The sequence below is a fragment of the Delphinus delphis genome, chromosome 1 (genome assembly GCF_949987515.2).
Source record: "Delphinus delphis chromosome 1, mDelDel1.2, whole genome shotgun sequence".
Taxonomy (NCBI): Eukaryota; Metazoa; Chordata; class Mammalia; order Artiodactyla; family Delphinidae; genus Delphinus; species Delphinus delphis.
The window spans coordinates 8,872,537-8,939,831 of NC_082683.1; the positions used below are offsets into that span (position 1 = coordinate 8,872,537).

At 54.4% G+C, this 67,295-nt stretch overlaps 4 protein-coding genes and 1 non-coding gene across 17 annotated transcripts; 3 read left to right on the forward strand and 2 right to left on the reverse strand.

The window, feature by feature from the left end:
* Positions 1–16,547: 16,547 nt before the first annotated feature.
* FBXO2 (F-box protein 2) lies at positions 16,548–22,697 on the reverse strand. Its single transcript, XM_060014301.1, has 6 exons — positions 22,564–22,697; positions 19,191–19,565; positions 18,602–18,731; positions 18,435–18,530; positions 17,846–17,984; positions 16,548–17,630 (listed from the first exon to the last, which is right to left on the reverse strand). Exons 1-6 carry the CDS (start codon positions 22,583–22,585, stop codon positions 17,496–17,498), a joined length of 897 nt encoding a protein of 298 aa, XP_059870284.1. The 5' UTR covers positions 22,586–22,697; the 3' UTR covers positions 16,548–17,495.
* A 38-nt stretch (positions 22,698–22,735) lies between these two features.
* LOC132427149 (F-box only protein 44) lies at positions 22,736–28,715 on the forward strand. Of its 4 annotated transcripts, none has more exons than XM_060014341.1 (6): positions 22,736–22,857; positions 24,195–24,466; positions 25,910–26,036; positions 26,184–26,279; positions 26,387–26,522; positions 27,592–28,715. In XM_060014341.1, exons 2-6 carry the CDS (start codon positions 24,202–24,204, stop codon positions 27,733–27,735), a joined length of 768 nt encoding a protein of 255 aa, XP_059870324.1. In that variant the 5' UTR covers positions 22,736–22,857; positions 24,195–24,201; the 3' UTR covers positions 27,736–28,715. The 4 variants fall into 4 exon arrangements, with proteins under 4 accessions (XP_059870324.1, XP_059870297.1, XP_069396840.1 ...); XM_060014314.1 differs by lacking the exon at positions 22,736–22,857 and adding an exon at positions 23,156–23,235; XM_060014322.1 differs by lacking the exon at positions 22,736–22,857 and adding an exon at positions 23,923–24,014.
* Positions 28,716–30,003: 1,288 nt separating this feature from the next.
* Positions 30,004–45,478, forward strand: LOC132427167 (F-box only protein 6). 7 transcript variants are annotated; one of them, XM_060014355.1, is made up of 8 exons: positions 30,004–30,117; positions 31,777–31,910; positions 37,469–37,721; positions 40,498–40,793; positions 42,912–43,038; positions 43,519–43,614; positions 44,498–44,633; positions 44,874–45,478. In XM_060014355.1, exons 4-8 carry the CDS (start codon positions 40,529–40,531, stop codon positions 45,045–45,047), a joined length of 798 nt encoding a protein of 265 aa, XP_059870338.1. In that variant the 5' UTR covers positions 30,004–30,117; positions 31,777–31,910; positions 37,469–37,721; positions 40,498–40,528; the 3' UTR covers positions 45,048–45,478. The 7 variants fall into 7 exon arrangements, with proteins under 7 accessions (XP_059870338.1, XP_059870347.1, XP_069396842.1 ...); XM_060014364.1 differs by lacking the exon at positions 30,004–30,117 and adding an exon at positions 30,278–30,338; XM_069540741.1 differs by lacking the exon at positions 30,004–30,117 and adding an exon at positions 30,278–30,338 and having other exon boundaries at positions 37,486–37,721.
* Positions 45,479–45,483: 5 nt separating this feature from the next.
* On the reverse strand, positions 45,484–57,699 carry MAD2L2 (mitotic arrest deficient 2 like 2). 4 transcript variants are annotated; one of them, XM_060014416.1, is made up of 10 exons: positions 50,707–50,894; positions 50,474–50,575; positions 50,289–50,340; positions 50,076–50,194; positions 48,566–48,637; positions 47,871–47,971; positions 46,969–47,063; positions 46,572–46,645; positions 45,982–46,074; positions 45,484–45,741 (listed from the first exon to the last, which is right to left on the reverse strand). In XM_060014416.1, exons 3-10 carry the CDS (start codon positions 50,326–50,328, stop codon positions 45,700–45,702), a joined length of 636 nt encoding a protein of 211 aa, XP_059870399.1. In that variant the 5' UTR covers positions 50,329–50,340; positions 50,474–50,575; positions 50,707–50,894; the 3' UTR covers positions 45,484–45,699. The 4 variants fall into 4 exon arrangements, with proteins under 4 accessions (XP_059870399.1, XP_059870408.1, XP_059870416.1 ...); XM_060014425.1 differs by having other exon boundaries at positions 50,469–50,575; XM_060014433.1 differs by lacking the exons at positions 50,474–50,575; positions 50,707–50,894 and adding an exon at positions 57,676–57,699.
* Positions 54,525–54,626, forward strand: LOC132416236 (U6 spliceosomal RNA). Its single transcript, XR_009517504.1, has one exon. It is a non-coding gene; the product is annotated as a U6 spliceosomal RNA (small nuclear RNA).
* Positions 57,700–67,295: the final 9,596 nt, after the last annotated feature.

The following is a 67,295-nucleotide window of genomic DNA, read 5'->3' on the forward strand; positions in this document are numbered from 1 at the left end:
GTCCACGCATGAGCACAATAGGCAGTCTGAATCCTGGATGGGGCTCCGGAACGGATCACCGGGCAAGACCCCCCGGGACTCGAGGGCCTGCGGATGGGCCTGTGGTGCCGTATGAGAGGAGGTTAGAGACAACCCTCTGATTCCTTGCAGCAAATGCCCCAGAAATAAATATCATACTGCCCTAGCCTTCCCATTGCAGCCTCTAATATCCTTTCCGTGGGAAGAGGCCTTATTATTCAGTGCCCGTGGTGACAGCCAACGAGTAAATCAGCGGCCTGGAGATTGCTTCCTGGGGAAGCTGGATGTGGCTTCTGGTGATAACTGCTCTGCAGGTGCTTCGTGGGAGGAGGAGGGGTCACTCTGGGGCAGGACTGGGGGCAGGTGTTGGGAATGGAGAGAAACTCCCTGCCCATCTTCCTGCTTCCCATGAAGCTCACCTGATTGGGAATACCACCCCACCCCCATGCTGTCACTTCCCAGGTTCTCACTGGATTGGAAGTACCCCCAACCCACCCCCGCGCTGTCACTTGCCTTCCTGGGACAGAACCAGCTCACAGGAAATAGAGGCACAATTCAAAGAAGCATCATATGGTCTTCTGGGCACTAGTCCTTCCCAGAGCCTGCCCCCCCAGGCCCTAAATCCTATACCGGTATCCACCCTTCTAGGCTGGAGTGGGTGGGAACCCAATCCACCAGGTACAGTGGTAAGAGATCACATCTGTTTTCCCAGCATTGACACCTAATTCTTTACTATTTGTCTGGTACATAATAGCCCCTCAATAAATATATGTTGAACGAATAGATGAATAAATGAAGGCGTGAAGAAATGGTTACAGAATAGAACAGGCATGTGTGTGCATTTTTCTTCTATTTCTCTGCCTCGTTATGTTCCTAATCTTTTCAAGGACGCACCACCACACTTCATCACGGCAGCCATATAATTCACTGAGTCACACTAATTTCTAGGCTCTGACCTTAAGCGCTGCTTAGTTTTTCTTCCTTTCTTCCAGCTGTCAAAATGACAGTGCCCTGAAGTCCTCTTCCCCCCTCCTGGCGGGCATCATAAGCAAACTGGCCCCTGTGTCCACTGACCTCCTGGCCAGCAGCATGTCTCTCTATATCTAAGCAGGCCCCCACGGGATAGCCTTCATGGTCAGTCAGGATTCCAGATGCTACGCCAGGCAAGGAGCTACTTTGATGGCAGAGGGCTTTCCTGTTGCCTTGAAACTTCATGGGGAAATAAAGTTCTGGGTACAGTGCCCGTGGAGCCAGGAAGTTGGTGAGGATTAAAGGCCCAGTTCCAAACTCTCCCTGGGGTCAGCAGGATACAGTAGCACCAGCCCTGCTACCCGCCACTCTGGCAAGTCTTTCTCCTAATTATATCTGAATTATGCAAATCAATACCAATGTCGATATACGATTTCCTCTGACAAGTCAAGAACATGCAAGAAGTGAAGACCTGGGGAGACGGAAACGCATCGAATTAGGAGTGAGTTTCTCTGTTTTTCTCTTGGCTGAGGGAATAAATGGTCGCAAGACAACACCAGAGAAGAGGTCAGGGCATAGAGCAGGGCAGAGGGCAGACAGAATGTGAAGGTGGGGTGGGGGCCGGAGGGGATCGGGAGACTGGGGTCACGCTGAGAGCATGATGGAGGTAGCATCCGTCACAGAACAAAAATGTGATCTTGGAGACTCTCTTTCCACTAAGCAGCTTAAAATCCCCCAAAGCTGGAAGTTGGGGGCCCAGGAACACAGATCGGGCATTGTCTCTTACCCCTGGACATGGACTGGGAGAGAGAGGGAGGGAGGGAGGGAGGGAGGGAGGGAGGGAAGAAGGAAGGAAGGAAGGAAGGAAAGAAGGGAAAAAGATAGGGAGGGAGGGAGGGCTATCATACATTGGACCTCTGCTACCTGCCTCTGAGAAGCATTGTACCTCCAGGCTCTCATTTAATCCTCAACAATCTGAGTTAGGTACTGTTATGGCCCCATTTCACAGATGAAGACAGTGAGGTGAGAGACGTGAAATGTCCTGCCAAGTTTCTCTGGCTGTGAACAGAAGGCTGGGACATCAACTCTGGTTGTCACACGGCACTTACTGCTTTGTTAAATGCAACTGGGGGTCATAGGCAGAGCGTGGGCTGGCAGAGAGTTGCTTTTGGAGGGGTCGAAGAGGGGACAAGGACACCCACCTGGAAGCCATAAGAGCCTCAGGCCCAAGGACCCCTTCCTGCAGGTCCCTCCTGCACGGAGGAAGCACCAGGGCTTGAGCTTATCACAAGGGCTGGCTTAACTCCCTTTGCACTTCATGCTCAACCATTTTATTATGGCTTGTCCTCCCCAGGTAGACTGGAACATACCTGATGAGCAATTTATGTACCCCGTGATCAAACATGTTCCAAGCTGAGGGCCTGGCATGAGGCACCAGGGCATAGTGGCTAAAATCTTGGCCTCTGGAAGCAGACGGCCTCCATCCAAGTCCCAGCTCTGCCACTGGTAGCTGTCTGGCTTATAACAAATGACTCTCCATGCCTTAGTTTTGCCATCTGTAAAATGGGACCGATAACAGTGCTCGATACATGGTAGGAGCCGAATAATGTTGGCTGTTGTGATTGCTCAGGGCAGGGCACCAGGTCTCAAGATGAACAAGGCACCGTCTCTGTCCTTGAGGAGCTCATGGTACAAGGAGAATGGGGAAAAGACAGCACCGTGGTAAGTCTTTATTTTTTTTTTTTTTGGCCGTGCCGCGTGGAATGCAGGATCTTAGTTCCCTGACCAGGGATCTAACCCGTGCCCCTGCAGTGGCAGCATGGAGTCCTAACCACTGGACTGCCAGAGAAGTCCCCATGGTAAGTTAGTTACAGAGGTGAGCAAAGGGGCCATGGGAGACCAGGAAGGAAGTCCTTAACCTTGACTGGCTTGGTGCTTTGGGGAAGCATGGTGTAGTCGGGGAAGGCTTCCTGGGGGTGGTGACACTAGGGCTGAGTCATGCATGCTAAGTGGTGCTCACCAGGTAGACAAGGGAAGCCACGGTTTTGCAGGCAGAGGGCTCAGCTTGTGCAAAGGCCTGGAGGCATTCAGAATGTCTGCAGCAAGCACTGGTAGGAGCTAAAGCTGGAGAAGTGGGCAGGGCCTTGCCTTCCAGAGGCCATGAATGCCAGGCTAAGAGGTTGGGATTTCATCCAAAAGTGCCAGGGAGACCCTGAAGAGGGACAAGAAGAGTCTTGCACTTTGGAAATACCCTGCATTTGAGTGGAGGCTGGAGCAGAGGAGGCGAGGCAGGAGGTTGAGTCCTAGAGCCCAAGCCCCCAGTCCCCAGACCCCAACCCCAGCCCCCAGCCCCAAGCTCCCAGACCCCAACCCCCAGCCCCCAGCTCCCAGCCCCCAGCCCCCAGCCCCAAGCTCCCAGACCCCAACCCCAGCCCCAAGCTCCCAGACCCCAACCCCAGCCCCCAGCTCCCAGCCCCCAGCCCCCAACCCCCAGCCCCCAGCCCCAAGCTCCCAGACCCCAACCCCAGCCCCCAGCCCCAGCTCTCAGCGCCCAACCCCCAGCTCCCAGACCCCAGCTCCCAGACCCCAGCCCCCAGCCCCCAGCTCCCAGCTCCCAGCCCCCAGTTCCCAGCTCCCAACCCCCAGCCCCCAGGTTCCAGCTCCCAGCCCCCAGTTTCCAGCTCCCAGCCCCCAGCCCCCAGCCCCCAGCTCCCAGCCCCCAGTTTCCAGCTCCCAGCCCCCAGCCCCCAGCTCCCAGCTCCCAGCTCCCAGCCCCTAGCCCCCAGCCCCCAGCTCCCAGCCCCCAGTTTTCAGCTCCCAGCCCTCAGCCCCCAGCCCCCAGCTCCCAGCTCCCAGCTCCCAGCTTCCAGCCCCCAGCCCCCAGCCCCCAGCTCCCAGCCCCCAGTTCCCAGCCCCCAGCCCCCAGCTCCCAGCCCCCTGTTCCCAGCTCCCAGCCCCCAGCCCCCAGCTCCCAGCTCCCAGTCCCCAGCTCCCAGCCCCCAGTCCCCAGCTTCCAGCCCCCAGTCCCCAGCCCCCAGCTCCCAGTTCCCAGCCCCCAGCCCCCAGCTTCCAGCCCCCAGCCCCCAGCTCCCAGCCCCCTGTTCCCAGTCCCCAGCTCCCAGCCCCCAGCCCCCAGCCCCCAGCTCCCAGCTCCCAGCCCCCAGCCCCCAGTTCCCAGCCCCCAGACCCCAGCCCCCAGCTCCCAGCCCCCTGTTCCCAGTCCCCAGCTCCCAGCTCCCAGTCCCCAGCTCCCAGCCCCCAGTCCCCAGCTTCCAGCCCCCAGTCCCCAGCCCCCAGCCCCCAGTCCCCAGCCCTCAGCCCCCAGCTCCCAGTTCCCAGCCTCCAGCCCCCAGCCCCCAGTTCCCAGCCTCCAGCCCCCAGTTCCCAGCCCCCAGCTCCCAGTTCCCACCTCCCAGCTCCCAGCCCCCAGCTCCCAGCTCCCAGCTCCCAGCCCCCAGCTCCCAGCTCCCAGCCCCCAGCCCCCAGCCCCCAGCTCCCAGCCAGTTTTCCCTCTGTAGGGACCCCTGTGGGAGCCAGATCTCAGCGAGACTAGGGAAGCTATTAATCGCTCCAAGATGCCACAGGCCACGGTCCATTTGCTGCTTTTCTTGGTCTGTTTTGAAACTGTGAAATGAGCCCCAGTCTTCAAGGTGGCCATAACAACCATCCTGATTCTGACATTTAAATTACAGATGGCATTTTCAATTAAACAGGCACTCTCAGCAGGTTTAATTTAGCTATCAGTTCTGGTCTGTTCTTTAAGTGCTTTAAAAAAAAAAAAAAAAAAGCCCGCAGTGAATTCTAGGTCTCCTTCCCAGGAGGAGGGAGTGTCTCTGAAATATGACACAACTCTCATCTTCTAGCTCCCATGGGGACTCATGCAGCCTCCTGCAAACAGTCACACCCCACTGAATAATTCACCCTCATGTACTCCCACAGGCACTCACAAAGCTACACGTACATACACAGACCCAGACTCCCAGCTACAAATCCAGTGGCTTTGGGGTCATCATTGCCACAAGTGTGCAGAAGCCTGTGGCCTCTCCCACCTGATCAAAGAAACAGTAAGAGATCCTGGAACCATACAGGCTTGGACTGAGGTCTGTGTTCTACGACTAACTCACTATGTGACCTGGAGCATCTTACTTAACTTTGCTGAGTCTCAGTTTTCTCAGCTGTAAAATGAGAATAAAGATGAGACCAAGCTGGAATTAGGTATTAAAGCGTCCAGCACTGGTGCTGGCTGATATAAGTGCCCAATAATCCTTGTGCCTCCCCTCTCTCCTTCCCTTACTTAGACTGTCACCCGTCAACTTGGAGCTCTCCCGAGTCAGTTCCTTGGGTCTCCAGGCCTAGATGGTGGTGAGGCGCTGTCCACGGTGCTGAACCACACCTAACACTTCCTTTCAGTTCCAGGTGAGTTACCTCCTTCCTCCAGCCTGGTCGGCTTGCTCTGAGAATCTCCCCCCACCCAAGGTCGCTACCACAAGTGACCTGAGTGGCAAAGGTCCACATCTTCTCCTAAGGTTCTGCCTCCCCATATCCCAAAGTGGCTAAAATCCAGGTTGGGGAGCAGAGGCTCTCAAAGGAACAACATGTCTGGTCCCTGCCCTCCAGCCCCCATTGACGCAGAAAATCTTCAACTTCAGCCAAGAAAAAGTCCAGCTGCTGGGCTCCATCACGTTGTAGCTGAGGCTTTCATGGTCCCAGGTTGACCCCTGCTCTCCTTTTGGGTTCCGGACAGGGTGTAGACAGGCTGCCTTCTCTGGCCACAATGTGTGCCGGTTCCAGTATCGGGGGAAGCTGGCTTTGGAGAAGCTGCAAGTGGCCGATCACTGTGTATTTGCATGCACTGCCTGTTCCCTCGCCCTAGAACAGCTTCTGATCAGGTGGAATTAGGGCCGAGGGGAGGATAAAACAGAGAGTATCACCCCTACTGTACAGTCCAGCTAACACAGGCCCAGAGAAAACCAGAAATCTACCCACTGTGTCAGGTCAGGTCTAATTCCCCAGTCAACACCAGGCCAGCAGAGCAGGTGAATGTTCTCCCAAAGAATGAGAGATTGGGCGGGGAGGAGGGGGCTCATGAGGCTGCAGCCTAGAATCTGCTTAAAACAGTGTCCCCAAGGCTATGTGTTTGGGACGTGGCTGGATCTCCAAGGGAAGGTTTTATAAGAGAGAAAACTTTTTGGCCCTGGCAGGAATTTGTTTGCAGAGCAGTTAAAGTTCACAAAGCACTTTCTCAACCACTCACCTCCTTAGCTCTGGCAGCAGGCCCATGTGCCAAGGACTATTCTCCCATTTCACAGGGAAGGAAGCTGAGGTTCAGTGAGGTGAAGTAACTTGCCCAAGGCCACCCTGGGAGAAAGCAGCAGCAGGTGAACTTGAACTCTGGATATGGGAAGCCCCATTCTCCTTATTCTCACGCCCCAGGCCACCTTACTCAGAAGGGGAGGGGAGCTGGCAGAAGACAGGGGGGCCAGAGGCCCTCTCGGTGCAAAAATGTGGGGGCCTGAGACTGAAGCTATAGGGATTCAGGGCCAGACTCAAAGAAGGGAGATGGGTGTGTATACCCACACGCACACACCCCTAAGCCCTGCACACCTGCAATCGGTACTTTCAAGACTGGCATATCTGGCCTTAGGTAAGGCAGCAGCACCATCTTCGCAGGCAGTGCACCAACTCTTACCCTCTTGCTGTCCTTTCTACCATTTCTAACCGAAGCCTCTGCCCTCTGTCCTCCAAGCCTTCAGGGGCAGCTGTGACCAGCAAGGCCCCATATACAGGGAGACACCTATCTACTATATGCTGAATCCAGTAGGGAATTTGAATCCTTCCCTGTGCACCTCAAAACCACATCAATACGTGGGGTACTGAGTACCTGTGGTGTGTCCGGTGCCTGACACAGAATAAACTTAACTCTATGGAGTGGGCATTATTATGTCAATTTAAGGAAAAAAAATTTTATCAAGATTCAGAGAGGTAAATAACTTGCCCAAGGCCACTCAGCTTGCCAGTGGTAGAAACAGGTTTAAACTCAGGTTCTGCCTGTACTTTTTCCAACCATGCCCACTGCTCCAGGCTGGTAGCTGTGAGATGGGGGTGGCCAGAGAGGACTGAAGGGATTCTGGAAAGGTACCCTGGAGGCAGAGCACTTCTGAATTGCCCTGGACCCAGCCTCTGCTCTGCCTCAGTTACCCCACCCTTCCTTAGGTCCATAAGCCCTGCAGGTGCTCCCAACTCCCACATGCCTGCTGCCCCTTCCCCAAACCCCTGTGAGCCTCTCACCCTGACCCCTCTTCCAGAGGCCTGGAGTACCTTTTATGTATCAGGGGAAAATACTAATAAAATCTAATATTTCTTTTGAGTACTAACTGCCCAGAGCTGCACTGAGCGCTTTACATACAGCAACCGATTTCATTCTCATGACTGCCCAACACGCTGGCCCAGAGTTTCTTCCTATTTGACAAATGAGGCAACAAGTTCAGTGAGGTCTGGAGCCTGGCTCAGCATCATAGAGCAAAGAAGGGATGGAGCTGGTCACTCTGTACCCAGGCCTGAGCTGCAGACCTTGGTGCTCTGCTGTCTCTCAGAACCCAACTCCAAGTCCATTGCTCTGTGTCTATCATCACCTCTCCTTCTGACTCCTGAGATCCCATGTCCCTGGTGGACAGGGGCCAGGCAGTCCAATCAGGCACTTGAGGACCCCTAGAACCCAGGTCTCTGTCAGCTCTGCCCACTTCCTACCTCATTTCCTTCCTGGCTCCAGAGCCTTCCCACTGTTTCCACACTCCCTTCCCGGCCTAGGCCCTCTCCTTTCAGCCCTTCCTTTCCACCCAAAGGCAACAGGGCGGGGATGCTGACGTCCCTTCCCACACCTGTGCACACAGCTGATCCCAGAACCGAGGTGGCAGGACCTCGAGAGAAGCACATCATCCCCTCCCCCAACATGGCCTCAGTTTCCTCATCTGTAACTGGAAAATTGTGAAGTGTGGGGGCGGGGGTGACCTGAGTGCAAATCCCTAAGACAGAACGAGCCAACACTGAGGTGGGTGTGAAACAGGACTCTCCTCCTCTCCCTCCTCTACCTCCTCCTTTCTTGATCCCCAGGGCTGATGTTTGGTTGACAGAGTAGATCTCTCTGGATGAGCTTGGGGGTGGGGTTGTAATATAAAAAGGCAGCTGCAATATTATAACATGACTTTACATTGGGGGGAAATAAAACAGATACCCAGTGTTCTCACAACACAGGCTAGAGAGAATCGAGCTTGGCAAAATTGTCTCGGCCATTGGTGGATCAGACTGTGGTGGGGCATGAGGCGGGTAGGGTTACCCGGGGAGTGGGCAGAGCTACTGTGGGGTGAGAGCCCCCATCGGCCCCCTCCCCAGGGCCCCACTTCCCTCTCCCCGGCCAGGCCTCCAGCCCCTGCAGAACCGCAGCCTGGACCAGACATGGCCCCATCCTGGCAGCTCCCCTGGCCCCAGCTCATTAGCCCTGAAAAACCTGCTCAAATCCAGGGGGAGGGTTTTTCAGCTAAAATAGCTCCACCTCAGCTGGCTTTTCCCTCCCTTCCCCACATCATTAGCGAAAGTGCAGCCTCTGCAGCTCCCGAGCTGTGTGGGGTAAGGAATGATCCCTCCACTGCTCCCTGGGGACCCCTGGCCGGGCTGAGGACTAAAGGCTGGGATCTGGCCTGGGGGTGGGCTGGAAGAGCAGACAGAGCTGAAGACCATGAGGAAGCCAGAGGGAGTCCCTGCAGGGCCCCTCCTATCCTGCCCCAAAGGACACTGGGTCCCCCTCAATGAAAATTGGAAGCAATTGCTGTCAGCAGGGCCGTGGTCAGCTGAGAGCTTGCCCTGCACCAGACACTGAGCCAGACACCCACTTGTCCCTGCCCGAGGCTGTTCGGGGTGGGACTCCAAGTTAGACTTTCATCCCAGCGCCCAGGCCCCCTTCTTCGAGCCCCACAGCATCTGCCCCCTCCTCTCGGCCCTGTGGTTCTCAATGGGTGACTCCACTCCAGGCCTTTCCCATCAGGATGCCATGGTAACTAGCTCAGAGGCGGACATGTGAACCCACTGGACTTAATGCTGGAAATACATAGGCCTGGCAGGTGCCCAGCCCCTTTCGGGGTGAGCCTGCCTGGGATGAAGCCACATACAGCTGAGAGACAGAGAGAACAACCGAGTTCTGAATATACTGGTGGAGCTTCTGCATCCAGCTTTACCTGAAAGAAACCTATCCTGGGCTTTTCTGTTAGGTGAGCCCCCAAGTCTGCTTTTTAATTAACCACTTTGAGTTGCATTTCTGTGATTTATAGCTGAGAGAGTAGCAACAAGCGCACGGATTTTAGCACGCCTCATTTTTTGGATCAGGAAACTAGGCCCAGAGAGGTTAAGCTACTTGCCCCAGGTCACACAGCTATGGATGGGCCAAACCAGTACTCCAGAGTGAAAAGCTCCCAACCGGAACTTGATCCCCCTGAAGTTCCTGGAGGAAGGGGACTGGGGGAGTCTCTGAAGCCATTTTCAGCAGGACAAGGTACAGAAAGGTAACAGGTTGCCATGGTTACCAGCTCACTGTGTGATCCCAGACAAGCAACCTCACCTCTCTGAGCCTCAGACTGGGAACAAAATGTCTCAACCCTGCAGACCGCAGGTGGCCCTCAGGCAGGCAGGATGGCTGCCTCTTGCCCCCAACCCCAGAGGTCTGTAAGCAGGGGGCTTCCCCAGCCAGGCAACAGAGGCCTCCCACAGCTGTCGGACACTCCCCACCACACACACTCCACCTGGTTTTAAATGTCTCTCAAATACCAAATTCAATTTCGTGTATCCCGCAGCTCTGCAGTGCAGAATTCATCAGATGAGGAGCCTGCTTTTCGGGGAATAATTCATTTTTCCGGTGTTGGAGAGGAGAGTAATTGACCCACGGGGCTGATGCCTCCCTCCCTTTCTCCTTCCTCAGGACCATCTGATTCCAAATGCAGCCCTGAGACTGTTAGGTCAAAGTCACAGCAATAAATAGGAGGGAGGGCTTCTGCTTTAATATATTGGATTATTCCACTCGGTGGTGACGAAAAACAAGATTTAATTCCCCGAGAAACGCCAGCAGAGAAAATCATTTCCCTGCCTGCTTCTCCCCTCCTTTCTTTTTTTCCTTTTTATTTTTTTCAGGAACAAAATCTTTGTCTTTGTGCAGGTTTTCAGCCTCGCCACACCCTACGCGACCAGAGACTTCCCCGCACCTGCCCACCCCATCTAGGATCCCTTCTCCCTCGCTGCCCAACTCCCCCTCAATCATGGGTCCCTGAGGACAGAGGTTTCTCTTTGAATTTAGATGACATTATGGTGCTTAGCACATTGATCAATTACAACAATAAGCCCGGGGAAAAGACCAGTTAGTACCACAGCTCCAACTGATGGGACAGGAAGCTAAGCGCTGGCTAAGAAAGTAATTTACCTTCCTACTACTCCTCAGATCAAGAGTCCACTCACTGCTTCCTCCAGGAAGCCTCCCCTGATTAAGGTCCAAGTTAGCCGCCCCTCCTCTGGGTTCCCAAAATACAGTGGGCTTCCCCCTCACAGACCTTTTATTATTAGATGGTAGTCGACAGACCTGTGCATTTTATTTATTTAACAAACTTGTCATAGCACTTGCTATGTGCAGGCCCTGATCCAAGTGCTTTCCAAATATTAATTCATTTGATCCTCATAACAACCCTATGGTAGAAACCCTATGACTGGCCCCATTTTACATGCGAAGAAACTGAAGCACTGACTGGTTATGTGATTGGCCAAGGTCACACGGGTAGGGATGGCCAGAACTTGGAATCCAGGTGTCTCGTCCTTTAGTCTGTGAGCTCCCAAGGGACAAGGACCCCATTGGTTCACTAAACCCAGAGGCCCCAAACCCTCCAACAATCCCACCACTTACAGGACTGAAATCCCCGTGAAAGTCACGTGGGAAAGCCCCTGGGTGTGGAGAGAATTCCAGCTCTGGAGTGAGACAGATGTCAGCTGGATTCCAGCTGTGTGACCTTGGGCGAGACTGCGCTGCTCTGAGCCCCAATTCTGTCACCGTCTCTCAAATAGGAATGAAAATAGTACACAGGCGTGCTAGGAGGATTAAATAAAGCCATGCACCAACGGCGCTTTGAACACATAGTGAACACTCAGTAGGTGTGAAAGATCATGGACTATCAAATGAGGGCTTTGGGGATACTTTTGCCACACTCAGAAAAAGAACAAATCCTTATCAATCCAAGTAAATGAAGCAAGCTCTGAGATCTGGATGGAAGGGTGGATTTTTCTTAATAGTAGTAGTAAGATGGGTGAGTTGCCAAGAATTACCGAGAAGAATTTTGCAAAGCACACGCAATGCATTTGCTTCTGGGAGTTACCGAGATGTGGGAGAGTCTGAAACAGGGACTTACTGCACCTGAAACAGCACGTGATGGGTGTTTCAGTCATTCAGCAAGTGTGTATCGAACGCCTTTCAAGTGCGTTGAAGGCTCATGGTGGGGGGAGGGGCACGAGCCTTGGGGGCCCTTGGACCCAGGCTTCATCTCAGCTAGCTCTGCAGCTTACAGCTTTGTGACCTTGACCATGAGCGCCACCTCTCAGAGCCTTGGCTTCCTCGTCTATAAATTGGGATGACAAAATGGAGCTTTGCTGGGGGAGCCAATAACGTAGCCAGTGTAGGAGGTGCAGAGGGAGCTGTTCCCTCCCGCTTCTCAATGACAGCAGCCCCGGCCGCAGCAGTCAGCCTCATCCCATCGGCCTCCCACCCTGTGCAGGCAACCTCGGCAGCACCGGGAGCTGGGCCTGGAACCTAGCTCCTTGGAGCAGCAAAGCAGGTAGGCGGGTGTGGTTGCAAGTCCCACTTTGCAGATAAGGATTAGGGGCAAAGTCAGGTGAAATCCAAATGTTTCTGCCTCCAAATCCATGCTCTTAACTGTGGACAAGCAGCCTCCCTGATTCCTGGGAGAGGAAGGGAGGAAGGAAAGCAGGGTGGGAAGGAGGCTGGAGACCCCTGCATGCAGGTTCATTTATCAAAGGCGACCCCAGAATGGAGCCCACACGGCTGAGACAGGTCACAGAGAGATCCCCTGTGGGAGGAAAAGTAGGGGAGGGTGCCAGGCGGCCTGGGATGGAGATGGGGGAGTGATGAGAGAGCACTGGGACCTCAGGGAGCAAATGCCTGGTGTGTGTAGGGGGTCAGGAATTCCTGGAGCCTCCCTCTGTGTCTTACAAACATCACCTGGGTGGGTGGGTCCATGCTCTTCGTCTCCACTCCTTTGCCTCCAGCCCCCTCCCTAATCCAGGCAGTTCTTCCTTACATCTAACAGAAATCTTTCCCGCTGCACCACCAACAGACCCTGGCTGAAGCACTAGGAGATGCCCCCGGCACTGCCCACCCCATCTGCAGAGCTGGTGGCGGCTCCTGGCTTAGGGCGGTAATCCTGCTGACAATTAATTGGCTTTTGTTGGAGGAGAATGAATACCATCTCATCTTTTTTTTTTTTTTTTTTTTTTTTTGCGGTACGAGGGCCTCTCACTGTTGTGGCCTCTCCCGCTGTGGAGCACAGGCTCCGGACACGCAGGCTCAGTGGCCATGGCTCACGGACCCAGCCGCTCCGCGGCATGTGGGATCTTCCCGGACCGGGGCACGAACCCGCGTCCCCTGCATCGGCATGCGGCCTCTCAACCACTGCGCCACCAGGGAAGCCCCCATCTCATCTTAATCTTCATTATTCTCCCTGTTCAGCAGAGTCAACACAAGATTAGGTTTAATTTATGGGGAAAAAAATAGCAAAGTCATTACTCACCAGATCAGGATTGGATCTGCCTGGGTGTTCTGTGTTCACTGCAGGCAAGGGGCCACGAGGAAGGCCCAGAGTTCTGCTGAGGTGGGGACAGACTCGCGGGGGGAGGTGAGGCCCCCAGACCCCTTTGAGGCTGGATCCCTGGAGACCACCAGCCCTTTCCAGTCTTAGAGGACTCCGGCCTCGGAGGACTTAGCCTCCTAAATGTTTCTCAGGAGCCTCTGGCATAGAGCAGCCCCAAAGCAGGGCAGGGGGCTCAGCTTCTGTGGACCGAGACCTAGCCCCAGTCAATGGAAAGCAATCAGGATTTGGATTCAAATCCTGACTTCTGAGGCCCCTTCCTCTGCAGAGAACTGGGCCTAACCAGCCCCGCCAGGGGACTCCCTTGACAATGCTGACACCTAGTGGTGCTTAGAGGAACTGGTCCTTCCCTCCCTCCTCCTTCTAAGTCCCCAGATAAGCTATACCATGTATACAAAATCCCAGATTTACAAAGTAAACAGATCAGAAAGGGAAAGAGGGACTTTTATCCATTTCAGAATGGTTAAATAGATTTCCACCAAGAAGTCTAAAAGAAAAGTCGGGAATTCCCTGGCGGTCCAGTGGTTAGGATTCTGGCCTTTCACTTCTGTGGTTCAGGTTCAATCCCTGGTGGGGGAACTACCTGCAAGCCGCACGGCAATCAATCAATCAATAAAAGGAAAATCATTTTACCTTCCCTGATCCCTTAATCAAAATAGCTCCTCCTTCTGTCTGGGGCAATGATATGCAGAGAAGCCCTGGAGCCCCACAGTCCTTGTCATTTCCAACTCTTTCCATTCCTCCTGCCCTAGCTCTGTCCTCTGGCACGTGCCCATCTTTGACCCTGTACCACAGAGAAGCGGCTAGGGACAGCTCAACTACTTACTCATCATATGACCCTGGGCAAGTTATCCAACATCCAAGTCTGAGCTCTTTCATTTATAAAATGGGAATATCGCTATCTACCAGAGAGGGCCGTTGAGCAGATTAAATAAGCCTGCGTGCGTAGCACAGGAATCGGCACAGTAAGGCCTCAGCAAACGCCTGTCGTCCTCACTACCATCATCATTATCATCCTGTTCATCCTGCTACTCATGGGAAATTTGGTTTCATCAAGTAAACTGTAAGCTTCTGAAATCTAACTCCCCAACCCAGCTCCTGCTAGATAAAGGTTTTTCCTTAAAGGACACTGATATCGCATCTGCTTCTTGTAGTGTTTATATCTTATAAGACAGAGCACACAGTTGGTGCTCAGGAAACCCTCAGGATTGCCTGCCTACATCTCCAACCTCATGTCAAACCACTTCCCCACTTGCTCACTGAGCTCCAGCCATGCTGGCTGCCTTTCTGATCCGTAAGTAAGTTCATTCCCACCTCACGGCCTTTGCACTTACTGCTCCTTCAGTGTTCTTCCGCCAGATATCTGGTTTCTCATCATCATTCAAATGTCACGTCCTCAGAGAGATCCTCCCTGATCACCTTGACCAAAGTAGCACTCCCACCCTCACTCTCTACTTCGTTTACTGTACTATAGAGGTCAAGTGCCTAAGTGGCTGGGTAGAATTCCAGTTCCACCACTACCTAGCTGTGTGGCCTCAGATAACTTGCTTTATCTCTCTGTGCTTCAGTTCTCTCATCTGTAAAAATGGAAATAATAATGGTTCCCACTTCAGAAGGTTATCATGATGAATCAATATATATACAAAGGTCTTGGAGTAGTGCCAGGCATGTCTATTAAGTGCTATATCATGTTGGTAATTATCCTATTTATTTAACTGCATGTGTTTATGTTTCTCCATCTAGACTGTATATTCCAGGAGGACAGAGGCCTCGTCTGTTTTATCCCTGCCTGGCAGAGAGTAGGTGCTCAAAAACATCGGTTGATTAGAAAGGATCTTAGGGGCCATGCAGGCCTCTCTCTCCTTAATCACGTTCTGGTGCCTTTGAGCCCTGTGGCCGACCTCTCTGCCATCTCTGGCTTCCACACTCCTCGGGGCCCTGAGGCGCCCCCTGCTGGACAGCGTGTAGGTTTTTCCTCGAGGGAAGGTGATAGCTGCCTCCTGTAACTGTCAAGTTTCCACGCCTGCCTGGCTCTGCCTCTAGAGTAGGGACAGTAAACTGAAGGGTTTGGAGCACGCTCTCTGGAGCCAGACGCACCTGGATCAGAGCTTGCGCTTCTCCAGTTACTCTGGGTGTCACATGCCAGGAAAGTCTCTCGTCCTCAGTCTCCTCGTGTGTAGAAGGGGGTAGCCATACCCTTGTCCCCTTCCCCGTATTCAACTGGGTGACAGGACATACCCCGTGCACAGTGAGCCTTGCGGGCCCCCCTTCCCCCAGCGTCAGCCCTCGGATGACCCACAAGAAGCTGTCTCGTCTTCCCAAGCTAAACATCACCAGCGGATCCAGCGGTGCCTCCAGTGACAGACACGCAGGGACGGTCGGCACCACCCCCTTATCCAAGCCCCTCAGGTCTCCTCTGTGGGCCCCATGCCCTCGGGGGAGAGTCTGGCCCCTGGCCTCCTGGCTCTTTCCTCTGAGAGCCGGCAGCTGGCTGGAGGCGGCCTTGCTGGGCTTGCATCCTCCTACACACTTGCCCCCCACCTCCCTGGCTGCTGCGTCTCCCCCATCGTGACCCCAGAAGCTGAGGTTTCCCTGGGCCTTCTCCTGACTCACTCCACACTTGTTCCCAGCTCTCACCAGTGCCCTTGGCTTTGACTGCTGGCCACAGACACTGCAACTCCTCTATCTCCAGCCCAGAGCCGCAGATTCCTTATGGCCCTCTTTCCTGAATGCCTCCTGGGGAGAGCTCCCCCCACCTACAGCACCTTTCATGCCTCCCATATTCCCGCCCTGACATCCAGTCCTCTGGACACCTGGACCCAGACTCCTGGCCTCTCACATCCACCGCACCTCTCCATCCAGCCTCCTCCTTCAGCCCAGGCGTGGGCTCTGGTCCTCTCCTGACTCATCCCCACCTGTTTCCCAACACGCTCATCCTAGGCCCTCCTCACCCGAAAGCGTTGCTTTGCCTGTCATTCCTGCACATAAACCTGGGAGCTCATGGGGGTGACCCACTTCCTCCATGGCTCCTCATCAAACTGGGCTCCCAGGGCGAAGCATCGCTTTTCCTGTCTGATCGGCCACTCAGGTGGGTGTGGAGGATGCCCCTCCCACTGGACTGTGAAAACCCCTAAAAGGACCAATGGTGCTCATGGAACAAGGGGCTGTGCCTCCACCTTCAGACCGGGAGTCCTCAGGGATTTGTCTTTCCTTGTCTGACAGGATGCTCCCAGGGCAGGGGCTATGCCTCCACCATTAGACTGGAGGCCCCCGTGACACTGGATATATCCCTTCCCCAGAGGCCCCATCCTCGATGTGGCCAAGCTGGTGACTCTTCCTGGGACAAGGAGTGTCTGACTTACCCCTGCAACTTTAGGACCCTGTGCTGGGCCTGGCCCCTGGTTGGGGCGTCAGGAATCATGAGTGAATGAATGAGCCAATGAGCAAATGCAGGCAGGCTCCAGCTTAAACTCTGCAAGCCCACCTGACCAGCAGGTGGCATCAGGGCTCAGAATCAAAGGACAGCTGGAGGGGCATGGAGATTTTATTGGTCATCCTTTAGGAGAGGAGAGAAGATGTTTCAGACCCTCACCCACCCCCAAGACCAGCAGCTGAGAGTCCTGGGGAGGGGGCTGGGTTTGAGAGCTGCTGGGGAGGCCAGAAAGGGAGTTCCTGGTCCAGAGCCTAGCACCACACCCTTCCCTCCACCCCTCCCCTCAAACCAGTACCAGGGGCCAGCCTCTGGGCAGGGCTTGGAAAATGACCAATGAGACCAGATGCTAATGACTCCTGTCCGATCCAATACCAAGCCAAGGAGGACAGCGTGAAGTGGGCATGAACTGAAGAGGGACACCAAGCTGATCCTTCCTGTGCCCCCCAGCCTGTCACCCCCCCATCCCCCACCTCAAGCCACTGGCATCCATCCCTGGGCCCAGGAGAATTGGTACCCTAGATGAGATGCTGCCAACACCCACCATCCTGCCTTCAGGAAAAAAAAAAAAAAAAACGGGGAGAGGGATCAAGAGAGGCCAGGAGGGGGGGCCCACACACACACTCGGTTCTGGCTTCTGGGCAGCTTGGGTGTCAGTCGGGCGCCAGGCCCAGCTCCCCGCTCCCTGGCCTCACAATCCCAGCCTTTGTCCAGCGGGACCAGGCCCGGCTGGCTCTGCACCCGCCCAAGGGCCCCTGGAAACCAGAGCAGCTGGAACCCCACCAAGTATTTTTCCAGGCTGGGCCAGGGGCCCTCAAGAGACAGAGACTGAACAAAGGGAGGGGAGTTCATTCATCCCTGTGTTCATTCATTCCTTCCTCCGACAAATAATATTTATTGAGCGCCCATTTTCGTGGCAGGCACAGTGTTACGTGCAGGGGATTCAGCAGCGGCGGGCCCAGTGTAGGCCCACGCCCTCACCCATCTTATTTTCTAGATGCAAATATATACCAACAAAACCCATCTTTCCCTCTGAGGGGGCTGGTCTTCGAGCATGGGACGGGAGAGGAGTGCGCCGGGTGCGGAAGGTCAGGATGCTACCGACTAAGCCCTATCTACCCCCGCGCCTCTGGCCCTCCAAGGCAGCTGGGGGAGGCTGGAGGAGGGGTCACTCAGGGCTCCACCCACACGCTGCTGTTGGTCACCCGGGCCCCGAACCAGCCCTTCCAGTAGACGCAGTCCTGTCCGCCGTGCTCGAAGCGGACGAAGCGGACGCCCGGCCCATAGTCGGTGAAGGTGTGGGAGATCTGTGGGTGGGGAGTCAGGGGGAAGGGGGAGGGAGGGTCAGGCTCGGAGTCCCGAGGCCTCCCCCAGCCACCCCACCCCGGCGCTCTGACCCTCATCTAGGCCCCTGGATTTCTCAGCACAGCCTCTCGGCCAGTCCAACCCTGCCCCGCCCACACGGGCCGTGGGCGGGCTATTCACGAGCCCGGCCCCACCGCCCCCGGGCCTCCAAGCTCACCTCAATCCAGCCACCGTCGTCGCTGTCTTGTGGCACTGCCACCTGCCCGCTGTTGAACTCGGCCAGCACGTCCTCGTTCTCTGACAGCAGCTTCACCGTGAGCTCGTACAGGCAGCCGGCGTCTCCGCGGCCCGAGTACCTGCGCCGAGGGAGGGAGGGAGGAAGCGCCCAGGGAAGGCTTCAGCCCTGCTGAGCGGGTACTCTGGGCCCAATCCTCTACAGGAGTTAACCCTGCTGACCGGAAATACCAATGTTCCCATTTTACAGATAAGGAAACCGAGGCCGGAGAGAGAAAGTGACTTGCCCAAACCCAAGGACTAAACCCCAGATGGGCCAGACCCAGTGTTGGGACCAAAGCCAACCCACAGGGACACTTTTTGTTGGGACAGCAGGTGGATATTAAAAAACAAAAACAAAAAAAATTGCCAACATTTAAAACTCAGGAGGGGAGATGGATTTTCACCTTCTCCTGAAAACCCACGGTCACGTGACTGCAAGCTCTAGAGTAGGGAGGCAGCAGTCTCTCAAGCAGAGTAGCCGGTTCCAGTTCGCCCCTGAACCCCGCTCCCCTTCCCCCACGGCCGCTCACCAGTCCTTCACCACGATGGCCGGCTGAGTGGTGTCCAGCAGCTCCTCCCAGTAGCCCTCAGCCTGCAGGTCAATGACCTGCGCTTTGCGACACCACCTGGGAGACTGGGGGTTAGGACTGAGTGGAGGTCCCCTCCCCCCCTTCTCATCCATCCCCCTTCTCCTTACTCGAAGGAGGAGGCGAAGTACTTCTTGACACTCTCGTCGTGGATGAATTCCACCCCGCAGTCTCCGGGCAGCTCCTCCACCCTCCAGCCGTCCCCACCGTGCTCCACGTCGCACCAGCCCTCCAAGTCCTCTGTAGGAACACCACAGCCCCACGCTGGTCACCCAGCCCCTGCGAGGGTGTGGCAGGGTGGCTCTTGCCCCTATCGTGGGGGGGAGGATGAACGTGGTCCTTGAATGGTGTCGCGGTGGGCAGACGATGGTGGGCGTGAATGGTGAGCACTTCCTGTTTGTCCCCAGCTTCTCTCTCCCTCCCAGGAGGGTCCTCCGCGGGGACTGTCTTGCCCCAGCTCCCTGGGGGGTGGAAGGATCTGGGAGAGAGACAACTCCCGCCCGCCTCCCCGACTTCCCCCGCCCCGGAGCAGGACAGGAGGATAATACTACAGTCTGTACTGGGGCTACTCTGTGCTGGGCACTGCGCCAAGCGCCTTATCTCATCCACCCCTCAAAGCAGGCTGGCCTTGTTACTGCCCATGGTACAGAAGGGGAAGCTGAGCTCCCCAGGCCGGGCTGACGGGGCGCGACCCCTCACCTTCCCCGCACGGGTTGCGTAGCAGGTTGCGCCGCCTCTTGCTCAGGAAGTAGAACTGCTGCCAGTGGTCGCGCTCTTCCTCGGGGCCGCCCTCGGGTACCAGACCCTCTTGCTGACACTTGAGCAGCCACAGGGGAGAGCCGTCGACCAGCTCCTTCCAGCGCAGGCACACCAGGCGGCAGGCCTGCACCAGCTCGGCGGCGGGCAGCTCGGCCAGCACGCGAAGCAGCAGCGGCTCGGGCAGCTCGTCCAGGTACGCGGCCTCCTCCTCCTCCCCCTCGTCCTCGGGCCGCTCCTCCCCGCCGCTCGCCTCCTCCGCGCCGGCCTCCTGCTGCTGCTCCTCCGGGCTCGCCTCCTCCGGCTGGCCCACGCTCTCTGCGGGCGGGCGGGCGGGGCGCGGCTGAGACTCCCCCCAGACTGCCCCCGCCGCGCGCCACGGCCGCGATGTGAAAGGCGTCCGCCCCCACCCGCGCTCGGACAGTCCTCAGCGGGCGCCGGAGTTTCCGTGACCAGAGCCTGGGACCCTGTGGAGGAGGCCCAGGAGCCCGGGGCCACAGATCAGCTCCAAGTCTGAAGAGTGGCCTCAGAGGCCTCAGTTTCCCCTGCAGTGCCAGTAAACCCCATACCTGAGCCGACAGCAGGAACTGATGATACTCCTGACACAGTGAAGCCCTCTCAACGGCCCTCTAAGATCCCTGCTCCGGCCCCCTCCTCAGGGGAGCCCTCCCCAACTTCCCCTACTACAGCATCCTCTCACCTCACCGCTGGGAGTTCCGTCCTTCCTAGCTTTTGTCCAAGGGTTTGACGGTTTATAAACACCTTTCCCGGGGACTAGACTGAGGGAATGAGGGCAGGAACCGGGACTGGGAAACTCACTGCTTCATCCCCCATGCTTGGCATCTGGCGCCCTGCCTGGCTCCCTGTCACTTAGCAAGTGTTAGGCACCATTCTGAGCGTTTTAATTTTTACTCTTTAAATCCTCACAGCATCTCTTCTAGGTTGTCCCTATCACCATCCCTATTTCCCTGATGAGGAAACAGGGACAGAGAGGTAAAAACACCCAGGATCACGCAGCAAGTGAGTGGTCGGAGCCTGGATTCGAACCCAGGCAGTCTGGCTCCAGAGCCACCTTTAACCATCACAGCCCTGAGAAAATGATTCGTTGAGTTGAGGGTTATGATTTTGATTTCACAGATGAAAATGCTCAGGTTCAAAGATGGGGAGCAACCTGCCAAAGGTCACACTGCTGGTATTCAGGCAGGGGATGCGGGGATCTGAGGCCTGAAGGGAAGGGAGAACAGGGGCTTGGGGATGGGGGAAGGAAGCTCGTTAAAAGAGAACATGTATATCAAATAGGGAGATGTAGTAAGTGCTCGGGAAAGAAGGTTTCTTCACTCCTTTTCCTATTCCTGGCCCTCAGCTTCCTCGTCTGTAAAATGGGGGTAATCCCAGGCCAATCAGACAGTCATCTGATGTTCAACTCTTCTGAGGAGGGGGCAAGGGCATTCCAAATTATGAGAAGAGGGACTGATATCAGGAGCTGTGGGCTGGACTGTCTCCTGGATCCTGGCTGGCCTCAGCTGGGCCATTGAAGTCTTGAATAAGTGGATACCGAGTGGAGGAGGGAAAGACAGTGTGGAGGTGACAGAGCCACTCTGGGTGATGGGGGAGGCCACTGCTCTCAGACCTAGGACAGTGGGGGTGGGGGAGTCCTAAGTGCTGGGCCCTGGAAAGCCAAGGTGGTGGTGGAAACAGGCCAGGCACCAGGGGAGGAACGAGCAGGGCCTAGACCCAAGACTGGGTGTTGCCAGAACCTGGGCGGCCAGCCCTTCACCTCCTCATATGCAGCATTTCCCCACTGCGCACACTCTCAGCCCCCTGAGAGCCCAATCAGGGTTTACGTCTTTGGAGCCCAGAGCACACAGTGAGTCCTCAGTAGATCTTATTTAGTGAATCTTATTATTCAGCACAGTCCCTTCATTGTTAGTTTTTTGTTTTGTTTTGTTTTTTTTGCCACATCTTTATGATGTGGGGCTTCACACTTCCCTTTTGGCAAGGAGGAAACTGAGGCCCAGAGAGTCTTACTGACTTCTCCCAAGTCACACCACAGAACTGTGGGATGGCGGAGAGGAAAATGCCTGCCCTGAAGCCATGTCACCTGCCCATCTTGCTGCCCACAGCTCTCTGGGGAGCTGGGCCCAGTGCCCTCACCTCTCCACCCCTCCCCCTGCCCTGCCCTGCCCTGGCCCTGGTGGACACCTGATGCTCCCCCGAAAGGTGCACCTCGCCCAGTCCCCTCTCCTGGCCCCAGGCCTGGCACTCAAGGCCCCAGATCTGATTACAGGCCCCCCCACCCCCTCTTGAGCACACACAACTCCCCACATTGTTGCCTTCGGAAAGTTATCTGGCCCCTGGAAGCTGCCTCCGAGGCTTATTCACTCACCTGGATTGGGCCCCTGAGTCCAGGGAATAGCTGGGCCCTGGGAAGAAGCAGGAACCCATTCTGGGGCCCTATAAAGGGTGGGGCAAGGGGGCCACGGATTGGGGGCAAGAGCGGAAGGAGGTAGGATTTTCAGGGCTGGAGGGACGGGGTGGGGAGCTCGGCTGCCTGAGTGAGCATCAGTCTGTTTCCCATTGTCTCCCCAAGCAACTGGCCACTCTCAGATGGGCCTGGTGAGGAAGGGGTGGGGGCAGGTCTTGTGCCCACCCCGACTCAGCAGGCAACCCCTACAGGCCCAGCGGAGAGTTCTAGAGATGGGGAGCGGGGGACCTTTGGTGCCAGACAAGATGACTGGGCAGTCTCAAAGGGCCCTGAGCATCGGCTAGAGCTGATGTCCCAACTCTCCCTCACCACCAGCCTGGTTCCCACTGGGCATCCAGCCACCCAAAGGAAGGACAGCCCCTCCAGACAAGGCATCCCAGGAGGAAGGCTGGGATGGGGTGAGGAGAAGCCAGTAACCCCAAGAAATTCATGGAGATTCAGGCATCTCACGGCCCAGAGTTGGCAAATGGAAGAAGCTGATGGAATAAAAAGGCTTGTGGCCTCTTCCATCCCAGATAGGTCCCAGACCCGGGTCCAACAGACCCTCAGGAGGTGGGAACGTGGGATTACTCATACGCTATTTCCCGGGTAAATGGGACCCGGGAGTCCTCCCTCTCTGCCTGTCATCTCTCAAGGCCTCCAGCAGATCAAGACACCAGACAGAGGACTGTGCTCCTTTGAGACTGTCTCAAGGGCTTTGCTTGGGTGAAAGTGTGTCGCTCTGTGTATCGGGGCCCCCTCGCTCTCTGATGCCCCCTCTCCGTAGCACTCGCCCGCCTGCCCCGGTCACCCCTCCAGGGCTGAGCGAGTGGATCCGGCGGCGGCGGCTACCTGGGTCACCGTCTCCGTCCATCGCTGCAGAGCGCTGTCGCGAGAGGAGGAGGACCCGGAGCGCTGCGGGCGGGCTGTCCGAGTCCCGCGGTGGCGGCGGCGGCGGCGGCGGCGGCGGCGAGTCCAGGCGCTGCTCACGTCTGGGTCGGGTCCCGGCCGGACGCGCCTCTTAAAGGCCCCCGCCTCCGCCCCCGCCCCGCCTTTGGCCCCGCGCCGGGACGCCCCACAGTCCGGAGCGATCGGCCCGAGGCCTGAGGCTCCCGGTTCCTTGGCGGACCCAGGAGGCCAAGAAAGGTCGGGAGTCGTTTCTTTTTTTTTTTTTTTTAATGGGGGCGGGTGGGAGTCCGATTCGGGGCGTCTCCCAGCACCCTCCTGGGGTGGCTGCTGGGAGGAGGCTGGGAGAGTCTGGGAGAGTCTGGGTCATGCGGAGGGTGTGGGCAGAGGCTCCTCCCGGCACGACACCGCCCCGCCCCAGGTAATTTTCCTACATCCGTGGGGGGCGCACCTCAAGCCGGGTGCTCCCCGCGGGCCGGGGACCGGAGCGGGCCGTGGAGGCGGGGCCGGGGCGGGGCTCGGCGGGCTGGGGCGGGGTTGTATCCACCGGCGACCGCAGGCGGAGGCTGGCTCAGCCCCTGCTACGGAGCGGGATCGCACAGCGGTGGCAGAGGGCAGGTGACCGGCGGGAGTGGGCGCGGGGAGCGCCGGGGCGGGGACGCGGGGTGCGGGGGCCGGGCGGGCGGGCGGGCTCGGCGGTTCCGGGCCCAGCAGCAGTGCGCCGAGGGAGGCCCGCGCGGACAAGGCCCAGGCGACGGGGTTGCGCGGCGCGGCCTCGAGAGGCGGCGCGAGCAAGAACCAGAGCTGGGGTCGCCATCGATGCGCAGGGGTCCAAGCCTAGACTTTGGGAAACATTTGAAAGCCACGAGGAGGGATGGGAAGTCGAAGGCGCGCGGGGACACCGGGGCTGGAGCCCAGCCACGGGGATGGGGGTGGGGGTATAGGAAAGCCCGCTCCCCATCGCCCACCTCTTCTCCAGTCCCAGCCAGGCAGAGCATTTACTCCGTGGTCTCGAAAAAGTGGCTAGGGCCCTTGGGACCTCGGTCGGAGACAATGATAATTATCCCTGCCCCCCCCCCCCATATCTCCGCTCCTCCGTTTTGAGGATGGGAGAGAGAATGCGGAAGGTACCAGACAGGCTGCGGGGCTGCGAATTGTGATTTCCATGCTAAAGACCGTCCGACCTATTGAAAAAAGCTGGCTCTAGATTCAGAGAAGGCTCAGGCTCCTTTCCCCTCTGTTCCTGTCTGTGTGACCTTGGGCAGATCCTGATACCTCTTCTGCCTCCTTAGCCTCCCTTAGAGGCTATTGTGAGCTGCCAGTAAAAACAACCAGAGCTCTGAGCTTCTTTACTGAGCTTCTGCTGTGTCCCAAGCTCCTTGTACCCCCTCTAGGAGGTAAGTATTGTTCCTGGCCCCATTTTACAGAGGAGGAAACTGAGGCTCAGAGAGGCCCAGTGACTTTCCTGAGCTAGTCAATGGCAGTGCCGGGAGGGAACCTCCACCACCACGGGGTGCTGCGAATATTGGGTCCTGGGGAGAGGATCAGGTCTGTAGTGTAGCTTTCAACAACCACAGGAGAGCCATGGCGGTGGGGAACATCAACGAGCTGCCCGAGAACATCCTGTTGGAGTTGTTCACGCACGTGCCTGCCCGCCAGCTGCTGCTGCGTTGCCGCCTGGTCTGCAGCCTCTGGCGAGACCTCATCGACCTCGTGACCCTCTGGAAGCGCAAATGCCTGCGTGAGGGCTTCATTACCAAAGACTGGGACCAGCCCGTGGCCGACTGGAAGGTCTTCTACTTCCTCCGCAGCCTCCACAAGAACCTCCTGCATAACCCGTGCGCCGAAGGTGGGGTGCAGACTGGGTATGATGTGCCCCCAAACACACAGACTGTCGTGATACCAGCTAACATTCATTAGGCACTTACTATGAGCCAGCCAGGCACTTTGGGGGGTTTAATTCCTTTCTCACAATAATCCTAAGAGGTAGGTACTATTAGGCACCCATTTTTCAGATGGGAAAACTGAGGCCAAGAGTGGCATTGTTCCACTCTTATTCCACTCTGAAGGTTATTTCCCCAGTGACCTTTCCTAGGAGAGGGAATGTTGGCCAGTTGGAATGAATTGTGCCCAAGACACAAGACCAGGAAGTCAGAGCCATATTTTCTTGGCCTGGCTCCCAGACTCCAGGACTAGGCCTACTAGGACTGCCCAGAAGACAAAGGGGGCTTTGCTTATGAGAGAATGAGAGATCCGGTCTTCTTCCCAGCACATTCCAACAAAAGGTAAAACAAAACTTCTGCGGTCATCCAGAGCCCCCTCTTTTCCCTTGCTGTGCTGTAAATGACTAAGTAGACACTTTGACGGCATGAGAACCTCAATCTCTATTATGTGGCCAAATTCTGGAGCAAAATGATAGTAAAACAACCCCAAGTTGTCCACAGCTTTCAGATGCCTGCCTCACTTGACTCCCCAACGGCCATGTTCTTCACCAGCATGTTGACAAACTATGGTCCATAAGCCAAATCTGGCCTAGGAGCTACGAATAGTTTTTATGGTTTTAAAGGGTTATTTAAAAAACAAACAAAAAGGGCTTCCCTGGTGGTGCAGTGGTTGAGAGTCCGCCTGCCGATGCAGGGGACACGGGTTCGTGCCCCGGTCCAGGAGGATCCCACATGCTGCGGAGCAGCTGGGCCCGTGAGCCATGGCCGCTGAGCCTGCGCATCGGAGCCTGTGCTCCGCAACGGGAGAGGCCACAACAGTGAGAGGCCCGCGTACCGCAAAAAAAAAAAAAAAAAAAAAAAAAAAAAAAAAAAATCTTAAACAAACAAACAAAACAAGACACTATGTGATAGAGTCAGCATGTAGCCCACAAAACCTGAAGTATTCTGACCCTTTATGGAAAAAGTTTGCCGGCCCCTGTTCTTGACCCCGGTTTACAGAGGACAAAACCAAGTCTCAGAGAGAGAAAGTAGCTTGCCTAAGGTCACAGAGCCCAGTATTGGTGGAGCCGGGACTAGACCCAGATCTGTCTGACTGGCACCAGAGCATTCCATCCCAGAAGTAGTCTGGTTGTTCCCATCATCAGGATTCCCAGTAGAAATCAGTTACCATGGTGCCTGGCACACAGGCAGCACCTAGTACAAGGCAGGCACTGTTGATGTGCAGGGTTCCCCAGCACGGGGCTTGAGGGCAGCTGCTGAAATCCAGGGAGAGGTGCCAGGAGCAAGGGGCACTTGGGAGGCGGCCACTGAGGGGCTTCCCTTTGATACGAACTCTGCTTTCCCACCAGAGGGGTTTGAGTTCTGGAGCCTGGACGTGAATGGAGGCGATGAGTGGAAGGTGGAGGAGCTCTCTGGAGACCAGAGGCAGGAATTCCCCAATGACCAGGTCAAGAAATACTTCGTGACTTCTTATTAGTAAGATCCGAGGGGTCTCGGGGCGGGGTGGGGGGAAGCCCAAGTCACTGCACCTTGGGGTCTCTCCTGCTCTGGGAGGGGCAGTCCTAGCCCCCCAGTGCCCTAGTGGTGAGCCCCAGCCCCTCCCACCCCTCCACCCACCCCCAGCACCTGCCTCAAGTCCCAGGTGGTGGACCTCAAGGCTGAAGGGTATTGGGAGGAGCTGATGGACACCACACGGCCAGACATCGAGGTGAAGGACTGGTGAGTGCTTGGGGCGAGGGTTTGGGGGGGCCCTGCCACTCAGGTGCCCCACCCGCACCCTGCCCCCCCATCTCCAAGGCCCTGAAGGGCCCTTCCTCCGCCTGCAGGTTCGCAGCCAGGCCAGACTGCGGGTCCAAGTACCAGCTCTGTGTTCAGCTCCTGTCGTCAGCGCATGCGCCTCTGGGGACCTTCCAGCCAGACCCAGCAACCATCCAGCAGAAGAGCGATGCCAAGTGGAGGGAGGTGTGTGAGCCGGGAAGGGGACAGGGGGCACATTGTCCAAGGCTGAGACTGCAGTCAGACAGGCCCAAGTTGAGATCCCAGTTCTGCTGCTTCTTACCTGGGCTTCGGCTGCTCTGAGCTCTCAAAGATTATCAGTGAGATGATGCCGGTAAAGCCATGTTCAAAAAGATTGACTATTATTAATTACTAATATCAGTTATTACTATTATCTAGGTTAGGGTTCAGTGAACTTTTTCTTAAAAGGCCAGATACAAATAGTTTAAGCTTTGCAGGTTTTACTGTATCACAACTACTCAGCTCATCAGCTCTGCCGTTGTGTTGTGAAAGCAGCTTTAGCAAATGGGCATGATTGTGTTCCAATAAAACTTTATTTACAAAAACTGGCAGTGGGCCCCTAGACCATAGTTTGCCAACTTCTGATCCAGACCAGTGCTCTCCAGTAGACCTTTCTGCAGTGATAGAAATGGTCTGTCTGGGACTTCCCTGGTCTGGACTTGGCGCTTTCACTGCCATGGCCCCAGGTTCAGTCCCTGGTCAGAGAACTAAGATCCTGCAAGCGGTGTAGCACAGCCAAAAAAAAAAAAAAAGAGAGAGAAAGAAAGAAATGGTCTGTCTGCCCTGTCCAGTTTGGTAGCCAAGAGCCACATGTGACAATTGAAAACTTAATAAGAGCCAGTTCATAGTACGACTAGGAACTGAATTTTTAATTTTATCCAACTTTAATTAATTTTAACTTAAATAGCCACGTGTGCTCAGTGATGAGTGTATTGGACATCCTTCGGCAGCTTGCAAAATTTCCTTCAGTTCATTTGATCTGCACTTAGATAATCCCGTGGAGTGGACCCAGCAGGATTTTGCTCCATTTTACAGATGAGGAAACTGAGGAGACACAGACAGGGGAGGTGGTCTGCCCCAAATCAGACTGAGGACTAGAATTCCATTCTGCTGACTCTGGGTTGAGCACTGAGACCTCAGCCCATCCTGGTCCCCTCACCCCCTCAGGCAGTACCCCGCTCAGGGTCAACTCCCCTGACCGCTCTCCTTCCCTCCGCCTGCCCCCGCCCCCCAGGTCTCCCACACGTTCTCCAACTATCCACCCGGCGTCCGCTACATCTGGTTTCAGCACGGCGGCGTGGACACTCACTACTGGGCCGGCTGGTACGGCCCGAGGGTCACCAACAGCAGCATCACCATCGGGCCCCCACTGCCATGACGCCCCCGAGCCCCCAGCCACCTAACCCCAACTGATAAACTGCTGTCAGAGATGGGCTGGGCTTGGGAAGGGGAGGTAGAGGCCAGGCTCTCCCAGACTTCCTAGTTCATCCTTGCCCCCCCCAGTTGCCTCTTCATGGAGCCTCTTCGTTTGTACAGCCTTCATATGTTATGGGTAGCTAGCTCTCTGCCCGGGGGTCTCAACCTGAATGAGGGGGCCCCTGAGGTTGGGGGGGTGCATGGTGTTCCCCCAGATGCCTCTGAGGGAGGGTCTCCAAGCTCTGCTGGTAACCTAGATCTATGTGTCTACCTTCCCTTGCTGGGTCATTTCTCACTGTCTTCTTTGAGGGCCCTCAGACCTGGGACAGTCAGGACATCTGGCAAGCCTGTGGCTGCCCTGCGTAATGCAGATGCTGAGCGATGATGTAGCTCAGACAGGTCTGGGAGTGGAAGGATGGCTCTGCTGGCCCATCCTCTGCCCCATTCTCTGCCACTCCCAGGCTTTCTCACTCTGTCCGCCTGCTTAGGGAGGTGGCTTTGGTCCAGAGGCTCAGGCCTGGTCTGAGATAGGCAGGCCCAGGGTGGGGTGGGGTCCCGGCCAAGTCTGGACTCTCTTCACTGTCAGTGAAGCCCCAGAAGCCACATGTGTATTAAGTGAGGGCAGGGCTCTCCAAAAGATCCCCCTGGAATCCTGCACACGGCAACCCAGGGCAGGTGAGGGGCAGGGTCGGGCCCTGAGAGCTGGGATGTGTGAGCCCTGGATGAGTGGGATGGGGGGGGCGGTTCAAGGACCACCTGTCCACCTCCATGCCTAGGCCAGGCACTCTGGCTTGGAGAGCATTCCAAGCACCTACCCTACCCTTGGAACTGCCATTCCCAGGACCTCCCCACCCTGTCGGACCACATTTCTGCCTCTCCTTCCTGCTGGAAAGAGAGCAGTTCTCCTACCCCTGATGCATGTGGCCAAATAAAAGGTGTTCCCAGCCCAACGTGTGCCCTGTGCTTTCTGGGGGAAAAGGCAAACTTCATGGGAGGTCTTGCCCCTTGCCTTAGAAGCTGCAACTTATATGGCTCTGTCCAAGGTACAGAGAGGGGTTGACATTTCAGGAGCCAGACTTCGAAGAATGAGGGTCCTGGGACAGACCCCTGGACAAGCTGCAGACATCTCGCACGCAGCAGCCCTCCAGTACTGCCACCTTCCTCTGGAGGCCTGGCCGCAGGCTGGCAGTGGAGTGTGCAGATATCTTGGGCAACTCTTGCCATCCCAGGCACTACTTACTGTTGTTTTTTTCACTGCCCAGAGCTTTGCTGATAATAGACAAAGCCAAAGAATTTATAATGGTGTCTGGCACACAGTAGGTGCTCAATAACTACTGTTAAATTGCATTATCTGACTCAACAGTGCGCTAGATTAGGGCCTCAACCAGGGCAAGGACTGTTACGGACCAGGGTTCTTGGCCTCCTTAATCAATAGAAATTGATAAGAGGCCAGACAAGAGTTTCAGATAAGGCTTTCCTGGGACCCCTGCTGCCGCAAGAGGGAGTGAAATCAAGCAACAGTTTCCCTTGCTGGATCCCTCGCTCACTCTGGGGGAGTGGAGGAGCTGGTTCCTTGTATAGGGTGAGGGGAGGGGTGGCTTAGGTGGTCTGCCCACCCCTTTGGTGGTGGTGTGTGCAGCGGGCATGTGCAGTACCCTGCTTTTGCTCCCAATGCTCTGTTTTGGGGCTCTTCAGAAGTGGCAGTTGGGTTTTTGGTCTTTTTGTATCTTGTTGTCCATAATTTGCCCCAACTGCACATGCACACAGTTATTTTTAGTCCCTTATAGTTTCTTTGTAGCTTGTCAGCTCAAGGAGATTGTCCAGGTGTGAGCACTGCAGCAAAGGGTCCCAGGTCCCAGCCTGTCTCAGGACCACCACCCACTAACTGTATGGCAAGTTAGCAAAACACACTCTTCCTCGGAGAATATGCAGCCCTGAGTTAACAACCTGGCCTGGATCAGGCACCCTTGGGCAGTGCACACCCTGCATGATCCCTTGTGGTTGGCTGAAGTAGGTGCTTGATAATTATTTGTGGAATGAAGAAAGGAATTAATGAACTTAATCCCAGCAAAAACGCAGAGCGGTTTTTACCTCTGAGTAAGTCCTAGGGACGGTACGAACCAGGCTCAAGGCCAGAGTTTCAGCAGTCACCCTCCAGGCGGGGGCCCACCTCCCTCCCTGCATGGAACCGGAATAGAGGTCTAAGGAGTGGCCCCCAGAGGGGAAGGGCTAGGTCAGAAGGAGGCTCCGGCCTACCGGAGGGAAGTGGGAGCAGAGAGAAATTGGGTCCCCACTGCTGAGCCGCCCACCGCCTGGAAGGAAAGACTGAGCTTCAGGAAACGAGGTCTGGAGCTCCCCTGACGCCGCCCCGACCCTGCGGACACCAGATTTCTTTGCTCGCGCCTGGGAAAGTGGTCCCGGCGTGGGGCGGGGCGAAGTCGCAGGAGCAGCAGGCTGGGGCCGCGAGGGAGGCGGCCTGAGCGCGGCGCGTGACGCAGGCGCCGGGCGGGGCGAGAGCTGACGGCGCCGCCGAGGCCGTAGGCTCCAGGCAGACCCCGAGCTCAGGTCGCGCCGAGCGCTCCGACCCGCGCCCAGATCTCGGCCCGGGCAGGGGACGGGTAGGGGGGCGACAGGTGCGGGAGAGGGCTTGGATGTTCGGCGCTGGGGGGTCGTCGGGACGTTAACCGAGCCCGAAGACGCTGTCTCCGGCCGGCCGGGAAGCCGGCAGCCGCGGGAAGGGTGCCGGAGGGAGCCGGGGGGAGCCGCTTCCGGGCGGGGCGGGGCGCGGGGCGGGGCCAGTCTCTAGGGTCTGATAGCTCGGCGCGGAACGCTTCGCTTCCCGGCTTGGCCGTCCCGGAGTATCCTCGGCGTCCGCGGCCACTCCGGCTTAACCTCGCGTGCAGCGCCCCGACCAGGGGACAGTCTAGGAACTCGGCACCGTCACGGCCGCAGGACCTGGGACGGGGGCCTAACTTCCCCAAGCCGCAGTTTCCGTTTTCGGAAATGGGCTTAGTAACAGTGTCTCGAGTGGTTGTAGGGAGGGTCTATGGAGAAGAGGCCAGCATGTGGCCCTGGGCCTAGTACGTGGGAAGCCCAATCGATGCGAGGTGGCTTCTTAGGGCTGATGTGGACGTTTCCACCTCAGAATGCCCCAGGATGACCTTCACCCCCTCCGCCCTTCTGCATTCAGGCTTTGGGGATGGAGTCTAGGGATGACATGCGACCAGAGCGAAAGACCAGACTTTGGACGATAGGTCGAGCAGGTGTTTGTACCTAAGACGCCTCTAACTTGGAGCCCAGGGACTTTTATTTGGCCTAGACAATGCTTTTAGAAGTTGCCAACATTTAAAATTTGACAGATTTCAATGTATTTAAAAAATGTTTAAAATTCCTGGCCGCATGGAGTATTTTTCCATCATAGCATTTTGCACAAGCTGCAAGTACCTTATCTGGTTTTTTTTGGTTTTTTTCTCTGATAATGGAAAAATACTTCTCCCTGGGCAGGTGCCAGAGTGTGTGCCCACCCTCATTTTTTTAATGGGATGAAAGCTTTGAGAAGACTGTGAGCTGTGTGAAAATTAAAAAAGGGAAACCTCACTAAAATGGAGTCAGGAAATGACGAAGAGGAACACTTGACAGTCAGTACAATCCCAACATCAAGAGGCATACTTAGCATACCTGGCAGGAAGTGAGACTACTACTGCCAGCAGGAGGAAAAAATGATTTTCTCTTTGCCTGGCAACAGCTCAGCCAATGAGAGACTGTCACAACTCAACCAATGAAAAGCCATTATACTTCCAACTCCCCGTGTCTTCCAATGGGCTTTTTGTTTATAACGGCCACACCCAATTTTCCCTTCTCCTCTGTAAAAGAGTCTCTTCTCCTTTGCTTAACAGGACTTGTAAGTGGTTCGCCATAGTTGCATATCCTGCCTTGCAGTTATTTGCTGCTCCCAAATAAACCTGTTTTGCAAGTAAAATAAGCGGCTATTTTATTGTTTTAGGTTAACATTACACGGAGGTTTCACTGACATCCGGAGAAGACCCCCAACAACTCCGAGGCTGGTGAGCAAACAGGTGCTGGTACCCACAGATCCCACAGAACTCACTGCTTTCTCACCAACTTTGCAGTTTGAGGGTAAGTTTTTCTCCTGGATCTGAGCTCCGCGCTTTTTGCGTTTTGAAGCTCTCCAGGTTTTCTTTGGGATCTGTTTGAAGGCTTCGTCCTTTCTTGTTAAGGCCTTGTTTGTCTGTGAGTACTTGGTTGGCACTTCAGCCTCACTCTTGAAATCACGCTGTTCCAACTGGAACTGTGCTAGCTTTCAGTCCGACTACTTTTGGAACCAGGCTGTTCCTATTGAAACTGTGCTGGTATTTGGCCTGTGGGCTGTTTAAGGATGATTCTTTTGCTCTAGAGAAAAACCCCTGAAAAACGGGATCCCAGTTATCTAAACCTTTTCAGGGACCCTGGGCAATTTTATGTTTAAAAACTGCTGTCTCTCCTTATATACATTTTTAACTAAATGGACCAATTGAAACAGACGTAATTTAGAACACCAGTGACCAGAATGGGGAACTTCTGAACTCCCCAAACTTACTTTCTTAAAATTGTGTTAGACAGCCACAGGTCTGCAGTTGTCAAAACTGAATTGGACAGCAATTTTGATTGGTATTTTAAGGCTTCCAAAACGTGTCAGGAGTCTAAAATTGCCTCTTTGCAATATACAATTTTTAAAGTAACTGGGGCAAATAAAATATTAAAATAAGACAAAATGGTTTCTGAGGTCTCTTTTTCCCCTACCCCGTCTTCTTTGTCTCTGGATACTGGCAGTCGTCTTGTGCTCAAGCCCATCCCAGGCGCCATCTTCCTTTCCTTCTGCACCTCCCCAGTCTAGTTCTCTCGCTGAACTTGCCTTTTTCCCTACAGCTCCGCTGACTCTCCCTGCTCCCTCCTCTGAGCCTATCAGAACCTCCTCCTTAAAGTTAATCTTCTGAGGATTGAAATAAACCCCAAATTACTTATGTTCCCTGGACTAAGCCAAATTGTGAGCCATAGTTCAAGAGGTTCCTAAAGTGACTGAGGACCCCCTTAGGTTTGCTGAAGATGTTAATACTTGTTCAAACCTACCAGTCTGGTTTCTCAGATTTATATCCGTTAGTCCACGTGCTTGTTGGTGAGAGTCAAGCAAACACTGGATGAAACTAGCCCATGGGAACATTCTGGAGGGGATTTAGAAGGGCAATCCCCTAACTTTTGGCAAGAGGCTAGAACACTCAGTGAAAACCTCCACCGAGCAATTGTAGTAGCCTCTCCTAAGCCTGTTGATCAGAACAAAGGTCAGACTTGCATACAAAAATCTGATGAACCTGTTCATGGCTATTCTCATCGACTTCAGGTTCTTTTTAAAGAAAACTCTGGTCTTCCTTCAGATGTTGAGTCCACTAGGGTAACTGTCATCTCCATGTTTATTAATGGGCTGAACCAGGATCTTCTTCTTTTATTTAAAAGAACCAGGATGGAATGGGAAACTGTGTCCACTCTAGATTCATTTGACAGATCAGCTCACTTGCACCCTAGATGAGTTACCAAAAAGAAAAACCACTAAATTCTTTTGTTTGTTTGTTTGTTTTTTTGCGGTACAAGGTCCTCTCACTGCTGTGGCCTCTCCCATTACGGAGCACAGGCTCCGGACTTGCAGGCTCAGCGGCCATGGCTCACGGGCCCAGCTGCTCCGCGGCATGTGGGATCTTCCCGGACCGGGGCACGAACCCGTGTCCCCTGCATCGGCAGGCGGACTCTCAACCACTGCGCCACCAGGGAAGCCCAAACCACTAAATTCTTAATCTTCAACTCCAGCAAATGAAGGTCCCTAAACAAAACCAAAAACCTAATTTCTGCTATTGCAAAAAGCCAGGGCATCGGAAAAAAGACTTACAAATTGAAGCGTTCCAGGAGTTTTCAGCCCTCTCAGCCTTTCCAGTGTCCTCCCAATGCCCATTGAGGGGGCCCTGAGGAACTACAGGGGCTCTTCCCAATCCTCCCTGTTAATCAGCTCGAAGAAACAACTCTCCGGATTGGGAAGGAATCTCTGTCCTTACTGACAGCGGGGCCACACTCTCGGTGCTCAGCCCCACTGCAGAGCCCTAATACAGTTCCCATAGTGGCGATCTCTGATAATCCTCAACAGGCTCCTGTCTCTGAACCTTTTCCCTCTTGTTTAGGCCCTTTGAGAGAGACACACTTTCTCTCCTTAGCTCGTCTCCCTCCATTCACTTATTAGGCCAAAACTTCTTGGAAGAGTATTATGCCGAATTTCTTTCTCCCAAAAGGGGGAAATAATTCTAGAATTTGACAGTAGCCATCTAAATAGCCAACCAGGTAAATTAAAAGACCCTTCGACATCTTTTATTTGTTCTGTTTCCAGCACTGCTGGGGCCGATTCTTGAAGCACTGATCATTTGTCCCTATTGAGTCAGCCACCACCCTCCTTATAGGCAAAAATCTCCAACTGATATTGGCAAAATTCACAGTGTACCTCCCATTAAGATCCAAATAGATCCCTCTAAACTCTCTTCAGAATTAATCAGTACCCTGTAAGTAAAGAAGCCCTTCAGATAGAAAACCCATGATAGAAGCTTTCAAGGCTCAGGGCCTCACTATCCCTTGCACTAGTCCCTGTAATACACCTGTTATACCTGTGAGAAAACCCAAGGGCTGAGGATGGAGGTTTATCCAGGACCTCTGAGCAATAAACATTGTTATCTCTCAACACCCAGTTGTTCCTAACCACTGCATGCTACTGACATCCATTCCCACTTGAAGCAAGTTTTTCACTGTGACTGATCTATGCAGTGTATTTTTCAACTCATTCTAGTTGATAAGGCTAGCCAATATCTTTTTGCCTTCACCTGGGACGGACAACAATATACTCGTATAGCAGTGACCCAGGGTTTCACAGAAAGTCCTTCTTACTTTTCACAACTCATGAAAGCTGATGTGGATGATGTAAAGTTTTCTGCAGGTTCTACTTTATTACATTATATAGATGATTTGCGCCTATGCTGTCCTTCTCAAACCTCCTCACAGGAAGACAGCATCCACCAGCTAAAATTTTTGGCCTTAAAGGGACATAAAGTCTCCAAAGAAAAATGGCACTTTGCTCAAACTCAGGTTCAGTATTTAGAGCACAGGATCTCAGAACAGGGACTACTGGATCTAGATAGACTCCATGACATCCTGAACTGCCCAGAATCGAACACTAAGCTCCGAAGGTTTTCTTGGGCTATCTGGCTACTGTTGAAATCGGAGTCCAATTTTCTCTCTTCTTGCTCAGCCCCTACGTGCTTTATTAAAAACCAGCAAATCTGACCCCATTAATTGGGGAAATCAAGATGACACAGCTTTTGAAGACTTAAGGAAAAGCTTAATGAGACTACCTGCCCTTGGGCATCGTAATTACCAGCTTCCCTTTTCCCTCTTTGTATGTGAGAAGGCAGGGAGTGTCCTCGGAGCCCAAAAATGGGGGGCTTGTAGGAACTGTGCTGGTATTTGGCCTGTGGGCTGTTTGAGAATGATTCTTTTGCTCTAGAGAAAAACCCCTGAAAAATGGGATCCCGGTTATCTAAATGTTTTGAGGGTATTGTAGCCAACAGGGTATGGCAGGGTACTGTAGGGTATTGTAGCCAACAGCTGGACCCTGTGGCACAGGTATATCCCCCTTGCTTCAAAGCCATTCCTTCTACTGTCCTTCTGGTTAAGGCCACCAAAGAGACAATCATGGGATCCCCTTTAACCATCTTCGTACCCCGTCTTCGTACTGCATGCTTCCATGCAGTGGAAGCCCTCCTAAATTCTCGTCCACTCGCCATTTTTCAGTCAGTTGCCTCACCTCTGATGAAATCCTTTTGCCAACTGCTCCTCACGTAGCTCTCTCACATTGCACCAACCTCAACCCTGCTACTCTTCTCCTCTCCTTCACTGACGAATCCCCTCACCACTGCCTGACCCTTACTGGTCACCCTTTGACTCCGTGTAATAATTTAGAGGAGACTCCTCTAACCAATGCAGATTTTTCATGGTTTACTGATGGTTCTTATTTAAAGGGAGAAGGTGGTAAAGATTCTGCTGGGTATGCCATTGCAACTCCTTTTGATATTGTTGAAGCAGCGCCTTTACCTACGGCTTAATTATGCAACAGGCTGAATTATATGCCCTCACTGAGGTTTGTAGTTTAGCCAAGGGCAAAACTGCAAACATTTATACTGATAGTCAGTATTCCTTTGGAGCAACCCATGACTTTGGAATAACATGGAAACAAGGTTTCCCTACCTCTAATGGGGAAAAGATTAAAAATGGCTCTTATATGCAAAATCAGTGAGGCGCTATACTCTTGACAGCTGCCTTGACTATTATTAAGATCCCTGGGCATTCCAAGCTTGAGTCCCTATAGGCTGAAAGAAACCACCTTGCTGCTATTTCTGCCCCAAATGCTGCTCTCGAAGGAACCAATGACCAAGCTTCCGGTATGATCCAAAAGGATGCTCCCCAAGATAACCATCTAGAAATGCCCAATGCCCCAGAAAAGGAAAAACAGTATTGGGGATCTAGGAACTGCTGGTTCAGTAGAAAGAGAAAACTCTGGTTTGGGCCAAATAACAAACTGGTCCTCCCAGAAATTCTGATTCCCACACCTCAGCACTGTACATGCATTGAACTCTTGGTCCAGTGGCAAAATGGTAGCATTCATGAATGAGTGTTGGTGGGGAAATACTAACAAGGCCACAAAAAGTACCTCCCTTCTTGTCCCACCTGTCCAAAATACAATCCAGGGAAACCTGTTTGCACTGTTCCCAGACACTTTGAATTGCGTAATGGGCCATTCGAAGTTTGGTAGATGTGGAGGGGAAAGTGGGGGAGGGACAAATCAGTAGATTGGGATTGACATAGATATACTACTCTGTATAAAATAGATAACTAATAAGGACCTATTGTACAGCACAGCGAACTCCACTCAATACTCTGTAATGACCTATATGGGAAAGAATCTAAAAAAGAGTGGATATACATGTATGTATAATTGATTCACTTTGCTGTACACCTGATACTAACGCAACATCGTAAATCAACTATATTCCAATTAAAATAAAAGTTTGGTAGATGGATTTCACATAGCTGTCCCCATCTCATGGATATAAATATATTTTATTACATGGTCTGTACGTTTTCTCATTGGATTGAAGCCCTCCCTTGCAGACAGGCCACTGCTTCTTCTGTGGCTACAATTTTGATAGCAAAGATTATCCCTACCTGGGCAACCCCTCTTGAACTTCACAGTGATCAAGGAACCCATTTTACTGGTCAGGTGCTTCGACAAGTTTGTGCTCTTTAACTGGTTTTACAACATTTTCACTGTACTTTCTACCCTCAATCCTCAGTTAGTGGAACGTTCTAATGGCAATATTAAGGCCTAGTGGGCAAAATTCATAGAGACCCTCCCCCAAAAAAAGCATTGCCATCGGTCCTTCTAAATCTCAGATCCACCCCTTTCAGAAGTCAAACTCTCACCCTTTGAGGCAGTCACAGGACACCCAATGTTCCTTGCCCCACCCACTTTTGACCCAGAGCTGATGAAAGGAGATATATTTCAATATTGTAAAGGCCTGATTGCATCTATTAAAAATAACAATGCTTGGTAGAGCGATCTTCTTCATAGTGCGCTCTTGGGAGACGAAGACCTTAAGCATCACACCTTTCAACCTGGAGATTTCATGTACTGGAAAAGACACCTCGAGAAGGACTCTCTTCAACCTCACTGGAAAGGCCCCATCAGGTACTGCTAACCTACCCTTGTGCCTCCAAACTTCAGAGAACAGACTCTTGGATTCACGTGACACATCTAAGAAAGCACCAGACCCTAACTGGACCTGCACACCATCTGGTGACCTGAAGGTAAAGATTTCCTGGATTTGAAGCAGATGACATCTGATGAGACAGCTTGCCCAAGATGTCTAGACCAGGCCTGTTAGAAGGTTTAGGATTCACAGAAGTGTCTTTCTTTCATCTAGACTATAAAACTGACTCTGGATTCTTATCCAAATTCAGTTTCTTGAATTTTCAACCTACAGTCTGTATCATTGATAAAATATCTGATTCCAAACAGTTTCTTTTGAGATAACAATACTGTTTAATTACTTCATGTTTATTCCTACACTGTGTCATTCCAAAATTCTTTTTTTAATTTAATTTTTTTTTATACAGGAGGTTCTTATTATCTGTTTTATACATATTAGTTTATATATGTCAATCCCAATCTCCCAATTCATCCCACCACCACCACCACCACCCCCGCTTTCCCCCCTTGGTGTCCATACGTTTGTTCTCTACATCTGTGTCACTATCTCTGCCTCGCAAGCTGGTTCATCTGTACTGTTTTTCTAGATTCCACATATATGTGTTAATATACGATATTTGTTTGTCTCTTTCTGACTTACTTCACTGTGTATGAGTCTCTAGGTCCATCCACATCTCTACAAATGACCCAGTTTCGTTCCTTTTTATAGCTGAGTAATATTCCATTGTATATATGTACCACATCTTCTTTACAAAATTCTTGTTTAATTCCTTCAGTTTTGAGTGTGCCCTTGCTGTATTCACTATTCTAAGATACAGACGTTTGGATGGGAAATTCCTGAGAGATCTCCCTCCTACCCCTCCTTGTTACTCAAATGTGACCACAATAGGTTTCCAATCCGTGCACTTTCCCTCTGACATGGGACAGGACACCCAGAAAAGATCCTTCCTGGCATCACGGGACAAAAGGCCACTGAATGCTGATTTAAAAAACAGACAAAAACCCTGACTCTTGATCAGTGATGCTTTTGGAGAAAGATCTTGATCAAAAGGGGGAAATGTGAAAATTAATGAAGCAAAACCTCACTGAAATGGAGTCGGGAGGCCAGAAGGGGGGAGTACTTGACAGTCAATACAGGAAGAATCAATACAGATCTCTGGCAGGAAGTAACACTACTAGTGGCAACAGGAGGAAGAAAGATTTTCTCTTTTCCTGGCAACAGCTTAGCTAATGGTATACTGTCACAACTCAGCCATTGAAAAGTCACTATATTTGGAACTCCCAGTTTCCTCTAGCAGACTTTTTGTTTATAACAGTCCCTCCCAACTTCCCCATCTCTTCTATAAAAGAATTCCTTCTGCTTTGCTTAACAGGACTTACAAGTGGTTCACCAGTTGCACGTCCCAAATTTCAATTCTTTGCTGCTCCCAAATAAATCTGTTTTGCTGGTAAAATATCTGGCTGTTTTATTGTTTTAAGTTAACAACTGCTTCTTTGGCCAAGTCGCAATGAAAAATGAAGTCTCCCCAGTGTCCCTACCTGTCCCAGGAGAATATTCCCTTCCCCACCCATAAGCAGATAAGGCCTATCTGCTCCAGCCATCTTGAGTGACAGTGGCTACAGGCCCACTCCCACCCAACTGAGGGAATCCCCTTAGACAGCTGGATAACCAGGATCCCCCCCAGGCAAGATTCAGGCCAAGGTGGTGGCACTGTAATTTTCCCAAAACCCTGTGCAATTCAGATGTAGGAGGGAGGAATGTGTTCTTGGGGGCGGGTACCTCTGCAACTACTGGAGAGTCGTTTGGCTCTGAGGCTAGGAGTGTGGTTAATGATGCTGTGGAGCACTTCTCAACCAGCCCTGTGCTAAATGCTTTCCTGGTACTAACTCAGTCCTCCCAGCCCTTCTGAGGTCGGGACAGTTACCACCTTTTTTGGGGGGGACTACCTTCCCAGCGAGTCACTCCAGGCCAGGATTCAGACCCAAGCGATCTTGCTGCTTCACCCTCAACGTGCTTTTCCGTTTCTGGGCATTTCAGAGTGGCCTGACGCCCAACCCAGAACTGTGTGGGGAGCCTCCTCATTGGGATGTTTTATCACAGCTAAAGTGGGCAATTTGGGGAGAGAAAGTTTGTTTCTCAGCCCATCACTTAAATTGTGAGCTAGTCTGTGGATGTAATAAAGATTTTACGTTTTTTTTAATATGTATATTCTTTCCCTCACACTTTTTTAAATTATTATATTTTTATTTTTGGCTGCATTGGGTCTTCGTTGCTGTGTGTGGACTTTCTCTAGTTGCAGCGAGCAGGGGCTACTTTTCCTTGTGGTGTGTGGGCTTCTCATTGCAGTGGCTTCTCTTGTTGTGGAGATTGGGCTCTAGGTGTGCAGGGTTCAGTAGTTGTGGCGCACGGGCTTAGTTGCCCCACGGCATGTGGGATCTTCCAGGACCAGGGATCAAACCCATGTCCCCTGCATTGTCAGGCGGATTCTTAACCACTGTGCCACCGGGGAGTCCCAAGATTTTGTGTTCTAACGGTGAATCCATAGTATTAAAATAACATCACTGAAAACCTTTGCAGAGCTTACGGACAACAGCATGGCCTTGGCAAATCTTACAGTTCTCCAGGCCCACCAACTGAAAATTAAGCAATTAATTTTTTAATGGGGGGTGGGGTCTCTTAAAAACTGAGTCCCTGAAGACTTTATCAATATTTTTATTGCACTCTTTCAAATGTGCATAACATGTGGCCACTCTTTATTTTGAGGGTCTACCATGTACTGGAAAGGGGCTCCAGTGTTCCCTGGCCCAGGTCCCTGGGGGTCTAAGGGGTCCACCTCCTTGGTCAGAGCTCATGAGCACTGTTGCTCCCCACAGGCCTGTGCATGCTTCTCACCCCGCCACGGCCATGGCCCTGGTCAGCATCAACCAGCTGCCCGAGAGCATCCTGCTGGAGGTGTTCACGCACCTGCCCGCTCGCCAGCTGCTGCTGAACTGCCGCCCTGTCTGCAGCCTCTGGCGCGACCTCATCGACCTTGTGACCCTCTGGAAGCGCAAATGCCTGCATGAGGGCTACGTCACTGAGGACTGGGACCAGTCCGTGGCTGACTGGAAGGTCTTCTACTTTCTGTGCAACCTCCGCAGGAACCTCCTGCGCAACCCGTGTGCCGAAGGTGGGCCGGGGCCTGCTGCTGGGCTGGTTCTGTCCCTTTCCTGAACCTCAGGGCCTTTGTACTTGCTGTTCCCACACTACCTGGAATGTTCTCTCATCACCACCACTCCCCCCAACACCTGTCATGCTCCCTTGGTCCCTCTCCTCATTCTTCAGGTCTCCGTTCAGAGATGTGCCCTGATCCCCCGTCTGCAAACAGTGCTCCCCACGTCTGTCACATCACCCCATTTCCTTCCTTCATAGCACTGGTCATAACCTATAATAACGGAATCTTTTTTTTTTTTTCTCTGCCACAAATTTCAAGTTCCTGGGGCCTGACAGATCTTGCCACTCTGCACCCTGTGTCCACATAGCATGTGCTCAGGAAACGTTTGTTGAATGAATAAGCACACTGCAGACCCCCTCCCCTTTAGTTCAGTCTGTGCTGCCTAATGTTGAGGGAGGGCTTCCTGTGTGCCAGGCACTAGTCTGAGGTCTTAGAAATGTCATCATCCTCCCGTCACCCCATGATACGAGGAAGGAAATGAACTGCAGAGGCAACTACGATCACATGGTTTGAGGCTCCTGTTGGGCTTATGTTCTCATATATTTGCCAGGCTTTTTTTCCCCTTCATTTAGCATCTTCATTTAGTACCAGGCATCATGCTTCCTGTTTAGGTATAGCAGCAGTTGATGAAGAGGCATAGTTTGTACACTTAGAATCCCTTCCTCTCTTTATCCTCATGAAGATCCTGAGAGTTAGCCAGATAAGAAGGGTTTGGCTCCATTTTATAGATGGGGAGCATGAGGCCCCCCAGATGAGCGTCTTGCTCAAAGATCTAGAACTGCCCAGCTTCTGGGGTCCAGTCCTGACTGCTGAAGGCCCTTAGGCCCCTCTTCGAGGCCCCACAGACAGTGCCCCAGACACTCAGTCTCCTGGCCTGCCCCAAATCCTGCTCAGAAGCTGCCCAGCCGGGCCGGGCCATCAGCGCAGCTCACACAGCCCTGCAGAGCCGGCCACCCAGCCTTGCGCAGCTCTCCCCCTGCGCCTGCCCTGGGTACTGTCCCGCTCTGGATTTCTGAATTCCTCTTCTGGTTCTCTACTGGGGGGCTCCCGGGGCACCTGGGGGATAGATGTGGGCTCCTAGTAGAGGGAGCAAAGGAATAATTTGGAAAAGCTCTCCTGGTGATTGTTCTGGAAAGCCTGGGTAGAGAAGCACTGTTTCCTGAGGTCCTCTCAGCTCAGTCTGAAGGGGGAGATGGGAGGGACAGCCTTATGCCTACAGACCTGCCAAGGCAACCTGGTGGGGACCCTTCCACCAATACAGGGTTACTACACATCACCAACCCAGAGGATGCCCAGGCCCCCAGTCCTCCCTCCTGCCCTGGGCAGAGGGGGTCCGAGTGGGCACAGCAGGTTCCCATGACCCACCAGCAAAGCCCCCCAGATCCCAGTATGTAGTTAACCTCCTGGACGTCGACGTCAGGGGAATGCCAGTCGTCTAGTAAGTGGTCTGAGTTGGGACAAACTCACATTAGCCATTAAGAACAGAATTACCGGGCTTCCCTGGTGGCTCAGTGGTTGAGAGTAGAGCCTGCCGATGCAGGGGACACGGGTTCGTGCCCCGGTCTGGGAAGATCCCATATGCCGTGGAGCGGCTGGGCCCGTGAGCCATGGCCGCTGAGCCCACGCGTCCGGAGCCTGTGCTCCGCAACGGGAGAGGCCACGACAGTGAGAGGCCCACGTACCACCAAAAAAAAAAACCAGAATTCCCCACACAGGCCCTTCATAATTTAATGGTTCGAGAACTGAAACTTGGGTATTTCCAGAGCCCCTGGGCAATGTGGAAGTGAGGAAAGGTTCATTTAGAATTTCTGGTCATACTCTTTTCTTTTTTCCAGCTTCACGTTAAGTGTTGACCCGCTCAGGGACAAAGTGGGAGGCAGAGGGCCCAGATCAGGATTGCTGTGGTGGGCACAGGTGGGAAGGCGGGGAGGGGGGCTTGTAGGGCGGCTCCAAGGTGCCGTGGGGTGCATGCCTTGAGATCTGAGCCTTACCCGCTCCCTCCCAGGACCAGGTGGAGAGGGCCAGGCTGAACATTCACCCAGAGGGTCTCACTGCAGCTTCTGTTTTCCCTAGAGGATATGAGATCCTGGAAAATCGACTCCAACGGAGGGGACCAGTGGAAGGTGGAGAGCCTCCCCGGGGCGCATGGCACAGACTTCCCTGACCCCAAAGTCAAGAAGTACTTTGCCACGTCCTATGAGTAAGACGAACTGAATTGAGAAGCTGTGTGGAGGGAAAGGGGTCCGGACAACCTTTTGCCAAATCCCAGGCCTAAGTGAGGGCCTGTGTGTGAAGCTCCAGAAAGGGGGTTCCAAAGCCAGCTCAGCACCTACCTCTTCCTGGGGCAGGAGGCAACTCAGTGGCTGGGTTGAGGCAAGTGGGGGAGGCGAGCAGTTTGAGGAGGCTGGGAGCCCGTTAAGTGGTTGGGGTAAGTCAGGGATGGTACCGGTTGTCCCCAGTCTAGGGGCCTGAGTTCACGGAAGCGCCCTCCTTGGGTGCCCGGGACACTGGGCCTAAGGACTGGGATGATCGCCACCCAGGCACCAGTGGGTCAAACTCCCTGCACGTTCCCCGCGGGCCTGCATGGAGGCAGGAGCCAGAGTCCTGTCCTGCAGCCCCTGCACCAGCTCCCTGGGTCCGGGCCACGCCTGGGGACGCACGCCTCGCCTCTGCTCCGCAGGATGTGTCTCAAGTCGCAGCTGATAGACCTCAAAGCCGAGGGCTACTGGGAGGAGCTACTGGACAAGTTCCGGCCGGACATCGTGGTTAAGGACTGGTGAGTGGGGCCTGCGCCCGAGTCCCACACTCTGCATCCCTCCCTCTGCTCTTCCTGAGAACCCCTCTCGGGAGTGCCCACTGAGCCCGGCGGAGTCCTGGGGCGAGGGCTGCCCCCCTCCCTACCGACAGGCCCAGCACTTATTCAACACTGCCCCCTGCCCCAACCCTGCATCAGCAGATGTTAGCCCCAGTTTACAGATGGGGAGACTGAGGCCTACAGATGAGTTGTCACTAACAGGCCCTGGAGCAAGAGACACTAGGACCCAGCCTCCCTGGACCTCGCAGATACTCACATGCCTGTCTGCCTCCCCTACCCCTTTCACTGTTCATCCCACGACTCTATCCCAAGCTCCTACTCTGTGCCCACACCTTCGTCTGGCCTGGCCCAGGGCAGAAGCAGGACCCTAATGCCCGCCAGGCCCCAGGGCCACTACTCTGAGGGTGGGGGGTTGGGGCTTGAGAGGTGTGCAGGGCTGCAGTAGGGCTGACCAGAGGGGGAGCCCTGTGCAGCCCCCATCACACAGGCCACCCCTCCCGAACCTCCATTGTAATGTACCGGCGGCGACACAGATCCTACAGCCCAGGACTTTATCTCTGTAGAGAGCCTTTGCTTTTTACGGTGACATCTTCACTGGAACACCCAGGAGGGTCGCCTCTTTTCTCAGATGGGATTATTGAGGCCCAGCGCAGACAGACTGCTTGCCCCAGGGCACAGTGGGGCACAGGGAGCCCTGGAGCCGGCTGGGCCTCGTGGGCAGAGCAGGGAAATGAGACTCGGGGCTCCGATTTGTGGGCCTGCTGCCTGCCCGCCTCCAGAGATGGTGGCCTCCAGGGCCCCCTCTGTACTGGGGTGCACAGTCCCAAGCCCTCCCCTCCCCCAGGTTCGCCGCCAGAGCGGACTGTGGCTGCACCTACCACATCCGAGTACAGCTGGCCTCGGCCGACTACATCGTCCTGGCCTCCTTCGAGCCCCCGCCCATGACCGTCCATCAGTGGAACGATGCCAGGTGGACAGAGGTGAGGCCTCACCTGCTTGCCCCTCGCCATCCACTTCTCCCAAGGCCAGGATGGCAGGAAATCTGGGGCAGCCCCAGGGCCCAGAATGCACCAGTCCTCTGTCTGGAGTTCCTGCCTTCTGGCCGGGAGGCTCTCCCCTGCAGGACCTGACTCCAGCCGTCCCCTCTCCAGCTCAGTGGTCATCCTGTCTCATCCCCTCTTCAGTCCTGGTGGTCACTTCCTTTCCCCTCCTCCCCCCAGGTCTCCCACACCTTCTCGGATTACCCTCCAGGTGTCCGCCACATCCTCTTCCAGCACGGGGGCAAGGACACCCAGTTCTGGGCAGGCTGGTACGGTCCCCGCGTCACCAACAGCAGCATCGTCATCAGCCACAGGGTGACCAGGAGCCCGGCCCCCTCCGTGGCTCCGCGCTAGACCATGCAGGGGCCAGAAGAGGTGGCCCGCCTGCCCTCCCCCCTCCCCCTCCACAGGCCCTCCTGACAGCCTGTCCTCCGACAGCCATTCTTCCGTCTTCCATCTGGGCCAGCCGATTGCCAAAGGTCCCCTCCAGGCAAGGCATGAGCCTGTAGGGGGCAGCGAGGCCCCCTGCCCCAGTTCCCACCTAGGGCAAACCCACCATTCTGTGAACTTAATTATCACGTAGCTCTGACATTTTGTTGTAATAAATGTTTTCAGTAAAACCAGCCTGGGGTCGGGTCTAGGGGTCGGGGTACAAGGTCCTCGGCACTTTGGTAGAGAAGCAGCCTCCCTCCCCTCCAGGGAGTGACAGCCCAGCTCAGCCCTGGGGGCTCTTTATTGAAACAACTCACAGCACAGTATTTGAGGCAGCGCTGGCCAGCGGAATCCCAGGAGGCTGAGAAATTGAGGTCCCAGCACCTGTCCCTGCCCTCCTGGGGAGGATTCCTCCATGAAGGCAACCAAGCCTGAGCAGCCCCGGGCTGGAGGGTGGGTGGTCCATACATAGAGGCAATAAGAGCACTTGGAATCAGAGTGACCCTGCAGCACTGCCCTAGGCTGGGCCCCCAAAGTCCGACAGTTGTGGCATCCACGGTGGGCAGGCACACCCTCAGCTGCTTTTATGAGCTCGCTCTTCCACGTAGAGCTGCATCTAATGGACAGGAACGAACACCATGGTCAGGTGGACAGCCAGGGCAGCTACTCTGGAGAACCCACGGGGTCTCCGACAAGGGTGGGCTCTGTGGCCCCAGCCAGGGTTTAAGGGAAAGAGGGAGTTGGGAGCATAAAGCCAGGCATGCCCTGGTCATCTCCCCCGAGCCTTGAACCAGAAGCCGCCTGACAGGGCCTCAGCACACCCTAAATAAAGCACACTCAGGCCCAAGCAGCTTACCTTTAAGATGTCTGATGTCATGGTTTTCAGGGGTATCAGTCGGGGGTCATGCATGTGGACGTCCTGCTCATCTGCCAGGATCCAGGGGAAGTCCTAGGGAGGGGACAAGGGAAGGGTGGCAGGGGGCTGGTCCATGGCCCGCCCTCACTTTGCTGCCCTCTCCCCTTCCGGAGCTGGCATCCTCAGACTTCGGGGAGCATCAGAGTCACCAGGGAATGGCTGGCCGTGCAGATTCCTAGGTTCCCCCACCGGAGAGAGGCTGAGTCTGTAGATCTGAGCTGGGCTGGGAGCCCCAGTGATTTAACAAGCCCCAAACACCAGTTCTGAAACTGGATCAAGGATCCCCTCCCTTGAGAACCCCCAATGAGCTGGTGGCTCTCCCTGCTCTCAGCGCCAATTGCCCAGGTGGGGCGATGACAAGCGGCTGGCCACAGAGCCAGCGCACAGTGAGAGCCTACCGATGCCAGGCGCTGCCGTAAGAAGTGTAATGAATGCCCTGCCGTAGGCAGCGCCCTCGCTCTCATGGAACTCCGGTTTTCAGACCTCCCAGCAGTCTCCCTGCCCACCCTCCCACACCAGTCTCATCTCACCTTGATGACCTGGATCTTCTCCATGTTGCGAGTGGCAGCTTCTCTCGTGTGCACTAAGACTGTGAAGGTACAGCCTAAAGAGGCCAGAGTTTGGTCAAGCCTGGGCCACCCCATGCCTGCCGCGTGGCACAGCCTCTTCCCACCTCCCTAGCTGGCTCAGCAGCCCCGCAAAGCAGAGTGTAAACCCAGTGTCCAGAAAAGTCACAGTCAACAGGGAGACTAAAGCCCAGGTGGAGTCATCAGGGAAGCTTCCTGGAGGAGGTGGGCTTTCAGAAGAGTTCTAAAAGGCAGGAAGGAAGAGAGGGAGCTTGGTGCAGCCAAGTAGGGATCTGAGGACACAGACCAACACAGGTAGCCATGGAAATGCCCAGGGAAGAGGGGGTGGGAGTGAGCACACCTGGGGGGTTGTGGTCCAGGACAGCATCACATACACTGATCTTCAGGATGAAGGCTCGGAGCAGCTGCTCCACGTGAGACAGCAGGGAGTCTGAGCTGGGAAGCAGAGAAGAGGAGGGTCTCCCAGCACATAGGTGTCCCCCTCCCACCAGCAGGCAAGCAACTCTGGGAGCAGCCCTGGCGGTGCAGAGTCCCCCTAGTGCTTCTGAGTGTATTGACTTCTGAGGCCCTGGCTACCTGTCTCTACACAGCTGACATCATCTGGGGAGTTTAAAACCAAAGCCGAGTCCCATCTCAGGCTAATTAAGTCAGAATGCGGCGGGGGGAAGGGGCACAGGGAACCCCAGTAGGTGGTTCTAATATGCAGCCCAGTCTGAGAACCGGACACAAAGCCAGGAAGGGACAGGGTTTGCCCGAGGCCACATAGCAAGTAGGGACAGATTCTAGTGCCCTGACCTCACCACACGAAGCTGGCAGCTGACCAGCCCAACAGGCCCATCCAAGGTCAACATCTGGTTGACTAGGGACTGGATGGATGCTTGACTGGGAAGTCAGGAAACTGGGTCTGTGTCCTGGCTCTGGGTGACCAGGTCAAGATCATCTCTCGGGACCCTGGTTTCTCCATCTATAAAATGAGGTTGGGACTAGCCATTCACCAACGTTGTGATTTTCCAGGTGTGATACTGGAGGGTCTCCGTGTAACCTGTGTGATGTCCACAGAGACCACTGGGCGGCCGGCTGTGACTCAGACACTAACAGGCCTCGTTGGGTCAGCACACCTTGCCATGTCTCCTCTCAGGCCTTTAGCAAGGCATTCAGGGGCTGCCTTAAAGGGGTGAGGGTGGCCGTGTTACTAGGGACCTCACACCAGTGAGCACGTGGATGGGGGACGAGGCAGCGCACCTGATGGACAGCAGCGGAGGCTGCGTGATTTCGAAGACGAATTTCTCCACTGGGCGGTGCTCCTTGTCCAAGATGACTACCACCACTTTCTCCACATCGTTCTGCAAGGACAGGTAGCCCCGATTCCAGAACTGGACACCCGCCTCCCCCTTACCCCACCCCCCAGCCCCTGCCCCCTGCTCCCTGCCCAGGGAAGAATGGGAAAGGTGCACTCACGACCCTGCTCAGCTTCTAGGCCCAGAGTCCCTGAGAGCCCAGAAAGAGGTTTGAGAAGTTGAAGTAGGCGCCCCCAGACATGAGTGGTACCCGCGGAGAGGAGAGGATGCCTGGGCCCCACAGGGGTCCCAGCGTGTCCCAGGGAGCAGAACAAGGTAGAATAAGGAAGCCCTGAGGGGCCAAGCTCAGACAGAGCTTGGGGGCAGAGGGGGAGAAAAGAACAGGTGAGAAGGACCCAAAACCCTCTGGGCAGGCCCCAGTCAGCCAACTCCACTAACCAGGGCTCCCGGGCCCGGCACGCCCTGAACGTGCCCACATACCCTGGGGCCTGTCCCTGGGCAGGGGTGGTCTCCAGAGCGCAGGACACAGGCTTCTGGGTGTTAAGAGTCATGGGGACCCGGTATGGTCCCAGCATCACCCCATCCTGGAGCATGGAGGAGCACTGGGGGTGGGGTGGGCTAGGGGCCTGGTGCCCTCACCTTCTCCAGCAGCGGCTTGACGCAGTGCAACGTGTCCTGGATATACTGGTTCAGCTCCGGGTGACAGGACATCTGCACACAACCCCATGATGGCTGGTGAGGCTGCAGCCCTGATGGGGGAGCCATTGCAGACCCCCTCCAGCAGCCCAAGGGCCTGTCTGCCTTCGGAGAGAGGCGCAGCAGTTCCCTAGGGCTCCCCACCCAAGAGACAGACTTCCCATCACGAGGCTAAGAACTGAATTATCCACAGAGGGAGAGAAGTTAGAAGATGCTAAGAATTCAGTCTCAACATTAGCATTTAATATAGCATTAGGAGTTCCTAACGCGGGGTCACTGAGCTCCTCCAGAGTCTGAGAAGTCTTTAAATTGTGAGTGTTTGAGCATACAGGCATTTTTCCAGAGAGGGGATCCAGAAATTTAATCCATTTTCGAACATTAAGAATCTGGAACAGACTTCCCTTGGTGCGCAGTGGTTAAGAATCCGCCTGCCAATGCAGGGGAGAGCCCTGGTCTGGGAAGATCCCACATGCGGTGGAGCAACTAAGCCCGTGCGCCACAACTATCGAGCCTGCGCTCTAGAGCCCGCGAGCCACAACTACTGAAGCCCGCGTGCCTTCACAGCCGGTGCTCCGCAACAAGGGAAGCCACCGCAATGAGAAGCCTGCGCACCGCAACTAAGAGCAGCCCCTGCTCACCGCCAACTAGAGAAAGCCCGCGCGCAGCAGCGAAGACCCAATGCAGCCATAAATAAATAAATAAATAAACTTATTAAAAAAAAGAATCTGGAACTAAGGAGTTGTGTGGCCTCAGGCTTAACTTCTCTGTGCTTTAGTTACTTCATCTGTGGAAGATCTCATTTAAAAAAGTGAGGATTAAGTGAGATAAGTACCTAGTACACGGTGGGTGCTCAGTAAGTGCTGATTCTTTTTTCCTTTTCCTTGTATATCTTTTTGTTTGTTTGTTTTTTGGGATTTTTCCCCCCTATATATCTTTTAAGCTTCCACCACCTTCCAGTATTCGGTCATTTATTCTAATATTTACTGAGTGCTTTCTAAGGGACAGGTACTTCTTGAGGCTGGGGATAGAGTAGCATATATTTACTGCTTTGTCTGCTTTTTAACCTAAAGCAACCGTTACAATTAGGGTAAATGAGGGGAGAGGGGAGTGCCTGAGGTTTATAGGAATCCCCTCCCCAAACCAACCATTCACCAGCTTCAGGAGACCTTTAAAATACAAAGATGGGGGGCTGGGGGGCTCTAATCGGAGGGCCTGGTCCCTAACTTCTAGCAAGGGGAACTCCCAGTTCAGAGGGGACAGAAGGAAACGCCACTGCGGCGAGGGGTGGGAGGTTGTCGGGCTAGCAGCAGCTGCCGGGAACTAGAAGGCAAGGCCAGGCCGCTGGGAACTGAGAGGGCTGAGCCTGAAGAAGGAAGAAAGTTAAAAATGTCCTCTCTACCCACTCTGTGATACGGGGGTGACCCAGTGCACCCAGTTTGGATGTGGGGCTCACCTGGACAGGCACGTTGTACTTCTTACGCTTCTGGAAGATGCCCACCGGGTAAACCTCACGCACGTAGAGGATCAGGTGCACCGCCACCTCCAGGAACTCGCAGAGCACGTCGGCCACCACTGCGAGGGGGCAGAACCCAGTGCGCTCGGGGAAGTCCGCCAGCCCAGGCCCTCCCTCGCCCCCCGCCAGGGTGCGCAGGTCCAGCCTCTCTACCTTGACCAAAGTTGAGGTCCTGTCGCGTGAGCGTGGTCATCCTTCCCGATACCTAGGGGGTGGGGCAGGAGCGGGAGCTAGTTTCTAAGGCCCCTATAGCCGCAGGGCCCGCCCACCTCCACTGCCCCTCCCCTCCTCCGTCTGGGGGGAATCTGGGCAGGACCGCCCCTCCCTTCACACAGAACCGGAGCAGCTGGGAAGGACCCCCCACGCTGGCGTCAGAGCTCGGAGGCATCAGCTGCGGCGCGATCAGCCTCTGCGCACTAGCCGCCTCGCCCTGCAGTCTCCTGGGAGTAGATAAGGCCAGAGCTGTGCCCGCATAAAGGGCACCGCCGCAGAGGGTACAGCTGGATGCGCAGGGCCGGTAGCGTGAAGCCGGACACGCGGAAAGCGAAACTAGGCTGGAATAAGACTTCACCTCCTGCCAGGCTGGATTCTTCCCCTGAGGGAATCCCGCCCTTCTCCTCTTCCCCGGTACCGGCTCCGGCCTCGATTCCGGACTCGGGGCCAGGCCCCCGCGAGGGAATCCACCGACCGATCACTCGCGCCTCGCGCTCAACCAGAGGCCCAGGCGCCGCTCCATGACGTCCGCGGCGCTCCGGCGGGTCCTAGCGCCGGCTTCCAGCCACGCCCACCCCCTGCGCAGCCAACCACGGGTGCAGGAGGGAGAGACGGCCAGAGGGGCGGGGCTTGGGAGGGGCGGGGCCCTGCCTGGGCGCCTGTGTGATCCCAGGGCCGATGCTGCACCACGCCTCTTCCTTTCAATTTTAGGTGGGCGCGAAAAGAGACAACTTTGGTCTCCACATCGGATCGCAACGTATTTTCCCCCCAGGGCATTTCTCTCGCTTTAGGAGGCGCGGGAAGAGGTAGCGTACGTGTTGCTGGTGAGAGCCAGCTCGAGATCACAGCTGGGCACTATGGACAGCGACATCTACCGCTAGCTCCGCAGTCACCATCCCCGGAACCTCAGCTGCCCAACCGAAAGCGAATCCGCCGGCTCCGGGGCGGGGACAGGGGAGGGCCGGCGAGCACCGGGGACGTCCCCGTCCCCACCCCCACCCGGAGCCTAAATGCAGCCAGTCTTTACCTCCCAAGAAGGTAAAAACTTCCCGGGCCATGCATCATAACAATAGCTGACATTTATAGAGGTCCAGCCATGTGCCAGGGACTGGGCTAAGTGTGTTCGTGGATCAGCTCACTAAATCCTCAAAACAATTCCACGCGACAGTTGCCATGATTGTCCCCGTTTTACGTATGAGCCAAGTGAAGTTCAGAGGGGTGAAGTAACCTGCCCGGTTACCCAGCTATTGGGGGAGGCGGTGGGCATAGTTGTCTTCTGCCACTACACTTTGTAGCTCGGAAGTCCCCCAGAGGCATGGACTCTGGAAGGGCTGAGAGGATCCTGGGAAATAATAATATTAATATTAAAATAATTACTAACATGCATTGAGCACTTAATATGTTTCAAGCACTGATTTCTTTAATTCTCTCATTAACCCTAAGAGCTAAGCCTTCATTTTACAGTCCCACTTTATAGATGGTAAAACAGGCTCAGAGATGTTCCCTAATTTGCCAAAACCACACAGTTGGAATACAAACCCAGTTCTGACTCCTACTTGAACTCCAGGGCTTCACCTTATTTTCAGCCCCTTTATTTTACAGATGGAAAAACTAAGTTCAGAGAAGTGGCTGAGGAGTTATGGCAACAAATCAGGGCCAGAAGTCCGGGGATCTTGTCTCTGACCTCCAGGGACACAAAAGCTGGTTAGGAGTCATGCCCATCTGCTGGTACACAGATATAGCTATAGGAATGTTTACCGTTTACTGCTTAGTATTGGAGACCTGCACCTCCTTCACCCCAGATGCTTTCAAACCTGCATTTACACACTTCTGATGGGGTGGGGGCAGGGGAGAGAATAACTAACCTAGCCCATTAAGCCAAGAATGCCCGCAGAGCATTTCTCAAAAGCAGTCCTAGGAAATCTGCATCAGGATCCCCAGGGAGCCCATTAAACGTCAGGAACCTGGGCTTCCCGGACCTACCAGATCAGTTGGGGTGCACAGCAGGGCACTAGCCCTTTAACAAGCTCCCAGGGGCCCTGATGCCCAAGAAAGTGTGGGATTTGCAACCACAGTGGTTTGGGCTTTTCCAGGGAAAGTCTGCATTTCATAAAATTGCAGTGCTTAACCCAATGGAATGGATGATTTATTTCAGAAATGGATGCACCTGGCAGCACATTTGGGGCACAGCAATCCTTTCCAAGACCTGGGGACCCTGCCCATGTCATATAGAAGAGGACCATTTCCATATGGAAAGAGCTGAGCAGCTCACTTGCTTGTAGACAGGTGTCCCCTGGCTCCTTGAGATTTAATCACTGAGGATGCTTTGGAAACTGGAGAGATTTGAGGGTCCCTCTTTGCCCGTCCCTGGAACCCGCTCAAGCAGCATTTTCACTGGTAACAGAAAGTGGCAGTCTTAAGGGGGCAATTCTTTGTAAAGGGTCCCTTAGGATTGGGGTCTAGGGTGGAGAAACTCAGAGCCCAGCTACTCCTGTGGCCTCCGAGGCACAGTGTGAGCAACCTGGGGGCTCATGCCAGGCATTCCTTCATGGGCCCTAAGCCCCAGCCCCCCACCCCACCCCCGCCCTGAGACGACACAGTGCAAGTCACCCATAGGTCTCCTGCCACACAGAGCTAAAGAACTTCAGAGAAACCTTGGTGGACATACACCCCAAAACTCTCATTTTTCCAGTGAGGACACTGAGGTCCCGACACCTTTGTTTGACACTGGGGCACCCACCCTGTCAACTGTAACCTGGATAAAAACACCTACATTCGGGGCTTTGGATTCGGAGCCAGCCATAAACAGAGGAAGGGGGGCTAGGAGACAGATGAGGAGGGATCAAACTGATCGACCTCAGCCCCCAAAAGGCCTCCATCTCATTTGTGAAATGCACAGGCTGGACAGATGTTCCCTAAACCTCTGATGGCCTCGGGTTCCACGGGGGCCAAGAAGCTGGGCATGGGACAGGGGTAGGGGGCCGAATCAGCATGGGGCCATGGGGGAGCTCTGTGAAAAGTCATCTGTTACTTCCATCCATTCGGCATCTGGTTTTTCATATCTTAATCGCATCAGCATGATGGATGGTCACGGATTACAGATTACAGATTACAACCCCAGATTACATCATGGGGTTAATTTATTACATTTTTGAATACCCACTTGCTGGGAGACTGTTTTTCAAAGGTATTTGCATATCTTTCACCATAACAACAATGTGTAGGAGGGCATCTGGGAGGGAAGGATGGATGTTTAGGAGGGGAGAGAGCTTATTTGCCAACTGAAGCAGGTTCCTGAGGGTCTGCAATGGGAACGGAGAGCAAATCACTCCCTAGAGACATTTAAATTGAAACTAAGAGAAGGTGAGATGCAAGAAAGTTTTGCAAAGACTGCACGGGTGAAGGAAGATTCCTGGGGTTCACTGAACAGCACACAGTGAGTGAATGGGGTATAATAACAAGCAAGGAAGTGTCCAGACCCCTAAGATGCTTCCAGAGTCCCTCCCATTCTCACCATCCTGATCACAGGACACATTATCCATCCCATCCCTGCCTAAGGTTCCCAGGACACCAAACACGGAGGTGGGAGGAGCCACAGAGTCAGCACGTATAGCCCGGTGACGATCCCACTGATACCACGATATTCAGGAACCCGCTGGGATGCCCCCTGAGCAGAGGCCCAGCCTCATTCATTCTCTTAGTCCAGCACCTCACCAGTGCCTGGCCAAATCCAGGTTCTGAATGAATGTGTGTCCAATGAGCGAATGAAAGAATGAAGGCATGAAATGTCACTTGCCTGACATGAATCCTCATTTAGTCTGGATGAGGGGCAAAGACCTCTGATTTCAGTGCTTGGGCTCTAGGTGGTGGTGTGCAGAGAAAAGCTGCTTTCACAAATGAAGCAAGAGCTGCGGATTACTCACTACGGTGCCCCTCACACCCGCTGGGCTGCTGTTTCTCTCCCCACCACTGCCCCTTGACCTGCTGTGAGGCCTTCCCTCTCTGATTCTCAGTTTCCTCATCTGTAAAATGGGATCATGGCAGCACCAATTCCATAGAGTTGAGTAAGAAGTAAGTGAGATAATGTTTGTAAAACTATAACGTGCACAATACCTGGCACATAAATGCCTAATTACTGGCTGTTATGACAATGATATTCAGATTGACACACACCTTGCCAGCTTCGGCAGCACATGTACAAAAATTGGGACGATACAGAGGTTAGTGTGGCCCCTGTGCAAGGACGACACGCAAATTTGTGAAGCGTTCCACGTTTTTCTAAAAAAAGAGTGGGTATATGTGTACGTATAACTGATTCACCTTGCTGTACACCTGAAACTATCACAACCTTGTAAATCAACTATACTCCAATAAAAATTCTAAAAAAAGATCGACACACACTATCTAAGCCCCTACAGCAAACACTCTGAACCAGCCATCATGCCTTTCAAAACCCCATCCAAAACATCCAGAGCTGTGCCCCTCTTGCCCGTTCCATTCCCCAAGGCAGCAGGCAGCCCCCAAGATGCCCTTAAGGTGGGCATGCATCCTCATGGCCCGAGATGCCTAAAGACAAGTGGCTGCGGCTGAAGACAGCTCCTCTCCCCGCTCATCTAGTCTTCTGGTGTGAGGCCCGACCTGCCCAGCTGCCCCAGATCCTGGGGTCCACTGCTGACCTCAGACCCAGGTCAGAGCCCTGACCTTAGGCCAGTAACACTGGGCGGCTTCCAATAGTTCAACCAGGGCAAAGCCCCCATGCCATTCCGTCCCTGAAGTTCTGCTGACTCCGCAGTGTCATTGACACCTTGTTGGTCAGGGGGACCTGACAGGTCATCTCTTTTTAAACTTTGAACTTTTATCCACAGAAATGCACAGAGACACTAAATGTTTTCCACAATTTTAGGGGTTGCCGGGACCTCTGAAGTCATCCTCAACCACAGGGTAAGAACCCTTGATCCAACTCAACTGCCACTTTTTAAAAATAACTGCTTTATTGAGAAATAATTCACAAACCATAAAGTTCATCCTTTTAACGCATGCAATTCAGTGGTTCTTAATATCGTCGCAAAGTTGTGCGTCAATCACCACTATCTAATTCCAGAACATTTCCATCATCCCAGAAAGAAACCCCCCGCATACATTGGCAGCCACTTCCCCAGTCTCGCCTTCTGCCAGTCCCTGGCAACCAACCACTCGTCTACTTTCTGTCTCTGTGGACTTGCCTATTCTGAACATTTCATGTAAGTCATACAATATGTGGCCTTTTACGTCCGGTGTGTTTCACGTAGCGTTCATGTTTTCAAGGTTCACCAAAATTGCGGCATGTACTGGTACTTCATCCTTTTTGTGGCCGAGTAATATTCTGCTGTATGAATATACCACGTTTTGTTTATCCACTCATCAGGTGATGGATATTTGACTTGTTTCCACTTAGGCCATTCAAACATGGGGAAACTGAGACCCAGAGTCACCATAACCTAGATGGGACAGGAGTCCAGGCCTCTCTCCTAACATCCACCTTTTCTTGCAGCATTGCTCTGGGAGGACCCAGAGAACAGAGAGTCCAAGCGTGGCGAAAGATCGCCCCACTGGCGAATAGCCATCGCAACAGCATGTGAACCAGAGGATCCAATAACTTGCTTCCGGTTCAGTAAATGCTGGGCCACAGCTTCATCCTTGACAGAGAGGATCATACCCACTGTCCCCCTCCCAGGCCCAAGCCACCATCACCTCTTCTCTGCCACTGTTCCTAGCTGGTCTCCCTGCTTTTGTCCTTGCCAAATGCAGTCTATTCTCAACTTTGGGAATCAGAGTGAATTTGTTAAAACCTAAGTCAGATGATGTCTCTGCTCTGCTCACAACCCAATCCATCCTCGTGCCTGCCCATCAGGCTGATAATATTACGATAACAATAGCAGATAATTTTTCTAGAGCATATCCTGTGGGGTCAGGACCTTAGGAACATTATCTCCTTACACAGGCCACTGCACTTAATCCTCGAGCCCTGAGAGTTACGGCTAACGGTGAGCTCAGAGAGGTTAGGCCCCTTGACCAAGCATACGGGGAATGAATGACAGCAGAAGAGGGGCCCAGGCATCTTACCCGACTACAGAGCGGAGCTCTTAAAACTCTGAACCATAATTTGCCACGCTGGAGAAAGAAGAAAACAGTCGAAATGGAAGCCGCTGGGCCAGCTCTGGGCGCCAGGCAAGACTGCTGCTTCCCGCGAACGCGGGCCCTCCCCACCGCTCTCTGATCTTTGCAGCGCCTGCGGCCCCCCTGACCCCGCGGTGAGTTATGGGGGCCGCGGGACCCATAACACAGCATTCCGGGACTCCCAGGGTCGGCAGGACGCGGCACCCTGCTCTGTGATGGATAAGCCACCCCTAGCGCTGGCTTTGTCCTGCCTGGGCCGGGTTGGGGACCTACTTTGGACGGGGCGTGGCGAGAGGCGGACCGCGTGCGCGCGTGTGTGTGTGTGTGTGTGTGTGTGTGTGTGTGTGTGTGTTGGGTAGGGGTATTGTCTTTTTCCCTTCCCTCCCAGGGTGTTTGAGTGGGGAGCGGACACTAGCGCAGCCGTCAGTGCTCCCCAGTCTCACTTGGTAGCGCTTTGAAGACCCCCCTGGACCCCCACGTCGAAGACCGACCCCTCCCTGAACCTCGCCCCCAACTCTGCGCACTTTCGGAGGCTACTGAGGCCCCGCGGTGCCCCGTTCCTCCTCCCTCGCACAGGGCATTTCTTCCGTCCCATTTGACAGCCTAGGCGGAATAATCCTTTTGGGGAACCGCCGGCTTCTGCGCGGCCAGACGCTGCCGCAGCTGAGCGCTCAGCTCCGATCCATTGTTGGGGTCCGCCAGGGACCCCCTGCCGCGGCCCTTTGTCGCCCGCTCCCTGCTGGGCCGCTCCAGATGCGCCACCGCTGCCCGCGCCCCGCCCGTCCCACGCGCCCCGGGCCGCGCCGAGGCGGCTCTTCCGCACCGGGAGGAGTGGGCCCGCCTCTCCCGGTGCCTGCACGGCCGCCCGGCTGCGCCCGCCTTTGTCTACCTTCTTTGTCTGCCCCGCGCCTTCGCGGCGGCGGCAGCTAGGCCTCTGGGGAGGGGGCCCGGAACGCCGAGCGCAGCTGGCGAGGGCGCGCTGGCTGGGAGCGCGCGGGGCCCGGCCCGGCCCGGCCCGGGGCTGCCCCTCGGCTGGGGGCAGTGGAGCCCGCTCGCCGCCGCCCCTCCCCCGTCCCCTCCGCGTGCTCCCGCCCCCTTCCCTCACGCCCGCCCCCTCCCCCTTCCCTCCAGCCCAGCTCAGCCTCGGCACATCCTCCTGCCGCCCGCGCACCTCTCCGCGCGGTCCCGGCTTCGCGGCTCGGCCTTCTGCTGCGCTCGGCTCCCGCAGGCGCTCGGCCCCGCGCCCCTCGGCCCCTGCCCCGCCGGTTGGACAGGTAAGGCTTGGCCTTGGCCCGCCCCTGGCTCCACCCTCCCGCCTCACCTGGCTGCGCGCCGGGACAAAGGTGGGCTACCTGGAGCGCTCAGGGGCGGGGCGCGCTGGAGACTGAGGATGGAGGTGAGGATGTTGCTTTCCTCCCTGCCCTCCCGGCCCTCGGACCCGTCGGTCAGTGGGTCCACCGCCTCCGCTCCTCGCCGCGTCTCCCCTCGGCTCCTGGCTCTGCTCCTGGGCCCCTCATCCGCCCGCCTTCCTCCGGACACTCACTTTTCCACGTTCTGACACTGCCTAGCGTGCGCCCTTGCCGCCCTCTTCCGGACGCGGCTCTCGCCCACTCTCCTCCTCGGCACTAGCCTTCTCCCTCTGGGACCCGGTCTCTCTTTGTCTCTCTGTCTCTGAGTCTCCCGGTGGTCTCTCAGGCTGGGGACCCCAATCTGACATCGTTTGAAGAAGATTGGAAGATTCCCTAAGCTCCGGACAGAGCTGGCAGGAGTGCCCTCTGCTTCTTTCGAGGCTGCCTACGGGGCTGGGGTGTGTTGCAGGTAGAGGGAGGTTCCGGCTGCGTCCCCCGCCAGCACTGCCCAGTTCCTCGCGCTAGCAACCCCGACAGCGCTGGCCTCGCTCTTCTGGCCCCGGCTCAGGCTCCCTCCCTCTCCACTGCTGGCTTTTCTCCAACCGCACGCCGGGGTCTCAGGCTCCTTCGGGACCCGAGGTTTGAGTGGTGAGACTTCTTGGGTTTCCCGCCAAGTCTTGCCTTACTGCACTGCGTGCTCCCTCTGCCCTCGCCTCTGTCTGGTCTCTCTTGCATGGAGCCGTCTTCCATGCTGCCCACCTCCCAGCCTGGTGGCATGCGAGAAGTGTCCCAGTACTGGTTCAGTACCACCCCCCTGGGGTCAGGCAGACGGAGGCTGAGGGAGTGACCTTGGACAAAGGGACGCACTTCTCTGAGCCTCAGTGCCCCCTTCATAAAACGGGGATAATAGCACCTACCTATAGGGATCTATGTGAAAGCAGTGAAAAAAACATATCGGATGCCAGCGAGGCACACACTCGGTGGCCACGGGGGATTCTACAGTCCCAGTCCCTGGGTGGGGTGGGGTGGGGATAGGGGGTCCACAGAAAGGGGGAAGTGGATCAAAAATTCAGGCTTAGAGACACTGCAGAGAAACCTGACTGTGGCCCCTCCCGTATCATGGTCACCTCCCCCTACACACTGTTACTGGCACTCTTCTCTCTTTCTCTCCCTCCTCCTCTCTGCTTGTCCTAAAATCGGAGCTTAAAAATCAGAAAGAAAAGAGTGTCTGCTTTCAAAATGAGATCAATGTGGCTGTGTCGATGTTGCCAACAGCTGGTCATTGATCATGAGGCATCCATGTGGCTCGTTCCCAATTCTGAATCTCTGTCTTGCACCCATTTCTTTTTTAATGGCTCTCGCTCACGAGCCATTTCCTTTCCTCTGGGGGGGATTGTATTTTGGACCCTGCACCTGTTGTGTAATCACCCAAACCCTCTGACCATCGTCTGTGTCATCGCGACAGGTGACACACCACCCCAGGAGTCGGGCAGTGATGTGGGCTTAGGGCCATAATGAGGGCAACTTCGGAAGAGGGACATCTTCTCCCGGCTGGAAAGTTCTGGGTTCCCCTAGCTGAGCTTTTTTTTCAGCCACAGCCAGAGCTAGCAACTAGTGCCTTTCTCTTTAGAGAGGCAAGAATGGGACTGGAAACACCCACAGACACACACACACACACAGACACACACACACACCCCATCCAGACTCCTGCTCACAATCCTTTCTGCCACTTTCTCTGCCTCCCTTCCCACCGTTCAATTCACCGTGCTTCGCATCCCTACATCCCTCCATAGCTCCCTGTTTCCACTAAATTAACTGCTGCCTGCCTCCCATCACACCCCCGTCGGCATCTTGGGTTTCCGCCATGACGGAGGGCCGATCATCTCCACGCCCTGACTGCCTCCGAGCTTTTGCTAGGCTCTCCCCTCTAACTAAAAGGTCTCCCCTTACAGGCCAAGGTCAGATGTCCCCTCCTGTGGGGAGCCCTCCTGCCCCCCTTGCCTCCCTGTCTCTCCTGTGGTCTGTACTTCCCTGGGCGGGGCTGGGTCCTGTTCCACTTGGGGTCCCAGTGCCTGAGACACAGCTGGCACACAGCAGCACAGCACGTGCTCTGTCCGTATTTGTTCTAATATATGGAATCCTTGGCCAAGGAGATAGGAATGAACTGACAATTGCAAGCCACAGGTTATCCGTGGGTTCCACTGGGTCCTGCTGGCCAGGCCAGGGGCAGAGTTGGCCCTAGGGCAGACTGGTGAGGTTGTGGAGCGGGGAGCAAGCCTCCTGGAAAGTCCCTGTGGTACTGGGGGCTCTGCACGCCTCCAGAAGATGAGGAGGATTTCTGTGCCTGATGCGAACAGAGGAAATCGGCTAGACAGGGAACTGACTGCCCAAGTTCAGCAGACTAGCTTAGCAGCTACGTGACCTGGACCTTCACTTGCCTCGGCCAGAAATGTGGCAGAGCAGCGGTTTGCATCCTGGCCTCCCTGACTCCACAGCCTGGGAAGAGCACGAGCTGGGCATGTTCCCGGGGTGGGGAGGTGTCATACTAACATCTCTCCACTGGCCCATTCAGGTGCCACCCACCTCTCTTGCTGTTCCAGGCCCTCTGCTTGTCCTACCGCAGCCCTTCCTCTCACGTGGGCCACCGTAGCCAATGGAACACAGGCCTCCCCAGGAAGGACCCTGCCACTAGAGGCCCTGCCCCCCTCATACCAGTTCCCAGCTTTGGCAGCCTCGCACCCCGCAACACCATGGCCTGGCATTGACCGTCTGGGACACGTCCCTGAGTGAGTGTAGGGGTACTGGTGCTGGAATCCAGAGCAGTTGGGATAAAGTAATTGCACACCTCAAGTTTTTAGGGGCCCCCTCTGTGCCAGGCTCTGGGTTAAGGCCCCCACCACGTGTCATCCCTGAAAGTCACAGCGTCAGTACTCGTACTAGTTACCGAGTTAGCATGAGGCGTGGTCAAAGAGCCTGCCTTTGGAGTCAGGTGGCCACAGGTTCAAATCCCAGCTCTACCACTCACTCTACTGTGTAACCTTGAGCAAATCCTTCAAATCTTTGTCCCAATGTTGAACCGTTGTTACTATTGTTATTACCTGAAAAGTATTGTCCACTTCAATGGGCTGAATTATAAACTAGATAATATATAAAGCTCTAAGCCTAGAGTAGTTGATACCCTATAAATGACACCCAAGCAAACATTCATTTTTCAGATGTGGGATTGAAGCCCAGAGAGGTTAATTGACTTGCCCAGGGTCACGCAGCTATTGAATGCTGGAGCCAGGATTCACACCCAGGCTTGTCTGACTCCAGGTGTCTTTCTACTCCACACTGACCTCTGCCGGAACTGACAGTGGGCATTTTGTCACTCGATTAAGTGATGGGTGCGACCAAATTGTCTGGGAACCAAGATAATGACATTTGGAGAATAGGGGGCCAGGAGGATGGCTTAGGAGAGGAGGAGGGGTGTCGAGTACCTGTAATGTAGCAGGAGGTAGGACTCCACTCCCTCGCCCCAAAACAATAGCCCTACATCAGTTTTTTTGAGGTGTGAGGCCTCAGGGGGGTGGGAATTCCCGAGGCTGCTGTTGGAAATAATAAAAGCAGATGGTGCTGCCCCTGCGGAAAGGCAAACCTCATTTGCTAAGACAATGGTCCCCTCCAGGCTGGCCTGGGCCTGTGTTGACCTGCCCCACCGAAGCCATCCATCACCCCACCGAGCACTGAGGACGTGGCCACCTGTGCCTGCCCCCATGCACACGCAGGCACAGATGCACAAACACTTCCAGGAACCCACCCCCAAGCCCCACTCCCGCTCTTTCCCCTCCTCATAATAACAACAGCTACTGTTTATCGCACTCTTACTGGGTACCACTCACTCTGTATACCTTTGCCTCCCCTCATTCTCCAGCATTTTACAGGAGAGGAAACCGAGGCTCAGAGAGGTCAAATGACTTGCCCAAGGTCACACAGCTCTTTCCGCTCTGGTCAGGGGGTGCTCTCCCATGGCTCAGCTTAATGGATTTGGGCTGACATTTTTGTGTTTGAATCAATAATAATTACATCTGTGCCTCAATCTTTCATTAGGTCTGTGGCCTCCCTGCCAGGTCAGAGTGGGGACGCCTGGAGGGCAAGGACTGTGTCTTTGCCCACAGAATAGAAGCTCCCTCCAGCGAAGTGTATGTTTTCCCCATGTTCTGGGAATGTCCAAGGCCAGAGCTGTGTCTCCCCTATCAGACTGGGAAATCCCTAAGGGCAGCAACAGGGTCTCCCCTGTTACACTGGGGGCTTCCTGGGGCAGGGGCTGCTTTTCTTGCTCAGACTGAGAGCTCCCTGAGGACAGGAGCCACGTCTCATCAGTCTAAGAGTCCTCCAAGGCAAGACCTAGATCTTCCCTGTTACAGTGGGAGCTCCCCAGGGCCAGGGCTATTGTCCCCAATCAGACTGGCAATTTCCAGAAGCAGGGACAAGGTCTTCAGACTAGAGCAGTTTCCCTTGCATGGCATCCAGGTCCTGTACCCAGAGGAGCTCAGCAAGTGGTGACTACCTGGTTCACTGTCCCTGGCAGTCTCCACCCTGGGGCTCCACGGGTCAAGAGGCAGAGTTCTCTGTGTGAGGCCAGGTTGGCACAAAGGCATGTGGAGCGGTAGGTGGGGCTCTGGCTGTTCTGAGGCCTAGGGGGGGCTGAGAGGCCCCTTCCTATTGGCCAGGTGGCACTTTGGGGGCACAGAGCCTCAGGGCGGCAGGGGAGATGGGTAGGGACTAGCTCAGGACTGTCAAGGCCAATCCACTGATGAGTACCCCACAGGGCAGATGTTTCAACTCTTATCTCCCCTCCCCCCTTCCAGGAAGCTCATCTTTGCTGCCTTCCATCCCACCTCCACTGCCTGAGTTCCTTCCATACCTGGAAACCTCCCCTTCCCCAATCACACAGAAGTCCTCATTTCCTAAATAGTCAAATCTCATGACAGGCTAATAATCCCATTTCACAGACAGGGAAATTATGACTCATGATGAGGTGTGATGGTGGGAGGATCGTGGGAGGGGCTCGGGAGACAGAATCTAGTCCCAAAATGACTTGGGAAGAGCCCAGCCCAAGAATTTAGGATCCCCCTCCTCTCCCCCACTGTCATTGAGGACATAACCATTTTTGTTTTTTGTTTTTTTTAACATCTTTATTGGAATATAATTGCTTTACAATGGTGTGTTCGTTTCTGCTGTATAACAAAGTGAATCAGCTATATGCATACGTATATCCCCATATCTCCTCCCTCTTGCGTCTCCCTCCCACCCTCCCTATCCCACCCCTCTAAGTGGTCACAGAGCACTGAGCTAATCTCCCTGTGCTATGCGGCTGCTTCCCACTAGCTATCTGTTTTACATTTGGTAGTGTATATATGTCCATGCCACTCTCTCACTTCGTCCCAGCTTACCCTTCCCCCTCCCTGTGTCCTCAAGTCCATTCTTTACGTCTGTGTCTTTATTCCTGTCCTGCCACTAGGTTCTTCAGAACCTTTTTTTCTTTTTTTAGATTCCATATATATGCGTTAGCATACGGGATTTGTTTTTCTCTTTCTGACTTACTTCATTCTGTATGACAGTCTCTAGGTCCATCCACCTCACTACAAATAACTCAATCTCGTTTCTTTTTATGGCTGAGTAATATTCCATTGTATATATGTGCCACATCTTCTTTATCCATCCATCTATCGATGGACACTTAGGTTGCTTCCATGCCCTGGCTATTGTAAATAGAGCTGCAATGAACATTGTGGTACATGACTCTTTTTGAATTATGGGACATAACTATTTTGATTGAACAATTACAACTACTCATTTTCCAGCCCTGGGGGAATCCACTCCCCCTAAAGAAGACAGGAACCTGCTGTCTTAGATGCTCTAAGACCCCAACTGGAGTTCCAGGTTTGTGGAGCTGACTACCAGGTGGCCCCACTGTCCACTGTTCTAAGAGCAGAAGAGGGTACCTGGGGATGGCCACCTCCATTGTCTGATTCCAGCCATTCCAGGAAGTGTCCAGTCAAGTCATGAGGGGGTGCCAGAGGGCAGAGTCAGGCAGATCATTCCAAGTTAGAGCATTCCTAAAATCTTCACGGTATGGAAACAAAATCAGAGAGAATTCCTGCATCTCACAAAATCTGTCCTAAGCACTACTGACCTGGGGTTCTGGGCATACAAACACTGCCCCCAGGGCTCCCAGGGATGCGAGTGGAGTGAGAGTTCTTTATATATTAAGGAGTTAATCTCTTGTCTGCTGTATGAGTTGCAGAAATGTCCACTGAAGAGTTTTAAGCAGGAAAGCTAGTGTCCGATTTGTTCTTCTGACCACAAAGTAGAGGATGTTTGGATGATGAGCTGGGGCCTGGGCAGACAGCAGCACCGAAGGATGTTTGTGTTACTGGAAACATGGCAGGGAATGTGGCAAGAGTTCTGTGATAAGGGGGCATCTACACAGAGCCCAGTCTGGCCTGAGGCAGCTACTGTGAAGGACAGAATTCAGCCCTTAGTGTCAGGGTCCCCAGAGATGCCCAGCAGGCCACAAAACTCCAGACCCACTTCCCCCATGAGCCGGGAGAGCTCATCACTTGTGGCTAAGAATACTGGCTCCCAGATTGCCCCAGAGGAAGGCTGGGTTCTCTTAAGGGAGCAAGATCCCCTTGGAGATGTTTCTTGGCCCCTCAGGTGTGGAAGTCCCTTCTGGTCCAGGTTTAGCAGAAGGCAGCTACCTTCCAGTTTCTTATGAGCTAAAGAGGGTTAGGATGTTTCCATGTGGAGGGTCCTTTCAAGACCTGAGCTGTGGCCAGGGGAGTGGCAGGAATCAGGGCCCCTTCCTGTTCAGATCCCTGACCCCCAGCACTGTGCACCCCTTTCTGAAGAGCCCTTGAAAGATAGAAGTGTGCCAGTCATCCCAGAGACCCCTGTACTGGCCTCAGGATGCCCATCCCAGCGGCTCGGTGGGTTAGGGTTTCATCTGGGAGCTGGGGGTCAGTCACAGTTAGAGAGGTGACCAAAGCAAGGCAGAGCTCCTCCAAAAGCGAGAGAGAGGGAGGGACGGCCCAGGAATGGGCTTGTTATCATCATGCATGGCTGTGTTTTGTCTTTTTTTTTTTTGGCCGAGCTGCTTGCGGGATCTTAGTTCCCCGACAAGGGATTGAACCTGTGCCCTCAGCAGTGAAGGCGCAGAGTCCTAACCACTGGACCGCCAGGGAATTCCCATGTTTTGTCTTTGAACATTCACAAATATGTCCTCTGAATTCATGCTACTTCACAATACCTGTCCCTGGTCCCTGGGGGCTCACTCCAGAACCTGGAGGATATGATGTGTCATCCCTCCCCACAGGGGGCTGTCGGTTGGATAGACAGACAGATGGAGGAGTCTTGTCACTATAGATCATAAATTCCTAGGCTGCCTTGGCAGACCGAGCCCTCGAGACCATCTGATCTAACCCAGTGATCCAGTGGTCTTCCCCTAGTGCCCCCCCCATTATTTTTTGCGCAGTACGAATCATTTCCCATGAAATCTTATCCATAATCCCAACATATAAAATCAATAAAGGCAGCCTTTTATGAGCGGTGTAGCACCTCACCAACACCACCAATAATCTCTTCCCCAAACCAAAACGTTTTCCGTTTCGTGCAGATACAGTTTCAAGCCCTACATGCCGTCAGACTCTTCAGCTTCTCCTCCATGGGGATGCCGTGTGACCACTGTTATGCCCCCAATGTACAATATTGCCCATTTTACAGTAAGTCAAAGAGAAAAAAGAAGCTGTCTTCAATGGTATAAAAGCAGGCTATGGATGTCAGTTGCATTTGTCGATATGAGACCGAGCCTCTAACAGGCTTTGGTCGTTGGTGTCCAGAAAATCCTGGAACATGTCAATAAGTAGCTGCAAATGGCAACAGTTCTTTTAAACTGCTCACCTCGCATCCCTGGAACACTCTGCAGTGACCCGGGAGGAGGCCAGGTTATTGTGGGGATGTACCCGAGTTAAAAGTGTGTAGAGGACGCATTTGAGAGTGTCTGTTGTTTTTACCTACAGTTTTCAAAATAGCTTCACAAATGTTTTTTAAAAGTGAGGTTAGAATCAAATGCTTAGAGAACCCCTGAAACATCTCTACCAAATATGGTGGCTCAAATGCGTCACTTTCACACGCGAGAAGGAGACGCAGGGTCAGGGAGGGGGGTTGACGGCCAAGTTCTCCTGGGGGGTGGTTGTCTGGCTCACAGCCTGGACTGAGCGTCGTAATCCCTAGGCTCCATCAGAGCATCACTGATATTCCTGGCCCAGGATTCCCATCGGACCCCCTTCAGCCAGCACTGCTCCCACCTCCCACCCCCCTACCTGCCCCCTTCTCCCGTCCAGCCCATCAGGCATCGGGTGAGCTGATCAGTAAAGGAGGAATTCAGGCCTCCCTGTTGTCTGCCAGGCAGGTGGGCAGGAGCTCCCCTAGTCGCCCGGCCCCCAAATGCAAGGCTGTTGTGGGGAGGGGGGAGGGGGCTCAGGAATCAAAGCGAGCTCCGGGCTCCATCAGCTGCCCTCATTTGCATTAACACTGCCTCCCCGCAGGCTTCTGGATGGAGACCACGCCGGCAGTTCAACTCTGCACAGTATGGGGACGGGATAAGGGCGCGAGACAAGCCCCTTTCCCCTCCTTTGTCAGTTTCCTCTTCCCAGCTGCCTGGTCCCCGCTCCGGGGCCCTGACTGCACTCGCAGCAATGGCAGGAGGTTACGTGGGGGAGGTAGGCGACCCCCGACGAAGCTCAGTGGACGGGCGATGGGGTGCAGAGAGAACCCAGGCCTTGAGGTGGGGCTTTGTCACTCACCAGTGCTGTCGCCTTGTGTTTGTGGGTTACCCTCCCAGAGCCTGGGTTTCCTCATTTTAAAAATAATGGAGAACAACCTGCCCTGTGCAGGGCAACTGAGAGGATGCAATAAGAAAGGGATGAAGTAGGCTTGTAAGAGCCTGGGCTTTCCAACTGCTCAGGGAGTGGCAGCTCCTATGACGACGATTGCTCTTGTTCAGTTTAGTTTTTAAGGAGTCACTAGTAGATCTCTGTTGTGAGACGGCTGTCTCGGGGCTGTGGATGGTTCTCTTGTCCCGGGCGACTGAAAGCTGTTGAGCGTCCAGAGAGCAGGCTTTATGCGCAAACCTCGGGCAGAACCATCCCAGGCTGATGGGGGTGGGGCACGCGGGGCACCTGCTGCCCCTTGTCTCCCGGCTGCTTGGTGCTCTGGGAGGCCGCCTCCAGCTGGCTTCCAGACGGGCGGAGTGGATTGGAGCCCGCATCGCTGTGGATCCTCGCTGCGGCTTCTCTAGCAGCCCGTGTTCCCCGAGTGGCTCTTTGCCAGGCTGGCATCTTGGCTGCTGGAATGTGCCAAGATTCAAGTACAAATGCTGTGGGCTTGGGGACAGGGT

Excerpts from the sequence above, each read along its gene's own strand:
- MAD2L2 (XM_060014433.1), bottom strand. The coding sequence starts at position 50,328 with ATGACCACGCTCACGCGACAGGACCTCAACTTTGGTCAAG. Across the intron at positions 47,972-48,565 it reads TCAAGCCGCTGCTGGAGAAG|AACGATGTGGAGAAAGTGGT; the intron begins GTGAGGGCACCA and ends CTGTCCTTGCAG. Across the intron at positions 47,064-47,870 it reads CCTCCGCTGCTGTCCATCAG|CTCAGACTCCCTGCTGTCTC; the intron begins GTGCGCTGCCTC and ends TCTGCTTCCCAG.
- LOC132427149 (XM_060014341.1), top strand. The coding sequence starts at position 24,202 with ATGGCGGTGGGGAACATCAACGAGCTGCCCGAGAACATCCTGTTGGAG. Across the intron at positions 24,467-25,909 it reads GCATAACCCGTGCGCCGAAG|AGGGGTTTGAGTTCTGGAGC; the intron begins GTGGGGTGCAGA and ends CTTTCCCACCAG. Across the intron at positions 26,523-27,591 it reads GCGATGCCAAGTGGAGGGAG|GTCTCCCACACGTTCTCCAA; the intron begins GTGTGTGAGCCG and ends CCCGCCCCCCAG.
- FBXO2 (XM_060014301.1), bottom strand. The coding sequence starts at position 22,585 with ATGGACGGAGACGGTGACCCAG. Across the intron at positions 19,566-22,563 it reads GGACGGAGACGGTGACCCAG|AGAGCGTGGGCCAGCCGGAG; the intron begins GTAGCCGCCGCC and ends GCCCGCCCGCAG. Across the intron at positions 17,985-18,434 it reads GCCATCGTGGTGAAGGACTG|GTACTCGGGCCGCGGAGACG; the intron begins GTGAGCGGCCGT and ends CCCTCGGCGCAG.
- LOC132427167 (XM_060014355.1), top strand. The coding sequence starts at position 40,529 with ATGGCCCTGGTCAGCATCAACCAGCTGCCCGAGAGCATCCTGCTGGAG. Across the intron at positions 43,039-43,518 it reads TACTTTGCCACGTCCTATGA|GATGTGTCTCAAGTCGCAGC; the intron begins GTAAGACGAACT and ends TCTGCTCCGCAG. Across the intron at positions 43,615-44,497 it reads GACATCGTGGTTAAGGACTG|GTTCGCCGCCAGAGCGGACT; the intron begins GTGAGTGGGGCC and ends CCCCTCCCCCAG.